This window comes from Chinchilla lanigera, unplaced genomic scaffold, assembly GCF_000276665.1.
Source record: "Chinchilla lanigera isolate Chin_1 unplaced genomic scaffold, ChiLan1.0 scaffold00153, whole genome shotgun sequence".
Taxonomy (NCBI): Eukaryota; Metazoa; Chordata; class Mammalia; order Rodentia; family Chinchillidae; genus Chinchilla; species Chinchilla lanigera.
This window is the reverse complement of record NW_004955554.1, coordinates 682,903-754,991: the sequence shown is the minus strand read 5'-3', so window position 1 is coordinate 754,991 and position 72,089 is coordinate 682,903. Positions and strand designations below refer to the sequence as shown.

The 72,089-nt window shown below is 39.7% G+C and overlaps 1 long non-coding RNA gene across 2 annotated transcripts; it reads right to left on the bottom strand.

Annotated features, from left to right (window-relative positions):
* Positions 1 to 40,034: 40,034 nt before the first annotated feature.
* Positions 40,035 to 51,546, bottom strand: LOC102007060. Of its 2 annotated transcripts, XR_001232295.1 has the most exons (5): positions 50,937 to 51,546; positions 44,856 to 44,919; positions 43,438 to 43,633; positions 41,839 to 42,004; positions 40,035 to 40,557 (listed from the first exon to the last, which is right to left on the bottom strand). It is a non-coding gene; the product is annotated as an uncharacterized LOC102007060 (long non-coding RNA). The 2 variants fall into 2 exon arrangements; XR_264946.2 differs by lacking the exon at positions 44,856 to 44,919.
* Positions 51,547 to 72,089: the final 20,543 nt, after the last annotated feature.

Sequence of the window (72,089 nt, the reverse complement as noted above, 5' to 3'; positions counted from 1 at the left end):
CCCTGATAGAGATGTGTAGATTTGAGAAATGGGAAGGTTGAACTGCATCACTTCTAAGTTGCATACGTAAATAAGAGCACAATAAGAGAATTTAGTAAATAGGTAAGTGGATAGATTCTACAGATTTAAGTGATGAAAAATCTAGAAAATAAGAGAGAGGTGTCAAGGTTGAGTTTTATGTTTGTGATTTATCCAAACAGATGACATCTGGACTATCTATTGAGCAGGTGTGGAGGATACATGAGCTGATGATATCAGAGTTCAATTTGATCTGTTGAATGTGAAGTGCTTTTAAGATCTCCTATTGTAAGTTTCAAATAGGCATTTTGTTATTGGTATGCAAAGGAGAGATTTGGACAGGATAAATAAATTTGTAATTCCATCTTGTAAATAGCAATTGAAACTATTTGTGAGAAAAAGACAAAGGTAGAGGAGAGGACAGAGTACAACATAGAAGAGACGTGTAATGGAGTTTGAGGACCTATGACATTTAAAAATGCAGGAAGGAAATTGTTTAGCAAAGGAATCAACTGCCCGGAAAACAAGAGTATAGAGTCCTGGCATCCAAAGCATCATTGGAGAGGGAGAATGCCCAGCAGTGCAGAACGCTGCCTTCTGAGTGCTCAACACAATGGAAGCAAAATATACACTGAGTTTGGCAGTGCAGAGATCAATGGAGCAGGGTATGGTTGAGGTAGAATTTTTAGGAAAATAACCATATTGGACAGTAAATTGGAGAGTGAATTCGCTATAAAAACCTATAGACAGGACATGTACACAACACATCCTAGAAATTTTGCTAGTAGAAGGAAAACTAAGAGATAGGTTTGAGTATGTTGTTGCTACACACAAACACACACATCCACACCCTATTGTGTGCAGTGCACTGAAAATAATTTTTGGAAGGAGGTGTGTTAGACATAGCTAATGAATGAATAGTGTACAACCATGAGGCATAAGAAAATAACTGCACATTGGAAAATATCCTCTGTTGCATTGAAGAATCCATTCAAAATGATAAGTTCTATAGTACTGGGTCTTATTCATTCATGTTTTAGTAAACATAGTGTTTCAAATTTTTCAAAAGAATGAAAATTTTTTTATTGTTTATCAAAGCAATTTATTTGCATGTAAATAAAGGTTTTTTAATGTTTCAGGGAAAAGAATCCCATGGGTTTTACCCACATTAAAAAGAAAAGAAAAATCCCAAAGTATTTATAGGATGGCCATAAACACAGAAATCAAATTTCAGATTTATTTTAGACAAGACCCTCTGCACTGCTCCTGATGTACATTTTGAAACTCAAAATTTAGAACTCAGACATTATAACTGAGCATGTTTCCCAACCTAGCCTCTGAGATGATCAAACACTTCCTGCTCCTAAGAAAACTAACACACGGATGGAAGTACATGGGCAGGAGGCAGGGATGGAAATGAAGAACTGCTCAAGGGTGGTGAGTAACATTTTGCGTATAGACATCTGCTTTAAGTGACTCACTGCGGATACTGTGTGACTCACAGCCTCCCTGGAAGGGTTTCTTGTGAAAACTCATGATATTGCTGCACTATATTTTTAGATATAGCCTGAGGAAGACGGTGGTGACCACAAGCACCTTTCTTCTCTTGCCATCAGGATCTTCAGACTGAGCCTTCAAGGGAAGAGTAGGGACTGCGGGTGCCCTGTGTCTTAGGAGCTGGAGCCAAACTGGCTCCCCTTTTAGGGGTGGGGAAAGGCTTGTCCTCTTGTGATGGCCCGGCCTGCACCACCATCGGGATGAAGGCTCAGGGGAACCCAAAGAGTCAGAACAGCTGAATAAGATGCGTTCTGTCTCAGAAAGAATTTTTCTATCATTATGGAAACTTTCTAAAGTTCTCCAGCCAGGGATTTAGCTCAGTGGCATAAGTACCTGCCTGGCAAGTGCAAGGTCCTGAGTCCAATTCCTGGTACCAAAAAAACAAAAAACAAAAAAAAAAAAACCCAAAAACCCAAAAATCTAAAGTTTTCCAGTTCATTTTTATATACACAGTGAACATCTTTGTAAGCTTTCAATTAAGTAACAATTAAATGATATGACGGCATTTAGAAGAGCAAGAGTATGACTCTCCAGTTATTACATTCCCATGGAGACACTTATTGAATGAGTATCTATGCATAAAAGTTCCTTCTCTTGAACAAAAACTAAAGTTGATGACAGATCACAAACTTCTCAGGTTATAGCACAATGATGAGTAAGACACATTTAAAAGGATAAGAATAGTTTTGCACTGCCCACGGCACCCCCAACTCTAATGAGAAAGCTGGGGAATAATGTAGAAGGCAACACCATATGCTAGGAGTAAGTGAAGAAAACAAGCACAGAATATTACCTAGAAACCTAATATTGGGCTGGGGATAGAGCTCAGCGGCATAGCACCCACCTGGCAAGCATGAGGTTATGAGATCAATTCCTGGTACAACTAAAAAACAGCAACAACAACAAAATCCCTAATATTACGACAACCTCAGTGAACCCTAGCACAATGAATCTCCTAATTGTAAGTAGGTGCTCACAGACTCAGTCTGTAGGGATTCCACTGTGCAAGACAGGAGCCCATCAGCACAGTGAGACAGACTACAGTTACAACCCCCTCACCTTTGTCCAAATACACCAGCTCTGAACTAAGAATGACCAACAGAGAAAGGTAAAAATCAGCTTGTACTGAATTACATTCCAAGCCAGCATGGCATTATCCTAGGAAACTAAGTGATGCTAGTGTGCTGTAGTATCTCGTTAAATGGTCTGAGACTTAAGAAAACTCCAGCACCCTGCTGATTTTATCACAGTAGCTTTGTAGTATAATTTCAAGTCAGGGATTGTGATGTCTCCTGCCTTGGTTTTGTTGTCCAGGATTTCTTTTGGTATTCTAGGTCTCTTCTGGTTCTAGATGAATTTTAGGCATGTTTTCACTAGATCTGTGAGGTATACTAATGGTATTTTGGTTGGGATTGCATTGAATCAGTACAACAATTTTGGCAGTATGGCCATTTTCACTACGTTGGTTCTTCCTATCCATGAGCAAGGAATATCTTTCTATTTTCTGAAATCCTCTTGGATCTCTTTTTTCAGAGTACTGTAATTTTCTCTGTATAGATATTTTACTTTCTTTGTTAGATTGATTCCTAAGTATTTCATTTTTTCAGATGCTATGATGAAAGTGTGGTTTCTCTAATTTCTCTCTCAGTCTGTTTGTTATATGTGTACAGGAATGCTATTGATTTTTGACTGCTGACTTTGTATCCAGCTATCCTACTGAATTTGATTATTAAATCTACAAGCGTTTTGGTGGAGATTTGGGGGTCTTCTATGTAGAGTGCCATGTCTTCATTTTATTTCTTCAATCCCTCACAAAGCTAGGAGTAGAGGTCCCACTTAACCCAGCTATTCCCCTTCTGGGTATTTTCCCAGAAGAATTAAAAGCATCATACCTCAGCAGTGTATGTGCACCCATACATAGCAGCACAATTTGTCATAGCTAAATCTTGGAAACAACCCAAATGCCCATCAGCTGAGGAAAGGATAAAAAAGATGCAGTATTTTTACACAATGGAGTATTACTGAGCTACAAAAAAAGATAAACTTAAGGCTTTTATAGGTAAGTTAATGCAAAAGGAGACCATACTCGTAAGTGAAATAAATAAGGCCCATATGTGTAGACATCATGTTTTCTCCTTAGTGTAAGAACATGAAAGAGTAAGTGGACCCAAAAATATACAGTAGATATTGGGAAAGGGAAGGAAACTGCTCAAGAGGAAACAACTTGGATAAGGAAAAGTATAAAAGGAGAGAAAGAAGGAAGGGAATATATATATATAAAGATAGCTAGGTTAACTGTACTGCTGATGTCTAATGGTTTATTGAAAGGAACAGTTAATGCTTTATTTATTTTTTGACCAATTTTGCATGCTTATATCTTGTAATCTAAACAAGTGATTTGAAGACAATATGGAACCATTGTTCCATATTGTTCCAATATTCAAACATTATTGAATTCCTATCATCTTGTTTAATGAAACTCTGTATTGTTTATAATTTTTTTAATTCTCTTTAAGGGTTTGATTAATCTTATATTCTTACATCTGGTAATATTTCCAACTTCAGTGAAGATAAAAATATGTAGTATAACAACCATTGTTAATCTTTATCATTTTGTTCTGAAACCATGTATCATTCTTATTGTTTTTGCTTTGTTTTGTTTTTGTCTGTGTTGTTGACATTTTGCTATTGTTCTTTTTTAAAATTCCCTTTAAAATAAAAAGAAGAGAATTCCAGCACTGAAATGACTTCAGCAGTCACAAGTTTACAGGCTCAAACTGAAGACCAGCCTACAACTTTTAGACAGGTTTATTGTTCAAGGATGTCCCTGATAAAACAAGATTGCAAAGCCTGGAATAAACACCTACTTTTTCAGTGCGCAGACATTGATGCATAACCATACAGATCAACAACAACTGAAGAAAAAGGACGCCACCAAATGATCATGCAAAGAACCAGTGACAGACCAAAAGAGATGGAATAGTGTGGAAATTGATTCAAAGTAGCTATTTTAAGAAACCTCAGACCCTAAGAAATACTCAGAAAAAAATTGAACACTTCAATGTTTAACAGAAAATTTAACAGAGTTTGAAATAAAAAATGGAAAATTTTGGAGTTGAAAAATAAAGTGAACAAAATGAAAAACAAAGTGGAGTGCATCACCAGGAGACCTAATCAAGCAGAAGTATCAATGCTTTAGAATACAAATATTTGAAGGTACACTCAGAAGACAAAAACATGAAAAGGAATGAAGAAAGTTTGTGGATTGATGGAACAACATCTGAAGTGCAAACTTATTTATTAGTATTAGACAAGTGAGAAAAGAATATAATAGAAGGGTAGAAATCTTAAGGAAGGGAAGGAGCATAGAAAGAACCAAGAAATGTTGTATCACATACCAACTCCCCATGATGGATATAATTGTGGTGTAATTCAGATACTAATAAAAATTATAATTGTTAAGCAATCTGAAGATAGCAAAAGTTTTCCAAATCTAGAAAATGACATGAGTGTTCAGGTGGATGAAGATCAAATTTCTTTAATAAGATTCAATAGAATTAAGACAACCCACAACATATAATCAAACTGTCAAATACGAAAGACCAAGAAAGGTCATGAGGTCATGAAAGAAAAAGAACTGCATCACATAAATGGTAATCTGAATATTCCTAGCAGCAAACATTTCAGCAGAAACTTTATAGTGCAGGACAGAATAAGATAATATAATCAATGTGATGAAGAAAATTATTGTGAACCATGAGTAATATATCCTACAAAACTACTTTTGAAATGAAAGAGAAATGAAGATTTTTCCATACAAGCTCCTAATAAAAAAGTTGAGGGAGATTATCATTACTACAATTATCTTGCAAAATATATTTAAACTGAAAGAAGAAAGATATTAATAAATTACATAAAATATTTTAAAGTTTAAACTCACTTATAATTCAAATACAGAGAGCTGGATGCAGTGGTGCACACCCATAATCCATGTGCTTTGGGAGATGAGGCAAAAAGATCACAAAGTCAAGTAACACTTGAACAACTTAGCAGGACTCTGTCTCAAATCACACACACACACAAACATGGGGAGCTAGGCATCCAGCTCAGTGCTAGAGTACCCTTGAATTTGATTCTTAGTCTATGGTAAAAAGTAAATATCCAAAAGGTGATTAGAATTAGACAAAGTCTGCAATGAAAGCTCCATGACTAAATGCTAATTTTACAAGGTCCACTGTTTTGGATTTTAATGATAGCAAAGTGTTTTAATTGTTGTGCTTTTCCAAAGCACTTTTATTTTCTCTTCGGATGTTTTATACAAACACTGAAGAGGAGGTCTGGGGATTTAGCTCAGCGGCACAGTGCCTGCCTGGCGAGTGCAAGGTCGTTAGTTTGATTCCTCGTACTGGAATAAAGAAAAAACCAAAACCAAAACAAATAGAAAATAAAAAAGACAACACTGAACAGGGATATATAATAAGTACTGTTGAAATATGATCTGCTTTGGGAGCCTTGTGTAGGTTTTAAAATTTAGCATACATATGCATGCACACATGCTCAGATACATGCACAGTTGAATCTTGGACAACATAAACTTGTTTTGCACAGATTATATGGGCGTATTTTCCTTACTTTGAAGTAACTCGGAAAACTTTGCAAATGAAGTGAAAATATCAAAATAAAGAAAATGTTATTACATGAATGCATAAAATAAGCATAAATAACAGTTCATTTTGTCATTTTATTTTTATTAGTACATATTTGCAGTACATGATTATATTCTTTGCAGTAATTTGGTACATGTACATAAAATATGCACAAACCTGTTATTAAAACTTTAAAAATGTAAAAATTTGTGCACCTTTACAATTACAGATGGCGTTTGGTACCATTAACAGTCAAGAAAATTCTAAATGCATGAAAAGATGTGCCATTAAACTCTAAGTACAGAAATTTCCTGTGGTGGAGAACTTCCTTTCCATAAATTCCATAACCACTTCCTGCTGCTACTGCAACGAGTTTTATCTGGTGAGTGTTCACTTAGAACTCCACGGCCCTAATCACTGCACACGAGCAGATCCTCTCTCCAGCAAGGTGTCACTGTGAATAGTGATCTCTCCCAGTTCTATGTTTCATCACACATAATACATATATAATGTGCAAGGTATGTGGTACTTGACAGTTCACGCTATCAGTAAGTTCTCTGAGTGACAGCAAGCTTTTGGTAATCAAATATTTGAGGACTCAAAAGTAGCACGTGGATTTTCTATTGTGTGTTGAAGGAGTCAGTTCCCTTAGCCCTGTATTGTTCAAAGGTCAACATGCACATACATATGTACACACACACACACACACACACCACATATTATGCATATCTAAAAGGTTAAGGAGGGCCTTGAGAGAAAAGAAATAAAGAAAAGAAGAAGAGAAAAACACGTACAGAAATATAAGTAGTGGAGGAAGTGGGAGAGCTTGGATAAAAACAGAATAAGCACAGAATACAACAATATATCTTATTAAAAGATTAAGAAATGTATATGACTATATTCTGAGCTATAGACAAATGTTATTAGGCAGAAAATGACAATTCACTGAAATGCTTTTGGATTAATGAGTATTTATGTAATTTTCACACCATATTAATTTGACAAATTTAACACCTTACTGAGATAATAAACTTTATGTTCTCAGATTTATTGTAGGTTTTAATTAAATTAAATTAAATATTAAATTCAAAATCTCAATTTCTTTAAAAAGGTCAAATCAGGTAGAATTAATGTTGACTAAAGCAAAGAAGAACTTTAGTTCCTTTGTTCTTTTATCTTCTGTTTTCTTTATATCCATTATTTTCCCTTCTTTCCATTTCAATGGTTGTTCTACATTTAAAAAGTCAAGCTAGTTATCATACTACAACCTGTTTACCACAGGCTTACCCAAGGACCCACAGTTAAAGGTTATTTATTCATAGATAATTACTTATGAAATTCCTAGATGAGCCATAAAATATGTGCCATTGGTGCGCTGGATAAAGGAACTGAACTGCGGTCGGAGGAGCTATTGAACACTCCTGGAGTCCATTTCTGTACTCGCTTCTCACTGCATGGCTTCATAAAATTTAATTCAAGTTTGAATAGAAAAAGTTCCCACGTCAGAGTGTATTGATTGTGAATGACTGCAGTTCTCTCAGCAAAAGCAAGTCCCTTGCCTGTAGAGTCTCTTTCTTATTTTTTTTAAATGTTTGATTCTGTTTTCTTAATTTTTTTCAGGAGCCTGGGAGATTGAGCTAAAGAATAGCTCTGCTGGGAGTGAACTCAAGGCTCCGCATTCCTTTCTTACTGACTGATATTTCTCCACAAAAGCCTTAACCCACAACGCCACAGTGGGGTTGAATAAAATTTTGTTGTTGTTCCATCTCTTTGGCCTGTGTTTGTGTTTACTAAGGGTGGATATTACATCATTATAAGCAAAGCAATACTGTAGTGTGTAGCTCTGGGGGTAATTTTATTCTGTTTGATTTCATGAAAAAGATGTAGTATGGGCTACATGCCTGACTCTAAGCAAATGTTTCAGCATCTGAATAAATATATGTTAAAGCAAATGGTGTAGTATATGGATTAATAACACATAAAGTAGCTCAAATTTGTACAAACTCTTATTCCACAGATAAGGAACAAAAGCTGGGGCAAAGGGACATAGACTCAGGGTTTGCCTCTGCTAAGGGGAGAGTCAGAAAAATAGACATGCTCACATGCTTCACAAAATAAAATATTCACAGAAACTCCATCTCTGTATTAAATATTTTAATTTTTCTTACTTTGTAATCATAACATATATTTATGACAAAAAGTCATAAACAACATATAAGCTAAAAACCCTTTAAAACTCTGATCATTGAGAATTATGATTTTTAAATTTTTTTTCTTACAATCATGTTTATGTGGGGGTTTGCTTTATCACAAAGACTTCTGTTGTGATTTATAGTTTAAATGTCCCCAAAAGGCGTAGGTGGTGAAACAGTGGAGCCCAGGAGGCCGCTCTATTCCACCCATTTAATTGTAAACGCATCTTACACCATTACCCCTGCAATGTCTTAAGAGGTAGGCAATAAAATAAAAACCCAGGCGATCTCTCATCCAGCAGGTGAGAACAGAAGCAGATTAGATCTCCTTACCTGACCTGCGGCCACCTGCACCCCCTCCAAACTCACTGAGAGTTACTAAATATGTACTATGGGTCGTGCATGTCATTAAGGTCAGAGAGAATTCTGGGAAAAACATGCGTGCTGAGAGACCCTCGGATGACTCAGCATCCTGACACTCACTCCTGTCAATCACACCTAGAGATGCAGGGAAGCACCCAGGCTGAGATGCACATCACTTAACTCTGAAAGCCTGATTTGTTGGGGTGGTTCTGCTCCTGGGTGTTACAACCATGTGCTGTACTCTTGCTTTCTGCCACCCTGGTGCCAGTTTTCTGTCTGAGTCCTATCTTTCGTTGGCAAAGACTTGCCTGAGTACAACTCCCCATCATCGTCAATAAATGCAGTGCCCTGGGACTTGGCAGTTTGCTGCTCATCATACAGAAACCTGGACCGCATCTGCCACTACATGGTAACACCGAGCCTTGGTTCCCAGCTGGCAGTGCTACTGGAAGGTGATGCATAGTTCAGGATCTGGGGACTAGTTGGAGGATGTAGGTAACGGTCAGCATGACTTAGGAGGTCTTATTTTACCATATTTGTCCTCAGAACATGATTCATCCCCCGCCCCATCCCTCTCTCAGTTCCTGCACTACACGCTCCCCATCTTGATGTCCTGCCTCACACAGGGCAGAAACAACAGAATCATGTGACATGGATTGAGGCCTCTGAGATCAGAAACCCAGATTGCTCCTCCTTTCAGTTGCTTTTCTCAGATATTTTGTCACAGCAATGGAAAGCTGAATAGCACAGTTTTGAACCCATGTGTATACTTTGGGAGGATTAATTTTATTAAAATTGTCATGATATCATACTATTCTTTATAGATCTAGAAAAATAAATTCTCACATGGAAGCACAAAAGACCTCAAATAGTTAAAGCAATCTTGAGCAATAAGAGCAACGCCGAAGGCATCACATACTTGTTTCACAGTGTTCTACAGAGCCACTGTGACACAAACAGCTTGGCCCTGGTATAAAAGCATGCAATCAACCAAACTAATGAAACAGAATAGAAGGCCCACAAAGAAGTCCATGAATCTACTTCCAGAATATGCTAGACAGAGGAATAGAAAACATACCTTGGAGAAGAGGCAGCCTCTTCAAAATAATGTGCTATGAAAAGGTTGAAATTAAAATCCTTATATCTCACCCTTTCCAAAAATGAAGTCAAAATGATTTAAAGACTTCAGTGGAAGACCTGAAACTTTGAAATTATCAGAGAAAAACAGGAGAAATCCTTCAAGACTTTGACACAAGGAACAATTTCCTGAAAAGATGTCCAATAGCTCAGAAAAGAAAAGCAAGACTTGATGAATGGGATTGCATCAAACTGAAAAGCTTCTGAAGAGCAAAGAAAACAGTCAAAAGAGTGAAGATACAACCCATAGAAAGGGAAAAAGTCCTTGGCAGCTACTCCCTGAGGGAGAATTAAAATCTAGAATGTATAAAAAGCTCAAAAAGCTCAACTTGAAAGAACAATTGATCCAATCAAAATGGGGAAATGATCTAAGGACACACCTCAAAAAATATAAATAACCAATAAATATATGCAAAATATTCCATATCATTACCCATTTGGGAAAAGCAAATCAAGACCACACTGCGATTCTCTCTCACTCTAGTGAGGAAGACTGTTAACAAAAGCAGACAATAACAAATGCTGGTGAGAATGTAGAGGTAAAAGAACTCTTCTGCATTGCTCCTGGAAATGTAATTCACTAAAGCACAGTGGAACACGGTATAGAAACTCCTTAAAACACTGACAGTAAAACTTCCATATGATCCAGTTAAATACTTGTGGGCATATATCTGATGGAAATGAAGATAATGCACAGAAATATCTTCATGCCCCCGTTTATTTCAGCACCACTCATAATGGACAAGATACGGAGTTAGAGAGGGTATTTGCCTACAGAGGGATGGGTACAGAAAATACAGAATAAATGCAATGCAGTAGTATTTCCCAGCCATAAATAAGAGTAAAATCATGTCATTTGCATGAAAATGATCTAATAGGAGGATATCTTTTAAACCAAAATAGCCAATCAGAAAGAGACAAGTATCCCATGTTTCTTCTCATGTGTGGAAAAAAACTTTGAAAGTAGATTATGATAATACAGTGACAATATATAGTAATGTAATACAAAACATATTATAAAAGTATAAGGTTAATAATTATAAGAAAAAGAGAACATAAAAATACATGATAATATCAGATAATATAAGAAAATAAGATCTTATTCTAGACACTGATTTGCAGATATTTTACACTGTGAATAAGTTGATATTGATATTTGTAGTTCATTTACCTTCATTGCATAATACTATACTTTAGCATTATCAAACTGAGTAAGTCCTATATTGTTAAACATTTAAATGGTTTCAACTTTGTAACTATTATATAAACACATCTGCCCAAAATATTATAACTAATTTTTTCAAAAAATCTTATTCTGTTCAACTAATTTTCTTCAAGTGGGATTTCAAGGGAAATGATTATATACTTTTTATGGGACTTTTGGTATATGTTCCAAGTTTCCTAATTATAATTACAGTATTTATTTTGCAGAGGAAGTACAAGGTTAGGGAGTCATGGCTGCGTCCATGAGCATTTCTTCCCCAGTGCCACAACCTTTGGGAGGGCTGAAGTATCCATAAACATGCTAAGATAAACTCTCTTAGACATACTTACCTTCCCACTTTTCTCAGCTAAATCCTCGCATGTCAAATACATTTTAGCAAGCTAAGCTGCTATGGGAACATCTCAGACTTGCAGCCACTTCTTTGGTGCCAAACTATAAAAGCCAAAATAATCTGGAGCATTTCAGGTCTTCCCAGAAGAACGCTGAGAAGGCAGAAGTTTACAGAACATACAATGTCTAAGGCAAATATGTCTGACTCTGGGTTAAAGGCAGTGTTAAAGGGATGTGGACAGCAATGTGCAGAGCGACTTCCCTCCAAAGTGCTCCAGCCTTCCTCCATTCCTCCAGGATGAAACGGCAGGTCCACTTCTCACAGGGTTTCAGTACACACCGGCCACCCTCTTCCACGTCACTCCAGTGTTGGAATAACAGTGTCCCACCAGTGGTTACAAGGCTCTTCCAGTAGCCTCTAAAACTGTTTACTCTTAGCAGTATTTAAGAGAAAGCTTTCCCCCAAAACTTTCACTAACATTTAGCAACAGTATATTCACTCTGATCATTATCACATGGTCAAAATCTGTCAATTAAGAGCTCTTTCACATGTCTTCTTCTTTAATAATTTACCCTGCTTTGTCACATAATGAAAGCAGTTTTTGGACATAGGACAACCATGAGCATAGGCTTTAGACTCTGATAATTGTTCCTTTTCTGCTCAGAGGGGAATTTGCAGACTCAAGCACTCTGCAGTAGAACGACTTACTGAGCAAAAGCTCCTCGGAGCAAGTGAGAGACCCCTGAAACTGTTGCAAGGATCTGACTGCCAACTGCAGACCGTGCAGCTCTGCTTCACCAAATCCTCAGCACTCCCTCGTGTGTGCGCTGTGTGAAATGCCAGTATTTTCCAGTAGGATTGCTTTCAGTTTCTCAAGCAATTCCTGAGCCAGGATTATGCTTGATCATTTGCTTTTAGATATGGTTCCTTAATTAGGAAAACACAATTGAGATAGAATTAGATTTACAGAAGATAATTTTTCTCTATATGAATATAAATTAAATTAACTTCAAATTTAAATTTTCTGGTACAAGTTACATAAGATTTTTCATCCCCTTTTGCACATTCCCTACTCTCCTACTTCCTTGTTTAAATTAACTAAAATGGTGCAAAACACACCTTTAAAGTTAGGTGCTCAGTATCCATTCTAGCTATGTGTGACTGACAACTGAATTCACAGTAATGGTTCTCAATTTATGGTACAAAAAAATTCACCTCAATAATCTCAACAAAATGCAAAAACCCTAGTTTTTTTTCATAACTACTGGTTCACTAAGTCTAGATGTCTTGGTTACTTTTCTCTCGTTGCTAGGACAAAATACTTTATGCCCAAAATTAAGGAAGGAAAGGTTTATTTTGCTTACAGTTTGTGGAAGTTTCAGTCCATACTTGGCAGGTTACAAGGCAGAGTGGCACATGGCAGAGGGCTACAGCTCATGGCAGCAGAGCACATCAAAGCAACAAGAACACACCAGGGTGGAATTGGTAGAAGCAGCCTCTTCCTCTCCCTTACACATGCAAACTATCCACCCCGGGGCGGGTGTAGCTCTCATACCCATAATCAATCAAACTCTAAAAGTCTGCCCCATGACCACATGAGGCTTTGGGGGGACACCCAGACACAAACCATAACACTAGGATTAGCCTAGTAATCTAAATTTAAAAAGCTCTAAGGTATAGCTGATGAAGTTTGGTCTTCATTAACAGAAAAGGTGACATGAAACTATTAATATTACCTTCATATTTTATGGTAGTATTGAAAATAAACATGAACAGTAAATGAGGATGTGTTGATCTCTGCATCCTTCACACTTATTTAACAAATAATGACACAAGCAAATCATGTAGGTTATTATCTTAGTTTTCTTGAAATTATCTCCCTCTCAAAATAAAACATCACAGCTCTACTAATCAGCTTTCCAGTTTGGTTTTCTGTTCACAGAATCTAATGCATTGACTGAACAAACAGACTGCTTAGCCTGTAACCCTCTTTGCCTGTGGGTGCTGTGGCTCTCTGGGTAAGTACGTGGGAGTGTGCACACACCTACCCTGTTCGGTCTGCTGTGACAAAGTTCCTGAATGAGTAGCTTACACAAAACAGAAATTTACCATCCCCCTCCCTTCCCCTGAATCCTGCATCCTTCTCCAGGGACGAAACTGTGTTTCTATTGTTTTCCTTCCATTCTGTATTTTCTTATCCCTACTCCTTTCCTTCCCTTCCCTTCTTCCTCTCTCCTCCCTTCTTCCTCTCCCCATTTAAATATTTTTCCCTACATCCCAATGTCTGTCCTCCATTCTGGTCCTTATGTACCCTTTGGTTTTCTCACACAAGAGAAACAATGTGACATTTAAACATGTGTGTCTGATTTATTCCATTAAAATTATGTTCTCAAGGTGCACTCATTTACCTAAAAAGTCTCACATTTTTCTTTATGGCAGAGTAGTACTCCATTGTATATAAAAACCACATTTTCAGAATTAGAACATTATATACAGGTACAAATTCAGTTTGATGAATGTGATCATCATGTAGGTCAAATTGTACAAAGAAAATTAATTCAAAAAGCAGAGATTTATTTCTCACAGTTGCAAAGGTTGGGAATCCATGCCAGGGTGTCCGCAGACTCAGCGTCAGGTGGTGTCCCAGTTCTGTTTTGTATGTGGCAACTTTTCACTGGGTTTTCACACATGACAGGAGCACAGCCACTTTCTGAGCTCCTTGTACCCCATCAACACCCCAACTCCTCCATCTTAACACCATCGCTTTGGCTTTTAGGTATCTACATACACATCTGAGGAAAACATACACATTCAGACATAGCACACCTCGTGGAACAAAAACCAAACAAGAATGTTCGGTAAACTTATTCTCATAAACATGCTACAAAACAGTTATTTATTTTTTTTGTTGTTGTTTGTTTGTTTGTTTTCCAGTACCAAGAATCGAACTCACGACCTTGCACTTGCCAGACAGGCGCTGTGCCACTGAGCTAAATCCCCAGCTCCCAAAACAATTATTTATAAGTAACCTTTCATCTACTATCTCAGTTCAAAAGAATAAAGCAAATAAAAGGACAGATGAAGGTCTTCTTTCTAGCTTTACTCTGTGCATTCAGAAGTAGAGTGGGGAAAAGTACAGCACTGAGGATGAAACTTCCGGAGAGTCGCCAGAACATGCAGTACAGTATCGCTCTCCTGTCTGCGGACCTCTGCGTCACACGTCCGCTTCTAGGTGAGGACCCTTCGCTCCGAGTTGGAGCCGTGCAGGAAGCTGCTTCCCTCCAGCTTCTCTCTGAGCTGCGCGGTGGCCCCTGTCTCTCTGACCTTACTTCTCCTTTCTACTTCTTCATATTTTCCTTCTAACTGAAAATGGAGAACATTCATAAGACAGAATTAATAGATGCCACAATAACAGTCAACTAAACAGCAGTGCCAGGCGTTCTGATTAAGAACATCATTCGTTCAAGGACAAGGCTTCCCTGGGCACTGCAAATCTTCTGCCCCTGTCCACCCTCGCCAGCCGGCTCCGGACTTCCCCGGCTGCCTCTGCCGCCTGTCCCGCTTCTGCTCTGCAGGCACCTGCTCTGTGTTCTCCACAGTTCATCTCACTCCAGAGACAAGCAGTGCAAGGACACCACTGCAGTCTCGTCACATCTGCTACAAAATGATATAAAAATCCCGAAACACACTTGAAAATGTCTTTAAAATAAAGCTGCAAGAAAATGTGGAGCAATTCCATGAATTCACATGTCAATGAGTAAACAGAAATACATTACATGAAATCTACACTTAATCACTCCTTCACACTAGCTAGAGAAGACGAAGTGTTGACAAGGAAAATGAATTCATTTGGCAGACACTGGAAGAGACATTCCTTACATAAGTGTTCTTCAACCCACAGGCAATTTCTCTTTCCAGGTTGAAGGGAATAGTCATTATTTTGCAATAATTCAAATTACTTTGACAATACTTGCATTATCTCTAATATTTACTGTGACTATTACCTCCAATTCAATGTTCTGACAGAGCAGGAGGAAGAAACGATATGATCAAATGTGTACTGAGCCACTCACTTAATCCGGGCTGGAAGGATAATTTGTCCAGTTATATCTGCTCTTTTTAAGTTTAGCAATGTCCTGTGAGATTCCATTTAAGATAAATTATTCTGTTAGTTCCTTTTGAAAAATTTTCTCTAACCAAAAATTTCATGCAGCCTTTATTCATACTTGTGGTAATTACTTCTCTTTAACTAGAAAATTAAATAATGCTTAAATATAAATTATAAAAATTATTGCAGGGTATGGTTTGACCTACAGTTATATTTAAACTTAACTGACATTAACCAGAAATGTGCTATGATATGAAACACCAGCTCTTCTTATCTGTCATCAAAGAAAGTTAGTGAGTTGTCTCTTCCCACTTCTTTAAAATGCTAAAGTTATTTTAACACTGACTTCTATGTCTTCTTTGATTTTCTATTAAATTCTAAATATCAAAGTCTCAGAAGCAGCAGTTTCCTATCACTGGCAAAGACTGGTAGAAGCCATGAATTTTCATTACATACTGCTTCTGTTTTCTCAGTCTCTGTGTTACCACTGCACTCCTAACTTCCTGCGTCAATAATACAATATTATTCTTGTTTTTGAAATATTTACAATGTCAAAAGAGCAAAAGTTAACAGTCTCAGCAGTTGGCAGTTGAGAATTAATGTGATAGGAATAATTTAAATGAGAAAAAAATCTGGACCTAATATAATATTAAAAGTTACTTTGAAAGGTGTTTAGGAATTTCAAGAAACACAATTTCTGGATTCCATAATAGACAAGTCATAACCGTAACACTGAAATAAAAACAAGTGCTTGGTGATAATGCTCTGCAACCACATGATAGCTAATAGTCGGGAGCAGCAGCCAGCTGGACTTGGGTTCTGACAACAGAGCGGTAGGCAACAGTTCTCCAACCAAATGGAGCTGTGCGCCGGGCCAGGAGCAGCAGGGGAGAGCCAGGGACAGGCTCTTCAAGTGGGGTCTGCTCAGGATAAAGTTTAACACAGGAACGTGTTCCCAGGTCTACGGCTACTAGAGCAGCACAGTTTCTAACCGATGGTGGTAAAAAGCATAAGCACACAGAGCTGAGAGAGGGTCCTCTAAAACCCCCAGTATCTGACCTGACCCGACAGTGTGTAACCCTGCCATGCACACATGAAATCTCAAAGGAAGCAGTTTTCATAACTGCAGAACTGCCAGACAGACAGCATAAGCACAGACATAAAGATGGAAAATCAAGAAGATTAAAATTAACAGCGTGTGAGGAAAATTAATATTACAGAAAAATAACTGTTCGGCTGAACAGTTAGGAGACTGTCACTAAGGATATGTAAATGAAATCACATTCAACAGAGATGTTTAAAAACATAAAATGTAGACTCCTAAAACATAAAAGAAGCAAATAGCAGACTAGAAATAGACATAGAATATTCTAGAATGTCTAAAATGATAACAAAGAAAAATAAATTATTTATAGACTAGTACTGGAGAATTCATTCAGCATGAAAAGAAATATACAAAGAAACTTTAAGCTATTGAAATTTGATAAAGAGTCTCCAGATAGGATACACAGAACCTTCAGGAGAAAGACTTCAAAATAAAAATTATGTAAACTGAAAAAGTCTTAAAAAATATAACAAAATTATAGTGAATCTACAAAACATCAAGAACAAATAAAATTTCAAAACTCAGTGTAACAATGACTTCAGAAACACTAGCTACAAGAGGTAGTTTTAAGCAGTGATAACTCCATACATATTTTTAAGATACTTATTTATTTGCCAGATACACAATTGCAGAAAATTTTAAAAGGAATCTTTAGACTTTAGTGTAATGAAATGAAAATATTCTTCCTAAAATTGTTCAGATTAGAAGACTTCATAAATTACTAACACAATCTTAGGTCAAAATAAGTTAAATTTGTGTATACATGAATTTTATGTTGCATTTTATTTTGACTGGCCCACAAGCTGCTCAGAGAATCAGTTAAACACTTTCCCGGCATTGCTGTGAGTGTTTTAGGTGAAAGGACCCACTGACTGACGTGTAGGATGGAGGACGCAGACTGCCCTTCCCAGGGTAGTAGGCCTTGTCCAGCAAACTGAATTCTCCAGTGTAACATTAAAAAAGCAAAACCGGCATAATTTTCCCTCTCTGCCTGACTAAGTGGAGATATTGCTCTTGCCCTGCCTTTGCTTTAAATTGGACTAAAATCTACAGCTGGTTCTCTGAGTTTGCAGGCCTTTGGCTTGGGTTCCAGCTGCAGCCTGAGGAGACCTGGGGTCTCAGCAGCCTCGACTGTGCGGCCATTCCCGGGGTCCGCTGTGCATCCCTCTCGCTCATGCGCTCTTGCCTGTGGGTTCCATTTCTCTGGAGAACCCGGACTAATGCAGATTTTAGCCCTGAGAGTGGTTCTAGAGAAGAGGAATTGTACCAACGCGCTTTCTACATGGTTTGGGAGACTTCCAGGAATGGCTGTCTAATCTGATTGGCTTGTAATACGACTCTTTCTGAGAGGAAGAGAGCGCTGATTGCCCATGGTCTGTGAGACAGCAGAGATTCACGAAAACGCCTCCAGGACCAACTCTTAACTGACCACGAATAAGCAACCAGAAGTTACAGAACTGCATGTTTGAAAACTAACAAATATAACGAAGATAGCTGGTGGTTTCCAATGTTGCTAGAGAAAGTGGTGAAGAAAAAAATGTTCCTGGGGACTCAAACTTCCGGTTCCTCTGCTGCATAGGTGAACTGGGAGCTCCTGTGCATCTCCTGAGGAGGATCCTGACTTCCTGCAGCCACACAGTTGACCCGGCTGGGACTAAATGCAGAAGCTCCTCTGCCAACCAGCTGAATCACAGCGCAGTTTGAACTCAGCCTCACGAGAAATGTCCTGTTGAAGGGGAAGCACTGACTGGGAAAGAGGGATCAGAATGCAGATGTGGGAGGAAACTGGGGAAGCTGAGGACACTGAGCCCCTCAACTGTGACGTGGGTCTCCTTGGCTTGTCTGTCTGTGTGGGTAGAAGCAGCCTGCTGCCTCCAGCGGTATGGGCCCCTCCACTGTGCTCCGAAGGGAGTCCCTCATTGTGCAGGAGGAGGTCCGGGTTTCCTCTGAGGCACTTACCTGGGAAGACAGGGTGCTGCTCCTCAGGAGCCCTTTCTTCCAGACCTGCGACCAGGGCAGCCCCTGCAGTATTATCCAGGAGGCCTTCAGTGCGCTCCAGAACTACTGGTTTTCTCACGTCGGCAGACGTGGTCGCAGGGAGCACGGGGTACTGGAGCACTGAGCATGTGGAACGGTGGTGGAAGGAACGCAAAGTTGGGTCACCGAATGCATCACTGCGGGGCTCCCTAAGGAAAGACTCTGCATTCGGTGTTGCAGCCCAGAGAAGGCAGAACTTCTCAGCAGTAGGGCTAGTGGTCATTTGAAATATGAGCCAAAAGCCAACGCAAAGTAGGTGAATTAGAAATGCCGTGGAAAGGCCCTGGAGGTGTACAGAGTTTGGAAATTGCGGGGGAATTTGCCCTTTAAGACGTGCTAGCCCATATGGCGAGGGTCCAGCAAACACAGGAGTGAATTTGGGAGTAAAGAGCTCCTATTTCCTATATTTCCTATCCCTCTTTCTTTCCTTGTCCACCGCATTGTGGTGCAGTCAGAAGGTCCCGGTGATGCCCACAGCTTGGCCATGGGATTCCCAGCCTCCAGACCTGTCAGCCGATAATGGTGTCTTCATTTTAAGTTATACAGTCTTACAGAAGCACAAAACAGATGAAAGAACCTAATCAAAGAATTCATTGAACCCTTCAAATGAAATTTGAGACAATGTATAAACCCAGAATGCCTTAAATGAAGGGGAGACCAGAGAAAAGATACCAGAACACTCCAAAAATATATTCTGTTCATTTTCTTCCAGTACTCCCCAGTGGGACCTATGGCTTCTTCCCAGGATGACTGCACTGTTCAAAAGGGAATATGTTTACACTTCAGGGACTCCTGCAAACTGGCTCTGCACCAGTGCTAACTGTGAGACTCAAAATGCTTCTGCAGCCCACCTCTCAGAGAAGGGGCCTAGGAAGATCAGATGACCAACAGACCCTTGCTATACATCCTACAGTGGGTCTTGTAGGTACCCACACCCGTCTTTGGTCCTAGCCTCAGTTTCCAAGGGCATAATTAGGACAGATATACACAACAGCTGACAGAATACCTACACTGGTTCTCCGACTTGTTGCGTGAAGGCTGCCATGGTGCCAAGAAGCCATGAGTGTGTGAGATTCGAGACTGAAAACCTGCTCTGCAGCATCCTGGGGAGACTGCAGAGCCTTGCGCAGCCATCAGGACATGAAGAGATGCAGAGGTGAGGATCTTCACCACATCTCCGTGCACTTCGCCTATTGTACTTGTGCAGAAGGAGACAGATCTCGGAAAATGACAGAGGATTATCATGAGGTGTAAGTAGGTGACAACACAAATGGTACTGTGCTGCATCTATGGTTTCACTGCTTCAGCAAGTTAACACATGCCGTAATACCTGATGTGTGGGGGTGGATCTGATCAGTGATTCTTTTTCTTGATACCTGTGAGTGAAAACCATCAGAAGCGGTTTGTTTTCAGCTGACAAGGTATCAGTGCACCCTTGCTGTCCTACCTGCAGTGTATATCACAATTTAATTCACAGAGAGCTCGGTTGCCTTCATCTTTCACTGGTCATTACACTGACACTATTCTCATTGTGTATAATGACCTGTTCTGTTGGATACTAGTCAGTCTCTTTCTCCACCATTCCTGGAAATCCCCCAGTGCTCTCATAAACAAAGTGGCCCTGATGACAGTGATGGAGTTATGGATGGGATCAACAACATGAGCATTCACTCAACAAAAAATCCAGTCACCGTGGTCGTTGCTGAGCGCCCAATCTGTCAGCAAAAGAAACCCAACACTGAGTTTTCTGTACATGGCATCATTTCCTGGGGTGTCATATTATCATCCTTCTATCTGGTGGGAAGCAGTTGATCCTAGGCCATTCCCATCCTGGATGAGTCAGTGTTCCTTTCTTGTGAAATCAAAACTGTTGATACAGATGTGCCTACCCTGCAAGCAATGCTTCTGGCAAGCAGTCACCCTTGGAGGTGCAGATATTTTATCTACCATCGTGGTTTCTGATCAAGGCACTTGTGTCATGCTAAGTGAGGTGGAACAGTAGGCTCATAGCTCCGGAATTCCCTGGCCTTACCCTTTTCACCACCATCCTGAAACAGGTGGTTTTGTGGAACATAGGAATAGACTTTGGAGTATTTAGTAAAAATGATTTCCAGTGACAAGACCTTGCAAAACAGAAAGAAAGTTCTTCAGAATGTTGCGTGTGCTCTGAAACAGCACCCAGCACGTGGTGCTGTCCTCTCATAGTCAAGATCCACAAGTCTAAAACTCATGAGGTTAGAATGGGAGTGTCGCCAGTGCCAATCACGGCTCCCTAATGTCCTATAAACACAACTTTGCTTTCTTGATCCTGTGATACTATGTGATGCTTGTGTAGAAGTCTCTTACAGCTTGTATCTAGATGTTCCCCTCAAACTAAACAGACTCATATGTGGGGCTTTTGGAAGTGATTGGATTATGGGTTCACAACACTGCATTATGGGTTTGATAAATGGATCAGCCCCCTAATCGGCTTAGCATCATTCTGGATGTAGCTAAATGGATCTGCTGAAGAGAGAAGCCCCACCCTTGCTGTGGACGGCATCAACCAATAGGTTGTAGCCTGCATGAAGTATAAAGGTCCCAGGAGGCTCACTCCTTGCTGTTCTCTGCTTGTCCTGCCATGGACTGTTTCTCCTCTGAGAAATCTCACAGCCACACCATCCTTCCTTGGAGCCAGCCAACCAAGGATGGAAACCCCTACAAACTGAGGTAATCAAGCCTTTTCCTCTTTTAACTTCTGCATGTTGGACATTTTGTCCCATCAATGACAGAAGTAACTAAGACCAATTCTTAGTTCCATTGGTAGAGATGTTTCTCTAAAGAGACATAACATAGATTCCACAGCACAGGAAGTTAAGATGCAGCAATCAAATACCACCTTATACTCTCCACGCCTCTGAATTAACAGGCCAAGAAGGGAGCACTTTTCAGAGACATTCACTGGTTCTGTATTATCCTCCCAAGGAGAAATTAAGCTTACTTTATAGTGGAAATAAGGAATATGCAAGATCCTTTAGGATGCCTCATAGTTTTACCACACCTTGTGAATACAACCAAGGAAACCCACCACCCGGTCTGACTACAGACAGCAAATGGCCCAAACCATTCAAGAATAAAACTTAAGCCATGGTCAACTGAAATGTTTGATGGAAACAAAGGCAACAGAGAATGACTACTGGAAGAAGATGAGTATAATACGGACTACCATAGTATGAATAGTTGCACAGTGAGAGCTCTTCTTATAAAATTACCATGATATTTGTACGTAAATATTTTTCCCTCTTTGCCTTTATCATTAAGGTACAATATATTGGGTTTTCCTCGCAGTATTTCAGTGTTGTTAATTTACACTATGAGTTATCAGGAGAGTAAACATCATTCAAATAATTTAATTCTTCTTTTAGGTGGGATTTAGTCTGTATTGTAGACATACTGAGGAAAACTGTATCATGTTAAGTAGAATACAACATGGCCTTGATATTTTTCTTCAGAGATTAAACAGTGCTTTAGAAGACATTTATTGCTGGCTGAAGAAGGGATAGACTTATTATGGTTAATTTTATGTATCAGTTCGACCGGGCCCAAGATTGTCTGGATATATGGTGAAAGTAATTTTTCTGGGAAAACAATACAAAATATAAATATTCAAAAGAAAAGTAGTATAAAGAATATAAAAATACTAATATTTTAAGGTAAAAAATAACTTAGCCTTTGCTTAACAATTTAAATTGTACTATTAAGCTATAAAGATATAATGTTACTGATGTAAAATATAACAACTTAATCAAGATAACAGTGAGAAAACTCAGAGACTGACCAAAACCTAAGTAATAACATTTTAAAATGAAAATCTTCATAAGACAATTCAAAATTGCAATTTTAGGTAAGTGGGATTGAAAAGGCCATCCTTAAAGATATAAAATAATACCTGGTAACTCTGCACATATACTTGAAATAAGTTCCATACTAGATACAAAGAATGAGGTTTCCTGAATATGACTTAATTGTGAAAGTGGATGGAAATTCTATTCTGAGCAGATTTCACTACATCCTTTTGCCATTCAACTGTAAGACATCTCTGAACTGTATGTTTGTCTTTGATAATCTTTGCTTATGCTTAATCAAATAAAATCTGTTATTTTATCAGAAAGTTTTCCTTATTCTCTATTGTGTATACTGAAATATTTTGTGACTTGATCAAAAGTCACTTGGACACTTCAAGAATGCCTAATATAGAAATATATGAAAACTGGATGAATTATTAAAATTATTACCATTCAATGGCCAGAAAAAATTAACCAAAGACCATCTTATACGTTTATTAATAAATCACTTTGCCTATTTGACCAGTTATTCCACATATACATACATAAAATATGCCTTTAATAAGTAGAAAACACAGCAAAGAATGTAACTTAGGTCAGGAGCATTAAAAGCAAATATCTACTTGTGAAAGTTTATAACATTTTTAATAAATATATCCTAGAGCTAAGCAGTTAAAGTTTCAATACATGTTGAGATTATGACTTAAAAATAAATATACATCAGTTACATTTTAAATATGTGTTTTATCAAAAAATTTAACATCAACTCTTTTCAAAATGTATTCAATAATTTATATCAGATATAAAATTCTCAGTCAAGATTTATGTGAGTAACTTATACAGATCTAAAATATTAATAATATTAAGTAATAATCCTTATTGTAACACAATAATGTTAAAATATTATATTACTCATAACAAAGTCCTAATATGCTTGTGTTATTTTTTTCCTATACAGCATTACAACACTGAAGAAACGTACTACAAATAAAACCTATGCAGCACTATTTAAATTGTTTTTATTTTCAATAAATTCTTGTATTTAAATTAGTTTGAATAACTAATTCCTTGAATACAAAAATACCACCTTCATAAAAACCTCAATTTTACTAATGCCTTAATAATGTTTTAAAAAGTGTTTAAGAAGAAAAAAAGAACACCAGTTGCTCACATTAATATGCAATGTTTCCAAAACATGCAGGGACCCAAAGAGCAGAGGAGGCAGTGGCTGCAGCCACGATCCCAGCATTACAGTGATAATGAAGCAGGCCATTCACAAGGCAGAGGGAGAGTTGTAGGCTGGGAAGCCAGAGAAGAGCTGCAGCCCTCGCCTACAGGGTGCGCTTATGCCTGGGTTTTCCCTCTTGATTATTGGGGGTTTCTATCTTTCCTCTACCATGTGATGGCTTCAGCTATGATTTCTACTGCGTCATATTTTTACTGAAAGTCTACTTTATGTCTTTGCTTCTTTTATTTGATTACTTGAATCTTGAATTCAAGCCTCCAAGAAAGAGCAACTAATTGGGTCTGAAAGGTGCCTTCTCCAAGAAAGAGCATCTAATTAGATCCGAGTCAGAAAGAAGCACCTTTGGGTGCAGAGCCTCCAGGCCAGAAGTCCTGCAAGTACTGGTTGCTAGTGAATTTCTGACCCTTGGTCCATCAGGCATGGTTTACACCATGAAGTCATGCGGATGTGGGTGGAATAGGACCTCTCTGACTTCTTGAGAAGAGTCAACATAAACAATTGTTAGCTTGAAGTGCTTTTCCAGTACAAATGTGAATTTTTAAATGTCTGTTCAATCTATTCTATATTTAATAAATGTATCCTTCAGTATCCCACTCATATTGTATCCAGGGAAAGAAATTAGATAGGGTAAGGACAGTGGCTCTTAATAAAAGCAGTGGAAGAAGGCTTTGAAAATGTATCCAAATTCAGGAGAGAAGATATATTAATTATATTATATACTAAATAGATAAGAGATATCAGGCAAGCAGACATTGGAGCTTTAGGTTGAAAACATACTCCTCGTATCCTTTGATGAAGAAGTACGTAATTACTTTTGTCAGTTGTTCTGGGACAATGGAAGAAAAACAGCTACATGAAATAAACAGAATTGAGAACTGTTTCAAAGTCTTCCATTCCTGCTTCTGCTCTGGAGTCTTGAAGTTTTCTTCCTCACTTTGACCAGAAAGAAATGCCTGGAAAAGGGCGGGGAATTGCCTGTAACAAGACACGCACTGAGGCGAAGCACACAGAGATCAAGAGGAAAAAGGGGCTGGCTAAACAGAGCATGTCCCTACACTGGGGCAAAGCCAGAGAGCCCGAAGCACTGCGTGAGCAAAAGTTAACTTCACAACAGAAGGACAGCGAGAAGGAAGTGAGCAGAGACAAGGGTGGAAGGCGGTGACAGCCGGAATGCACAGGGTGTGGGTCACACCCGCAGACCACTGCACATGGTTTGCGTCTTTCCTTACTCTGCAGCTTGGGTACATATTTGAAACATTCTCATAGGGATATGTGTACATCTTAGACATTTCATACAAGGATGTTTGTGTCTTGGGCAGACACCAAGAAAAATATCCTCCCCTGTTCTCCAGCAGCATTTCATAATAGAGACAATTTCTTCAGGGAAAAATATGTTATCAAAGATGCTCCAGTGAGCGTGGCCAGAGAAAGAAAAAATAAGTCAGCTCAGGGTGAATATAGTTGCATCGCCAGCTGAGAGTAATGGTATTTGCACAAAGTGTTTTCTTGCAACTTTTACTTGTAAAGGTAAATATTTCTATATTTTCATCATATTTTTTAAAATTATGGTTAGAATCCACACTGTCTTAGCTCTCCTGATATATAACAACCACCCACTCAAAGAAAATTGTCCCATGCAAATTGTAAAAGTTATTAATCCTACGCCAACCAAGGCTTGGGATCCAAAGTCTGAAGTAACTAGAAACATGTAATATAGCTTTCTACTTCATCATCCATTCCGTACGTCATCTAAGCCTTTTGCTGTGTTCTGAACACAGACGGTTTGCTCCTCTTACAACCGGGGTAAAATGCAAGTGTATTTATTGACTGTCTCCATTGCTACCACGTATTCCACACTAAAGCGTCAGCGCGGCCACAGCTGTCCCCTGCTGCCCGTCTGTCCTCTGTGAAGCACGAAAGGGCGGAGCACATGGTCAGTCCGTTCCCACAGCAGCTGTCTGTGGGCTGTACACACATTTTTTCTTTAAATCACAGTGAAGCACACCCTGATGAGGAATATACTTTACAAAAAAATTAAAGTTTAACACTGAGTTAGAAAAATGCACCACTGTTTTGCTTGTAGTGGATAAAAATGCATTAAGCTCAAATGTTTCTTCTGTGTACAGTGGCACTCTAGACTGACCCTCACGCTTTCACTTTCTGAAGTTCTCGAAGTAGGGAAAAAGGTAAGAATACGGGCAGCAGCCCATGGAATCGCGGAGCAGTAGCACATTGAATGCGGGGGGATTTCTCTCCCAGCACCCTGGTCACCAGAGAGCAGATGCAACAATCACCAGAGAGCAGATACAGTGATCATGAACCAACCTGGGCCCAAAGAAAGCACCTGAGCCCTGAAAGCTACCTTGGTTTTAAACTGAGGTGCTTGTCCTGATAATGGGCCATTTTCTCTGTGGGAAAAAATAGCAAAACGTGTCTTTTTAGGCCATAAATGCTGAGAATAATAGTTAAAACATTTCAGTTTTCCACACTTAACAATGTTTATTACCACCAGAACAACATAATATGCTATATATAAAAGAAGAAAATGCTCCTCTATTACAGCAGTTAGTCTGGATAACAGTTCTCTGGTATATTTTATATTTAGCTTTTCCCTTCTAGTAAAACCCTTTCTTTGCATGAGGGATGGAGAATGTGCGGTTACATCTCATTCTTCTCAACTACCCAATCCTTGTGTGTAAAAGTGTCAATTTAAGAGAAGTTTGTCAATTTAATATGTATTTTTTAAAATGAAGCAAAGCTATAAGCCTTTTTCTTAGAATTATAAACACTGTATGAAGCAGGTTATTACTATAGTTCTCTTAGTTTAGAGAGATTCAAAAATACCATATTTAGTTTGTGGGACAATATATCTTACCGTCATTAAATATGAAGTACTCAGCCTCTTCACAGCCCTGTTTGTGCAGAATTATTTATCTCCACAGAGCCTGGAAATAGAGAAAAAGCTCTCCAGGGTGAGAGGCAATATCACACATCACATTCCTCGGAGTGCAAGGGACAAGAGCCGTGGCCACGGGTGGGAAGTCTGCGTCTACACAGAGCCCTGGAAGTAAATATTAGAGCCCTTCAGCAGCCAGACGTTCTTCTTTTGCTGCATATGTCAGTGCTGAGGGTAGGAGTAAGACCCTGCTTGCACTATCAATGCACACCCCCACAACATAGCATCAAAGGTCCCTAAACAACATGCCGGCCTTTGATGTCTGGCTTTCCTATCCTTAAAAGAAAATACTTGTTTGTCTTCAGAATCATTTATTTACTCTCTTTAGTAATTTTCTTAGTTACTTTCTCCTCCCTTGGACACAGTATCTGACACCCACACACTAGAGGGGGAGACCTTTATTTTAGCTCAGAATTTGTAGAGGCTTAGGTCCGTGTCCGTAATTGGCTGGCTCCAAGGCGAAGCAGTGAGGCAAGGGAGGGCTGCTCCGGACACAGCAGACAAGAAGGGGAGAGAGAGCCGAGGGAGAAGGCGGGCAGACCCTCTCAACGCACGCCTCCAGCGACCACCCCTGCTGACCACACTTCACTTCCCAGGATCATATGCAGACAGAGTGTAGGACTGACCCACTGAGACCATGCCCCTGTGACCCAGGCATCTCCCCAAAGCTTTGTTAAGCTAGACCTTAACCACAACAGTAATTATACCTATTTTTCAACTAACATGACTATCTATTATGTCCAATATAAATGTTTGCAAATCTCATTAAGACATTAAGGACACTCTGCTGCTTCTAAGAAGCTCGTCTTTCTAGATAGGAAACATTTACACAACTCTGAAATTCCTGCTTTTAGGTAGGAAATCATAATGTAACTCTGGACTTTCCCAGCACACTGTGTAGCGCTGTTTACACATCACCACGATTAAATCCTACCCAAGACCTGTTCAAGCGAGAAGTCGCCTCTGCTCACACACTTGACTTGGCATGTGCATGGTCTGCATAAAAAGCAAAGCTGAAAAAATGCAAAATCACTGCTCTTTCCAACCCACAGAGTTAAAAGTTTCTTGAGTGCTGTGTTAGAGGAAAGGAAAAATAATGATGCCCATTACATATGACTGAAGGAAGTATTTCTATTTCCCAGGAACACATGGCATCAAAATTAAACATTTTGTTTGACAGAAAAGAGATAGAAATCTTGGTAGCTATCACTGCTTGCAACATCCAAATGATTCGATTTAAGTTTGTTTTTGTTTCAGTAAATCCATCAGTAAAGAAGTCTTGATATCTATGCATAGAATTCCGAGGGGAAAGTTTAGGTGTTTTTCACTTAAAGTACAGATTTTCTCTTCCAAAGCACAATGATAGGCTCCTGTCATTCTGCTATGGGTTTCTATTTTGAGATGGAAATGGATTCTGGCTTTAAAGTTAACACTCAAATATAAAATTCTGCCTGATATTTTCTTGTATTTGTGCTAGAATAAGGACATGGAAAAATACCTAACTTCAGGCATATAACTTGCACACACAGAAATATTTACACCAGATTATCAACTGGATTTTGCTAAAATTGAGGGATGCTAGAGAATAATGAACAACACAAACAAAAACAAAAAAGAACGGAGTTTGAGAAACTCTTGATTGAAAGGTTGGTGGGGGGAAAAGAGATTAGGAGTGGGGCATGGTGGCACACATCTAATCCTAGTCTCTGGAAGGCAGAAGCAGGAAGATCACAAGCTTGAGCCTTGCCAGGGCAACTATCTCAGAAAAAAAGGTATTTTAAAAAGACAGAAGAAGTACATTTATATGAGGAATGTACTTATCAGATGCCCAATAATCATCACAGGTCGTCTACAGCCGTGTAGTCCTTTGTAAAATGCAAGATTTTTTTCTCCTTTTTCTCATTATTCAAAAGGGATTTGGAGGTTTCAAAAGAAGCAATGTTATTGATTTAGATTTGAAAATAAACTTTATTTTCTGTTTTGAATGTAAGAAATACCAAGTGGATAAGTAAGGAGACCAGTTAGAAGGGTATTACAAAAATTCTCAAAGATGACAGCGAGTTGAACAAAGGTGGCTGTGATAGAGGTTGAACGTGAGACACAATCTTAATATTTTTAAATAGAAAAGATGCATTCACGTGTCAGTTGTGAGAAAGGCGATAGAGTCAAAGGGCTCAACTTCCAACAAAATTGCACAAGAAGCTCAGAGACCTCTGTTCAGTGAAACTGGTGAGAATCATTTTTTAAAACATGAATAAGAAGGGCTGGGGATTTAGCTCAGCAGCACAGCGCCTGCCTAGCAAGCGTGAGGTCGTGAGTTCGATTCCCGGTACTGGAAAAAGAAAAATGAATAAAAAAATACAATCAAAGCCAAAATGGCCCTAAGGACAAAAAATAAATGAAGAGACCCGTCCAGATGACAGTCTGCTAACATCCACTGAGAACAGTGACTCTGGCATTTGAACCACTACTGTTTCCTCCCCAACTAATGGTGGGGGCAGCTGGGCTCTGGCCTCAGGGAGGAGAGCTCCTCCCTGCGGGGCTGGAGCACAGGGCCCGCCCACTTGCTCCGTTCAAAGGGTCATCTTTTGGGAAGAAGGGAATACCTCCATTTCTCATCCTGTTTCCAGCTGTCTGTTGCAGAGGCTAAGTTTTACAGAGTCATTACTGAGATAAAAGGGCTCCTTTTTTCTACTAAACCCACGTTCATAGAATAAATGTCTCTCCTTCCACTGTTAGCTTAAATATAAAGCTAATTCTCTTAAGTGAAGATGCACATGTCAAACCCCAGAGCAATCACTCAAAATATATATAATTTAAAAATCAACAAAAAATTGAAATCCTACATTACTCACTTACTGCAAGAAAAAAGGCAGTGAAGTAGCAAAAGAGGGCCAGAGTAAGAGAAAGACATAAAACATAGAAAAAATGACAAATGTAAATTGAACTGTATTACTAACAAGGTTAAATATCAGTGAACTGAGCAATCTTATCAAAGGAGAAAATATAGGTACATATGAAGTGTGCAGTGTGTAAAGTTTATAAGAAATACATTTGAGATTCAAAGACACAGATACTTGAAATTAAATGAGTGGAAAATAAACACAAGGGAGCTGAAATGATTAAGGTAATATCAGAAAAGAGAAGTTAAGCAAAATAATTGTTACTTCAGGGAAACATGATAGGGAAGATATGACTATTATGAACATATACACATAATATCAGCACATCAAAATATAGCAAAAGCTGACAGGAAAAGAGAGAGATAGTCCAGCAGCAATCATCAGAGCCTTAATTACCCACACTCAGTCAATTAAAAATAACTAAGAAAATGAACAAATAAATGCAAGATACAAGTAATACTGTGCAGCAACAGATATGCCAAATATCTACAGAATATTTACCCAATAATAATGGAATATAAAATTTCCTAATATGCACATGCAATATTATCTTATATTCATCATATTCTAAAGTATAAAAAGCAATAAATTTTTAGAATACCAATTACTTTTTCTGATGACAATGAAATAAAATTGTAAATCAATAACAAAATATTGGAAAACTTTCAAAATATGTGCAAATTAAACAACACACTAATAGATAAACTATGCGTCAAAGAAGAAATCAAAAGGAAAATTAGAAAATAATTTGAAATGTGAAAAAATACAGGGTACCAGGACATATCGGTAGCTATTAGATCAGTGCTTACAGGAATATTTGTAATTATAAATGAGTATAAATAAAAGAAGGCAGGCTAGACTCATAGCCTAAGCTTCCAGCTTACAACACTAGAAAAAAAAAGAAAAATAGATTTAAAGCTAGGCTATATGCCAGAAATCAACCATGTTAATTAAAATGTTAAAGATTCTGATTGATGAAATAGAGAATAAAAAACTGAACCAAATTCTTGTGTTCTTTTAAATCATCAAATTCGTAAACTTTTAGTTAGATTAACAAAGGAAAACTCAGAAAGAAAATGAAGACGTGAATTATCAGAATCAGGACAAAAACCTTACTCACCCTGTTGAAGTAAGGAGCATTAGATAGCAGCACGGGACAATTGTGTCCCAACAAGTTAGGTCGCTGCGGGGTGGGGGTGAGGGGCAATTTCCCAGAAAAACGCAACTCACTGAAACTCGCTCCGCAGGAGGTGGGCGAGCTGAACTGACTCACAGAGGTGTGAAGACCAGGAGCTCCAGGGCTCGGCTGTGGGTCAGCAGAGCGCAAAGGGCGGGAGAGGTAAAGTCTGATCTGGGAGGAGAAAGAAGAGAATCCAGGCTGACAAGAGCCCAGAGACCGGGGTTGCATCGGTGAGCCCGACGCTCCTGGGCCGCTACCGGGCTGTACCACTGCTACTTTGTCGAATTTCTGTCGTCCTGCTTGCTTGGTTTTTTGTTTTTTTTTTGTGTGTTTTCTTTCCTTTTTCAGTTTTTACTTTTTTTCCTCTTTCGATTCTTCTGAATGGTATTGGTTGATTATTATACTTTACGTTTCAAGGTTTTCCCCTTTGAGGAGCCCCCGTTTTACAGTTTCTTTTTTGTTATCTTCAGACTGTCTACCATTCTTAACTTTTGTGGTCCTCTATTCTTAATTAAAGATTTCACTCTCCTAAAAAAAGAAAAAAGGAAAAATCTACCAACCAAAAAAGGATAGGTCTATCTGACTTTACTAGAAAGTTCTACCAAATACTTGAAGATTTTACATTACTTTTTCATAAACTGTTCTGAAATATAGGAGGTAGCCATCCTAATTCATCATATGAGATATTATTGCTTTTATAGCAAAACTAGAAAGAAGTCAGAAGGAAACAGCGGAACAATATCTCTTATTCATGGAGACACAGAAATCTTCAACAAAATGCTAGCAAACTGAATCCAGCAACATATAAAGATAAGTAGAGCTGGGCATGGTGGTGTACACCTGTAATTCCAGCACTCGGGAGGCTGAGGCAGGAGGATCGTTGCAAGTTTGAGACCAGCCTGGGCTACAAAGTGAGCTCAAAGCCAGTCTGAACTTCATGGTAAGACCCTGTCTCAAAAAGACCAAAAAAAAAAGAAAAGAAAAGAAAAGAAAAGAAAAGAAAAGAAAAGAAAAGAAAAGAAAAGTAGAAAATATAAGCAAGCAGGATCTCTGCTAGGAATGCAAGTTTGGTATAATATCCCTTAATCTATCAACCAAAACACATAATCACCTTGTCATAAACACACACACACACACACACACACACACACACACACACACGCATGCATTTGTTAAAATACAACATTTCCATGATTAAAACACTGAAGAGGTTATGAATAGGAAGAAACTTTCTCAAGCAGACAAAGTCTCCACTGCAACCCACAGCTAACTTTTCTCTTGGAGGTGACTCGCTTTCCCCAAGGCGGGGCAAAGAAGACATCTTCTTTCTCTTACATACTTCACACATATACAGCTTTATACTGGGACTTCTGGCCAGGAAAAAGCAAAAGAGCATCCATTTCCAAAGGAAGAAGTAAACTCTCTCAGTTTATGATGACTTTTCTTGATATGATTAATGTTTGGTTTTTAAAATTCATTTATTTATATTTACAAGCAGTATCTATATATATTTGGGGGAAATGTAATGTCTATAGATAGGTAGATAGATAAATAGACAGATAGACAGACAGATAGATAGATAGATAGATGATAGATAGATAGACAGATAGATAGAATAGAGCTAATTAACATATCCACCTTACCAATTGAGAAATTTTGAGATGAGAATATCAAGAAATGTAATCTGTTAGTAATTCTGAAATATACAGGAGACTTTTTTATTCACTCTGGTCCCCTTCTACTGCAGTAGAACTCAAAGCTTATTTCTTCTCCAGTCCAACTGAAATTTAGTACCCTTGGATGACTGTCTTCTCTTTTGCATCCCTCCTTGTTGCCCTGAACCTGCCAATCACCTTTCTTCTCTGTTCTGTGAGACCCACTTCTTGCACGCCCCTGATCATTGACATCATAGGGTGTTCATTTTTTATCTTTTTTTCTTTGTGGTTTATTTCACTTAGCACAACATCTATCAGGTCCACCACATTGTCACAAGGAACAGAAATTCCTCCTTAAATAAATAACCCTAAGGAACATATATATAATGATCAATAATAAAGGTTGATTATAAGTAATAATGAGGTCATCATATTTATAAGGTATAAGAAGAATATACAAAACTCATCACATTTCTTGACATTGTATAGACAACCTCACAATAAAGACAGCAATTTATAGTAGCATCCAATAGAATAAAATGCTTGGAAATAAATTAACAAAAGAATCATAAAATTTATTCTGAACATTTGAAAACATTATTGAAAGAAATTAGAGAGTGTCTAAATAAATAGGAAAATACCCCTACTCATAGCATTGGGAGCTTTAATGTTTTTAAGATGACACTATTTCCTACATTGATCTACCTATTCCACGCAACCCTTATCAGAATCTCCAATGACTTCTTTGTAGAAATTGACAAGTTGATATGGAAATGCATTAGACCCAGGAGGCCAAGAACTTCCAAAAGAACAAACTGGAAAGATCTACAATTCCCAATTTAAAGACCTATCATAAAGCAAAGTGATTAGGTGAGTGTGGCATCAGAATGTAGATAGGCATAAGCCAACAGAATAGAAGTAAGAGTGAAGAAATAAATCCTTGGGCCTATGGTCAATGGATTTTAAATGAGGGTGCAAACATCGCTCAACTGAATGAATTTGCACTTTTGCCTCACACTGCACACAAAAATTAACTCAAAACGGATTGAAGACCCAAATGAATAGCTAAAGCTACACAATTATTAGAAAAAACTTAGGAATAAGTATACAAGACCTCCTATTTTTTCAGTGGATTTTTAGGTATGACACCAAAACTAAAGAAAAAGAGAAACATTATGTATTGAATTTTACCAAAATTAAAATCTCCTGTGCTTCAAAGAACATTGTAAAGAACATGTTAGACAGCCACTAAATTGGAAAAAGTTTTGAAAATTTTGTATCTGAGCTGTGATTTGTGTATAAAACATATAAAGTGAATTCTTGAAATTCAATATAAAAAAACAAGTAAACAAAGTAAAATTGGGCAAAGATCTGTGCAGATATTTCTCCAGTGAGGGTGCTAAAAGGTCATTTAGTTCCTTAAGACATGCTTGGCATCATTAGTCTGACTGTCCAGGAAATGCAAATAAGACAAAAAATGGTTTGTCACTTCACACCATCTAAGATAACTAGAATCAGACTTAAAAATATTAGAAAGAAAGTTGGTGAATCTGCCAGTTTTGCTGATGGGAATCTACAAGTGTTCACTTTGGAGACTTCTGACAACCACTCAAACAGTAAAACAGAGAATGACCCTAGTGCCCAGTCCATCCCATCTCTAGGTGTAAACCACTGAGAATGAAAACATGAGTGCATGCAAAGGCTTTTATGTGGGCTTTTACGACAACAGCATCTATAATAGTTCTAAGAGGGGGGAAAATCCAAGTGCTCTTTGGCTGAGCAGTGGATCCGCAGATATGCGGTGTCCATGCAGGGGAACGTTGCTCAGACAGCAAGAGAAACAAAGTGCGGAAGTATTACAGCACAAAGCCGGGCATGGGGCGCATGCCTGTAATCCCAGTACTCGGGAGACTGGGGCAGGAGGCTCACTGTGAGTTTGAGGCCAGCCTGGGCTACAAAGTGAGCTCAAGGCCGGCCTGAACTTCATAGTGAGACCTTGTCTCAAAAAGCAAACAAAATGAAGTATTATAGCACAGACGAACCCTACAAATACAGGTTAAAGGAAAGAAGCTAATCACAAAGCATATGTTATTTGATTCCATTAAAAAATATCCAGACCAGATAAATACATGGACACATGCTAACTAGTAATTGCTCAGAGGTGCAGTATTGGAGAGGGAGATAATAATCACTAAACCGTTTTCCTAGTGGTAATGGAAAAACTCTAAAGTCGATGCTGGAGGTTCTACGTATCTGTGAATACACTAAAAGCATCAACGTGTACTGTACTTTGAATGGATAAATTCCCTGGTGTGTGAATTATGTCTCCATAAATTCTTTTAAAAAGAGATTTCCCAAGTGTCGAGCACGGTGAAGAACGACGTTAAACTCGAGGTGAGAAGGAAATGTGGCCGGGCAGAGGGAGAATTCAAGACTGGGCCCTGGTTTTACGCATGTGACGTCTGTCACCTCTCAGGCAGCTCGGGGCGTCTCTCCAAGCGGGGAGCCGAGGGTTCCAGCCGCAGGGCAGGGCAGCGGTCCAAGTTAGCGACGCACAATTGGCAACAATTAGTGGAAGTCTATAAAGGTCATGAAGCTGAATGACATTAATGAGAGTTACCGCAGACAAAAGCTGGAGGAAGTCCAAGGACTGAGCCTCGGAGTTTTCAACTTTGCACAGAAATGAGGAGAAGTGGAGAACAGATAGTACAGCAGAGTAAAATGAGGACATAATGATGCCTGTAAATCAAAATTTTCTTGCAAAAAGCCTTTGAACAAGCAGGAAATAATTAGCTGCTGCAAACACCATTGGTAAACAGAAAATTAAGGATTGGATATCACATATCCGAAGCTGTTCTGACCTCACTGAAAAGCAGCAGCAATGGAATCACAGAGTCAAAGCCCAGGAGGACTGTGTCTAAGTGAAAACAGGACAATTAGATCATAATTTTATTACAATTCCTAAAATTTAAAGCAAATGAAGCACGTGTGGGTGACCGGAGCACGCGTGGAACAACTGTTTCTAATAAACTCATCAGAGTCCCCATGAGGATGAAACCAAGCCAGAAAAGAACTTCTCCCTGACTAGTTATGGTCAGAATCACAGAAGTCCTATGCAAGGACAAAATCAGACACTGTTGCAGAAAAACAGGAAACATTTACAAAGGTAAACTTTTTAGAATTACAGTAGACTTCTCAACACAATCCTTAAAGGCTAAGAGAGCCTGTGAGCGCCCAGTGGCCCCAGGACTGCTGGGGTTCCAGAACAGGAGAATTTTGCTTTCAAAATCAGAATGGGAGCCAGGTGTGGTGGCACACATGGTTAAGTCCAACACTCTGGGATGCTGAGGCAGAAAGATCTCAAGTTTGAGCCAGCCTGGGCAACTTAATGACTTAGCAATACTGTCTCAAAAAGAAAAGAATTAAAAAAGGTTTGGGGATGCAGCCCAGTGCAAAGGCCCTGGGTTCAATTTACTGTGATACAGAGAAGGAAGAAAGGAAGGGAGAAAGGAAGGGAGGAAGGAAGGAAGGAAGGAAGGAAGGAAGGAAGGAAGGAAGGAAGGAAAGAAGGAAGAAGGAAGGAAGAAAAGCAGAAAGCAAAAAGGAGAGAGAGAGAAAGATTGTCCATTATGAGGACATAATGATGCCTGTAAATCAAAATTTTCTTGGAAAAAGCTTTTGAACAAGCAGAAAATAATTAGCTACTGCAAACACCAGCAAAGGAGAGGATAAAATAAAGGAAGGAAGAAAGGAGAGGAGAAAAAGAAAAGAAAGATTGTTCAGCTGTATCTATACTACTCCTTAATATACACTCCAAAGAACTAAAGTCAGCATATTACAAGAACACCTGCACGCCCGTGGTTTATCACAGTGTAACTCACAATAGCCAAGCTGTGGAGTCCGCTGAGGTGCCATCAGTGGACAAAGAAATGTGGCATAGAGCACATACCATGCAGAGTTACAGAACTCATAGAAGAAGGGAATTACATCATCTGCAGGAAAATGAATGGAACACAGCTCAGAAAGACAGTATCACATGTGTTCCCTAACATGAAAAACAAAAAAATGGAAGCGAGACCCTGAGAGGAGGAGGGAACGATGATGAAGGAGTGAAGGAAGACTGTGGAGGACAGATACGATCAAAATGAAAATGCCACTGCAAAGCCTGGTATTTCGCAAAATTACTATGTACTAATATAAATATATAGAAGAAGAACAAACACAAAAGAGGCAAAAGAAACAAATGTAAATTGTGCTGTTTCATAATTGTATATTTAGACATAATATTAATATTCCACATCTATTTTATGTGTGCTCATTTACATAGTAAAGAACATGTTAATATCTGTGACCAAATTTTGGTTCAATGAACATTTGAAAAAAAAAAAAAAAAAACTTCTGTATTCTCCTAGGAGAATTCAAGAATGTTTTGCTGTTTTAAAGACTTCTGTCCACTAGCGAGGGTCGATCGCCAGTCCAGGAACGAGTCTTCGTGGAGCCCTCATGGCGGAATCTGCGTCACAGAAGTGCTGGGGCCCCTGGATAAACAGCCGATCTGGAATCTTCAGTAACAGAGCGCAAGTCCTGGATCCCCTTCACACCAGCGAGCGGGGAAACAGTCCCTCGGTGAGGACTTCGGTGGAGGTGAGGAATCTCCCCGTGCCGGGGAGGAGAACAGGAGCAGCAGTGGAAACCGCAGAGGCAGGGACTTCACACAGTCAAGGCTTCTCGGACCCGTCCGTTCAGCACGAACCTCACACAGATAAAGCAGTCAGTGTTCCCCAGCTATAGAGAGGGAAAACCGGCACTTACATGTGATTTGTGATGTAAGCCTTCCAGTTTATTAGGGTAAGATTCGAGTGGCTGAAAGAGAAGCTCCAACATACACATGTTCCAGCAAATTAATAAAATTAATAGAAATATGAACTCAACATGTGTAAGCCCTTGAAAGAAACATGGATACACGTGGTGGTCATCAATGATTATAACACAGTTGGCTATGACTGCTGATCTAAATATGACTTTGCAGAAAATACAAGACAGACAGAAGCACGGCAACACAATGGAAATTAAAGCAGACAACTCAGAGACATTGCTATGACTACATTTTTAAAGGAAGAGAGAGACTACATTCAAACACTTAAAATTAATTTGAATATCTGGAGTACTTTTAGATTCTAATTCAAACAAGACAAACTGAGGAATTTCTCAGTTGAGGATATTTGACAATACTTGAGTTTGTTTGTTTTCCTGCACCCATGCTTGCTTGCTTGCTTGCTTGCTTGCTTGGATGGGAGTCTGACTGTGTTGCCCAGGTTGTTTTTCAGCTCATGATCCTACCGCCTCAGCCTCTAGACTAGCTGGGCTAGCAGAGGCACACCATCGTGCCCAGTGATACTGGTCTTGCTCAGGAATGCGTGTCTTTTTTGGGGTATAGCAATATTTTTGTGGTTATATTTTTTAGCAACTATTACTTCTAAGAAATGCATATCTGCACGTACACAGGGAAAGTTATAACACTGCTGAAGACAGGTGCATTAAGGTGGAAGTAGAAGGAACAAGACTGGCCAGGAGTGGATAACGGTGTAAATCACTGGCAGAGAAGGTGTGGGAGTGGGGTTTGGCCTTCTTCTGAGTTGGCATCTGGCTGTGACAGTTTCCCACACATGGGCAGCCCTGCGCCCTATGGCAAGTCTTTCTTCTTCCAGCTTCAGAGCTGCTCCCAGGCAGCAGGGTCTTTCTCTGCCCACTGTGCATATCCCAGAACAGTGTGGAGTTAGCGACTCCAAGACCAACCTGAACCAAAGCAGTGACTGGTGGGAGCGGGTGAGTAAGTGTCCCGCGTAGGAACACGTTTCTCTGAGAACCCTAGTGGGGGAGACACTCCAGACGGACCCTGGAATTAGATTAGTCACCAGTTAGCAGCAGGCACTGCACTGCTGCTGTGAGATATGATAATAGTGAATATCATGGTTGAGCACCAGATACCTAAGACTGCCATGAGATCAAGTGAAGGTGAAATCAGGAGCTAAGTACTTTAACACTTAAAAGATGGAAGAGAAAAAAATCATCATAAAGACTGTGGTGATGCTCTAGTAGTATTGAGAGAAAATGAAATGCTCAGATTAGATAATTATCAACTCAGGGTCTGCCATCCAACCCAAGTGCCCCACGTAAAGAAATATCTGATGTGAGGAAATGCAGGCCCAGACTTTTATCATAGCTATAACAAAGTTTCAAGGGATAAGGAAGACAAAACTTGGCAGGTCTTCCAAAGTAGTGCTAGGGCCCATGTAGGGGTAGGAAACTCAGAATGAAAGGTGGGCATTTGAAGTAACAACCCTGAAGCGTTCCAGGAATCAGCGCTGGTGGAGAAACCCCCTGTGCTGGGGGCTGTGCACGGGCTCCACCTGGGATGGTGCCTCATGCGCCAGCGTTCACCTCTGGTAGGACCTGACCCCTCCTGTTGCTATTTCCCCTATTCTGGAGAGCGAAGCAAAATTCAACACCATGCAGAGAAATATGGTCATTATTGCAGAAGGAAACATCTTATTTACCAAAATAGCCATGGGTCCTGACAGTGTAAGTTGGCAGAAATTTGCACAACATATTTGGGAGATAGTGTGGGTGTTGGACTCTGGTATTCAGAAGCATAAGGGCTGCATGGATAGAATGGTACTCCTGAGAGGCAGAGCACTGTGTCCTGAGGGAGACATCCGTGGCATACCTTCCCTCTTGCTGTCAGGATTGCTTAAAACTGAGCGGTGACAACTTGCAGTGGATGAGGCAGAGAGGCCAAAGTGTCTTCATGGATCACACAGAGGTGAGCACATTAGAAACTGTGACTGGGGAGACAAAGACCACCCACCGCTATGTTCCCCACCAGTCCCCAGAGGATAACCTTTGTTTCAAAACAAAAAGGAAATCAAACGTGAGATGCCTTTAGAGGAGAAGCTACCTCGGGATCTTCCCCTGATGGGAAGGACTGAAGGTCAGAGAGGCTGTGTTGGCCCAAGGCAGTAAACAGACAAACAATCATGACCTGATTTACACAAGATCAAGAGCGGAGGGTGGATGTCATCACCTCGACCCCACACTTGCCTTCCTCGCCCAATTTCTGCACCTGAGCCGGCCTCAGGGTGCTGTGGGACGTTTGAGATCTCTGGAGCAGCAGGAGCCTCAGCTCACCCATGTCCTGCATTTGTAGAAGCTTAATGGCTGCTTTCTTCAAGCTGTGCTTTGTGTTTTCTTTGAAATCTCTAAAATCACATATTTAGAAAAACTAAGTTAGGGCTGGGGATTTAGCTCAGCAACACAGCGCCTGCCTGGCAAGTGCACATCGTGAGTTCAATTCCCAGTATTGGAAAAAAAAAAGAAAGAAAGAAAAAATAAGTTAATGGGATATATTTTCAGTAGTTGGGTAAATATACCTTTTGATAGGTAAACACAATTCTATGAAACATTTTTAAAGCAAGAACGCAAGTTATAAGTGGACTAGATATACACACATATATATGTAACATGACTAATAACATGTTTATTTTTTCTTTGTGACCTTCTTTAATTGTAATAATTAGTTTACAGATATTGTGTATTTGTAATATTTGTTAGGAAGTAGCTAAACACAAATCTAGCCTTCTATATCGTCACATAGAGCTCTAAGGTTCAGAGCTCTTTCAGAAATGACTCCTAGGTTTGAAAATAAAAGCTGGGAATTTATCCTGCCAAAAGTGAGGATGCCACAGAGAAGGTGGAAGCAAGGGCCCCCGGGCTGTGCCACAAGCAGCTTTCTAAATCCTTGTTGTCCACAGTCTGCGGCATCAGAGGTGGGAAGAGCTTGCTGTATCGGAGAGCAACTGTCCAGTCCAACTGGCTGTATTAATGGCTCGTAAAGAACTTTTCTTACACTTTGGGAAAAATATATGAATCCAAACAGCCTTCTTGGAGGAAGCTAACAGGTGTGGACCTAACACGGTCAGGCTGGCTGTCCCAGAGAGCAGCGACTGACACGCATCAAACCACGAGGCCATCCTATCTTGGCACCAGAAGCCTGAGAGAGAATCTTCCATCCACCCTAAGGAACCATGAAACACCAGTAATTAGGATTTTATAATAGTAAAAGTGATTTATTTCTACACATCCAGATACATTGCCTTAACCGATAAACCAATACAACAAAATGAAATGACCAATTAATCAAATCAATGAGCTGATTGAGATAACAAGGACACATTACATGTTGAGTGAGTCAAATAATAGTGTATCAAGCTGAGACAGAGATTAATCATTAGCCATACTGTACAGTATTCTTATCTACTGACTCCAGAAAACCATAATTCGAGTTTTGCTGGTAAGAAAGCAATGTGCTACCAGGGAAGTGTTAAAGACATGAAGATGTGAAAAGTTAAGTGATTGAAGAAGCTAACCATAAAGAAATCAATAGGAGACTCTTACCAGAAACCTTTCTTGTTTTGGCAAAATGAGAAAGCAATAAAGATGCCTTGTGAGAGAGCCCTAGCCTCGGAAACATACACAAACTCTAACCACAGGCATGTGGGCCACTTTGTGTGTGTGTGATGCGTGTGGATCAGTGATGCCATGCCAATTACACACAACGACATATCAAGAGTTACCTAGGAAGCTATTCTTTCATTCATACCCGTAATACCCTCTCTCCTTTTCAGAACCAGAGAACTATGGGATTTTCTTTATATGGATGGACCTATTATGGCTTCTTTTCTATGACTTTCCCAGTGGGCAAGATGCTGAAATAGAAGGTATGGTAAATGGGAGTTTACTGTGATGCAGAACCTATTCCAGATGACCACATAGGCAGTCACAGAAGCTCTTGCAGATCTATGTTAAAATATAAGACATTAACTAGAGATCTTCAGCTGTTTTGAGAAAGCCTATCAGTATAGACTGAACACCCACTGAGCACAGATTATGCTAACACAAAAGTTTTGCTATCATTTAGTGTGATAGATGTTCAAAGGTCTGCTTTTTTTTTTTATAAGATGGAATATAATATCTTGATCTCCATGTCTGCTAGGCAAGCAGAGATAATCTAGCGGTATACTCTAACTTCTGGTCTGAAAACTTCCTGCTATAATTTAAATGAGATACTTGGCCTATTTACATTATGTGAGCAGTTTCAAATATGTCCTGGTGCAAAGCAAATGTTGTGTATTTGTTGTTGTTGTTGTTAGTGTTATTATGATTATTATTATTATTGGAAATTCTAATACAGGGGTGAGTAGAGAAATCATTCAGACTGAGAAAATGAATATAAATATTCCAGAAATAGTCAACTCCTTAGGAGAGTGGTGGTCTCCAAACCGCAGCGTCCGCTCACCGCTGCTCCCCCTGTGTGCAGCGGGAGGTGAGCGTGGGATCCGGCAGTTCTGACGCAGCCGCGATGTCCTTGGTGTGTCATCACAGGGGAGTGCCTCCGGCTTGTGGTCGGCTATTCTGAGCAAGGATCAAAGTGCTCAGATGTTTTCTGACCTGTGTACTGAGGCCTGTGAACAAAAACAGAACAAAACCTAGCCAGACACTGAGGTCAGTAACCCATAACACAGTGTCCAAAGAATACACGAGGTAAGACGTAGAGCTTAAGAACCGCAGCAGAGGCCACTGTGTCCTCTCCCTCATGTCCTCCCCCTCGGGCTGCAGGGTGGACTTCTTGTCCTACTTTTCTTGGCCCAAACTCGCTCTGCAGAGCCTGTTTCTTTTCCTACCTTAATAAAACTTTCCTGCTATTAAATTTTTAAAAAATTAACGGAGACTAAACTTCTTGCTCGCATCAATAAAAATGGACCTTACAACCGTCAGAATCAGGGGTAAAAACGTGCCAACAACGCTGTAAGTGGACAAAGAGCACCACGGCTCTTCTGGGCACTCTGGTGAGGTGGAAAATCACAGGGCGCAGAGCGCCCCGAAGAGCAGCGGTGAGCGCCCCAGGCTGTGCCGCGCTCAGGACAGTCACCGATGGCTCCCCAAAGAGAGTTGTGGCCCCTTAGTGACGGGAGCGGTTCTAGCACAATATACAAGAAGTGTAGTACCCAACAACGGCCCAATGATTTCATTTTTCTCAATCAATAAAACATTTTAAAATCTCAGAAGATTTTTCTCTAATATTTTCATTTATTCATTTTCTATATAAATTGAATGGTCTACTTCGTCACCCTCTTTAACTCCTTTTCCAAAAATATAACAATTACAAATAACAATGAAGTGTGCTGAAACTACCTCATGAAAAATGCTGTAAAAATTCAAACCGATCTTAGCAATATTAAAGTACGGTTATACAGTATTGAAACCTACCACTTTGCATGTTTTTCAGGTTCTTGTTACAACCCACACATTCTGCCATGAGGGGAACTGCACAAAATTAAAATCCAACACGGTTGAAAAACTACTGAGAACTTCACAAAGCTGTCGTTATTCAGGCAGTTTAGAGAAAACTGTGCTTAAAAAAAACAGCCAATGCACATAAAAAAGAATTAGGTTGGTGCAGAGCACCTCATCTGCATGCAGAGAGAGGAAGGACATTAAACAAGTCAGATTAATGCAGAGAAATGGGTTGTTTTCCCAGAATCATTCTGTAATCAGGTAATGTATCACATTATCCAATCATGCCTGACAGGGAGGCTGTGGATGCTACCTTTACTAGGAAGAGCAGTGTAAATTGTATAACCTGAAATTACAGCTTTTAAAATTGAATTATATTATTTTACATCAGCCATGTCAGGGCTTTTACAAATTGTTAATCACTTGGTAAACATCCTCAAACCTAAAACACAATCATTGTTTATAAGCAAAGTGAATATGTTAGGAAAAGGCAACAGTTATTATGTATAAATTGCCTGCTGTCCCACAGGACAAGAAAATGAGACATCCTTGCATCTCTTAAGGCTGTCCTAAGAAGAGTATTGATAAGTAAATAAAATACCTGAACATTTGGCTAACTGTCATTTCCATGAATCAGGTCGCTCCTAAATTTTGACAGCGCTATCTTTTGGAAATGTATGAAAACTGGGAAATGGATGTGAAAGCAACCTTAAAGTGCTTAAAATTAGGAAAACATTAACCTCCCAACAGTGAGTTCTGGGAGTTCACACGTAGAAATGAAAAGGAACGTTTTCTTCCTGTGGAGAAAGCAAAGCACAGCTCTCATTAGATATGTGCGAGCATAGCAAACACAGCACTTCTGCGGCATTCACTGGGGCAGGGGTGGGTGGGGGTCAGAGGGAGTGTGTGGGTCCTCGCTGGTTAGAGACCAGAGAAGGCCACGGGAGACCACCCAGTGGTGGTTCTTCCAAGCACACATATGCTGATATCTGTAAAAACTCCAAACACCTGACATCCCAGAAAGTGAATAGAGTACAGTCCTAATATCTTTATAAACATTCAACAGCCATGGTTGTCATGCCCTGAAATGTATTACTTTTCTTTTCAACAATATATATGTATTTTAAATAGCTTTGTTCTTCTAAAAGGAGTTATTTTAGAGCTTATGAATTTTCATGGAATGTGAACTTAAATTTATTCCACTTCCTCATTAGCTTTGAGATGGCTGTCAGTGTTGCTGAACAAATCTTTAAGAACTTAGTACTTTTTGAGAAGTATATAACCTAAGTTTTCAAAGGAAACACTTTGACATCTTCTCCAGCTTTGGAGAAATTTCACAGAGAGAAGTCTTCTTTACATGATTTCTGACACTCAAGTATAAACGTGCATTTGGCAAAAATCTTTCTGAGGGCTTAGCTAGGTGAGCCAGTTAGGCGGGGCTGATTCCCAAATCTTCTTCTCAGCCCCTATCACACACTGTGTGAGGGACTAAATCACTGAAGGTCTAAGAAGCTTGAGGTTTAGCTTTTCAACTCAGATATAAAAATTTTAAACAACTGTTTGAGTCATTCCCTTACTTTTACACTGCTTGTACAGAGAAGTATAATATTCTAAATTTAAAGATTATGTCAAAAAATCTGAAGTGAAATGTGTTATCATGGACATTTTTGCTCGCATTAGGTTTTAATTAATAAAGTAATTGATTCACTCAACAAGAATTCTACTGTCTGTCGTCTGCCAAGCGCTGAACCCAGTATCAGTGCTGCAGAAATGAGAGCTGCCAGTTGCTTTCCAATAATTCTTGAAAGTGACTCATCGCCAGTACTGTCAGACTGTCTATACCCAAGCAGGAAGTGGTTGAAGTGAACTGTTTAATTGCCGTCGTCGCTGTTGTTCGTTCTTTTCCCCTCGTCTGCATGCCTTAGTGCAGTCAGTAGCCAACTACTCGTTCTCACTGCAGATCGGCTACCAACCCGCATCTTCTACACCTCTCCTTTTCACTTCCGTTTCCTTACTTACCTCGTTCCCGCACGGCTTCCGTGAATCCTTTGTAAACTGGAACAGATATTCAGTGAATTCTAACCTATAATAACAGGTATTAGACACAAAGCAGGTGTACAAGAATCACTGATTTGAGATCATTTCTGAGCAGCACTGTAACCAAAGCAATTTAGCATGTCACCCATGAAGCCAATGAGCCGGTCTGGGCCGGAGAAGCCCTGAGGGACACAATGCTTTCACACAGCGGACAGATGCCCCTTCTTGCTGGAGAACCCATAAGCTTGTCAGAGTATGAGTCTGTGAAAGAAAGACTGTATTATTCATCCTCCACTATCCAGTGAATACTATCAGGTCTGACCTACGACCAGTGCATTCTTATTTTCCTACCTTGAAGGTCATTTGAAAATTAAAATATTTCATCCTTATGAAATATTGCTGCAATATAATAAAATGCCCTTCTTTGATGCCAAAACACTTATTCTCATATTTCTTTTTAATGAAATTTTCCAATTTGACAAGACCCATGCTTTATCTTCTCTTGGAATTTCCTCTAATATTTTAAAGGCTTTTTTCAATGAAAATAGAAGAAAGCCTCAAAGAATAGTGTATTTCTGGTTATAAAATTGGAAATACGAAAAACAGAATCCAATTTAAAAAGTCTTCAAGATAAACATTTTCTTGTAAACAGAGTGCTTCAAGGATAACTATAACCCTGCAGCCAATGAAACTATTTTATTTTCCTTGGTTTAGGAAGGGCCGGAAGGCTATTTATGTACTAATAGGTTTATTAATAAAACTGAAAGAGCAATGACCTCACCTGTACACTGATCAGAGACGCTAGGCATAGTACAAATCCACCATGGTACAGAAGCAGCATTTATGACTTTGGGACTATCTTTAACATTTTAATAATGAGTCCATTTGATGAGCTTCTGTTGTTTCTTTGCAAATTAAATAAACTAAATAAAAATATTTGGAGAATTGTATTTGTATGAACATTATCAAAAGCAAGTAAATCTCATAAATTAATGAAACTCTTGCACATCCACGCTGCTCTCTCTTGTACTCTCTTGCCATGCAATTAATTTGGTGACTTTGCCAACTTACTGTTCACCAGTGTCTGTCCTTAGTTCATTTGCAGAGACCACCATAAATAATCCTCTCAAAGTAACATGCATTTTAATGAAAGGGCTACAGGAAAGATGAACTGGCTATTTCCAAGGCTTTTAACTCTGTGCCCTCAATAGAGGGAAGAAAATTAGGGAGGAAGAGTTTAAAGATCTGTAATTCCACCTGTACTAAATTGAAATTACAGAGTCTGTAGTTATGTTTATATGCAAGAGACTGATCATTATGAAAACATTTTTCTTTAAACAATCTATTAATGATACTCAGCTTGTTTTCCATGGAAACTCTATTGTATTTTGAAAACACTATTTTGTTAGATAATTATTCCTGTGTGATAGGAAAAGTAAAAGTTAATTGTTTGCCTTTTAAAATTAAATATGTTGTTGCCATCGGGTCTGAATTTCAGATTCTGCCTACTTTGAGGTCAAACATGTCCAAATAAGGCTCCCCCTACATTGCCTGCTAATTACCTTGTATTTTCATTGGCAAACCTGATTATACTGAGGAAATACAGTGTCTGACTAATCCCTGGAAGGGATCAGGTCATTGTTAATTCAGTGGTTCTATTCAGAAAAAGTCTGATACAATATAATGGCTAAAAAGTTGGATAGACTACAGGGTGGTTAAAGTAAAAGTAGTGAAAGACAAATAAATTTGTAATTTAATTTTGATAAGATTTAGACAAGTCACAATGGTTGCAAAAGAAATTTAATGAGTTCGGGAAAGCTGGAAGATGCAGCTTAGCTGAGTTCTAACAGGAAGTGGTGCAAACAATTAGCTGAGGAAAAGCGGGTGAAAAGTGGAAAAAAACAGACCCCATCAGAAAAAGTTGAGGTCAGTGAAGACAAAAGTGCCATAAGATGCTTCTGAATAATTTTATTGCTAAAATATGAAATGCAAATGTATTATAATACTTGAAACGCATCAAGCAAAAGAACATTTAAAAGAAGTACTTAAAATAAATGTTTCACTGAGCTTACCATTTGAAATCTTTATTAAAAAATGACAAACAGCCCTTGTTAAAATAGACAGTATGCAAAGAAAGTACCTTCTCATGAGTGGGCCTAATAGCCAGGGTTTCTTGTAGTTTAACAAATGCCAAATGCATGCAATGTGGATCACTAAAGATAAGGTGAAAACGTTATCATAGGTGGTAAAATATATGATTTTACTTCATAAAGAGAATACATGTTGGTCGGTAGACGAGGTGATTCTTTATAACAAAGTAAAAAAAAAAAAAAAAAGTGAAGAATTCAGGTCTGTCACCAAAAAGAAAATCCCAACATTCCAAAGGAGACTGGATTATATCATAAAGATGCTTAAATTTAATTTTCAAATTTTAAAGGAAAAATTTTCATTGATTTTTGAGAATATTTGAATATATTATGTATGAAACATTACATTTATCTAAAAATATAAGGACATAAGTAGATGGTACTTTTAAATTCAGAAAATAAAAGCCCCCTTTCACCCTTTCAAAAACCAGTGTCTATTTTTAGGTCCCAGGAGATCTTGGCCCTGTTCAGGGAGGTGCAGAGGCTGTTTGTGAATCTCACAAAAATATCGACCCCCTATCTAAAAATCTCCTCACTCATTTCTAGGAATATTTTGCACATAACTTTCAGAATGTTCATAGATATTTTGAATTCAAGTTAATAATCACAGAGGTAAATTTTAGGCTTTCATAGCAGAAGGCTGAGTCAAGACCACACTGTATTAACTGCAGATGAATTAAACCAAAACCTCCTACCAATCTTCCTCACTGCCACAGCAGTGTCTAAAGATTTCGATGAAGACTGGGCTTGTATGAAAAGGACAACTTGATAACTGACTGGTGATTTAGGATCATCCAGGTTCCCATTGTATACCATGCGCTCCAGATATCTATTACCTCCCTGGAATTATTCAATTTATTTTCTTATAATCTTCCTAATAAATCAAATAAAAATCAGAAGTCTATTTTTCTGGATTCTTACGTGTATCCTTCAATGATAATCCACGTGATTGCAGCTAGTATATTTTTAAAAACCTATACTGTATCTGGGGGAATAAATTAAAATGTCTGTGTCACAAGATACTAAGTGCCAAACCTGGGCATTACCCAGCTCTACTAACCCCGTGTTGTCAAATTGAAGAGGAAATTTGAATATATCCCACAATAGGATTTTGACTAAATGACCATGTTTTTAGCATAATTTTATTTTGTGATGTCTTACATGTAATGTTTATGACTATATAGAACACAAAATTAAAACATTGTTCGATTTAAAAATAATTAGTAAAAAAATAATTAGTAAATGCTATTTAAGAGCGAAAAGCTTTAGTACCATGAAATTACTGTATTGTTAAAATTTTACATTTTCTGTTTCGAGCTGTCCAGTGCATAAGTATGTTCAACTGAACTGTAGCAGAAGACGCCCTTCCCCAGCCAGTGTACCTCCAGCCTACTGAACCAGCTTCACTTTGACCAGTCATGCCCGCCTGTGCCCACAGAGGTGCTCCCTCCAGAGCCTTCTGCTTACGTGCCTGTCAGGGTCAGATGGCGTCATCTAACACCCACCCAAGATGACTGTCAGCAATTCCGAGTTCCACATTTTGACTGAGAAAAGTTGGACTGTCATCCCTGAAGAATGAGTCACCATGGCCTTTCCCAAAGTTGCCCCAGCAAGCCCTGTTGGACCTGGATGGATAGGACAGACTGAGCTCTATCAAATTGGGCCCTTGAGAGCCATGGTCATTGTAAGAGTCAGGGGCAAACCAGTGCCTTTCCTGGTCGAAAATGGAAGAGAACTTTCTGCCCTCAAAACTTCTCTCTGTCAAAAAGCTACCATCAGTGGGGCAACCGGGACTCTTGCCTCTTACTCCATCTGCCGGGTACAAATGTGTAGGACATCTCCTATGTAAGCCAATCTCTGTACTGATTCTGGGAAGAGACCTCTTCTTCAAGTTAGAAGCAAGTGTCTCAATTGCACCAGTCAGCCTCCCTCTTCTTTAACTCCACACTTTCAACTCTCATTGTTTCCTGATAGAAAGAGGATGCTTGCGTCAGCCTGAGACAGCTAAACGCAATCCTGAAATTCTGAAAACTCTGCTCCCCGAGATATGGGCTAAAGACTCTCCTCCAGGCCTGGCCATAAACCATGCTGCCTCACCTCTACCCCTGTTGCTGTCAGATGTCACAGGAAGCACTAACAGGCATCACCCACACACCAGCCTGATAGACTGTAAATCGCCTTGGGCAAGATCTCCATGCTGTCAACAACACGGCCATCACTTTGCATTCTGTGGCTCCCAGCCCATACACCCTTTATGGACTGTTACTGAATTACCACAAGGGTTTGGGAACTCTCCCACTATTTTGGAGGAGGACTAAGCAATAGATTTGGCTCCAGGACAGCCTGTTTCTGTGTCCCTTTCATCTCTGTCACAGTCCCTTGAGAAAGAAAAATGATGTTTCAAAAACACAAAATGTCTATTGCCTGTCAAACTGCTAAAATATACCAGTCCTATCTGTAAAACCAGTTCAATACCTCTGAGCTGCCGATGCCACCATGATTGCCCTCTGTATATGTTGCCTCAGTCTTCTGCCGCCCACAGCCTGCTGATACACCTGCCTGGATCTAAAGAATGCCTTCTTATTTGACTGATTCCTGTTAGCCAGGCCGTTTTTGCCTCTAAATGAAAAGACCCCGCTTCTGGACTCAAAAGTCAATTGACCTAGACAAAACCTCCCAGAGGTTCAAAAACTTGTTTACACTCTTTGGAGAAGCCCTCTCAGTTGATCAAAGCACTTATGATTAGTGACACCCAAGCTGCCTACTGGAAAGACACAAAAGCTCTACTGTAATATCTGGTAGAAACTGGTTACAAGGAAGAAGCTCCACCAATTTTTGGAGCTGCTGGCTTCCACAGAATCTGGATCATTGAGTTCATAAAAATGATGATGCTTACTCAGCCTTTTAGCCCCTGTGAGCACCCAGTGTCCTACCTGTGTAAATACTTGGATCCAGTCACTAAGGCCCGCCTCCCCCTTTGCCTGTGTGCTCTAACAGCCACTGTCCTTTATTAAGAAAGCTGACAGGCTCACCTTGACTGAGACCTAACTGTCCAGGTGCCAAAGGCCGTACTGGATCTCACCCATTGCCACCTGACTGCAAAACTACCCACCTGACTCTTGTGGAGATAAAATCACTTGGTCCTACCATGTACCTGCACACAGAGCTGGGCCTAGCAGATCCTGATTGCCTGGAACTGCCTGATAAACTGTTCTTGAGACTATCAGACTTAAAAAATGAACCTCCTGACAGATGCTGTCTATACCCTGTTTATAGATGGAAGTAGCTGTTTTAAAAATAGAGTCTGACAGGCTAGATGGTGTGGTCACCTAGGACAAAGCAATTTTGGCCAAACTTGTGCTCAAAATAATCCAGTCCAGAGGCCTTAGCCCCCTCCAGGGATCCCACTGACTGAAACATCAACCCCAGCCAAAAGGACTTTGCCTGATACTACCAGAAGATCCATCTGAATCAGAGCCAAACCTGCCCACACTATATGTCCTGCAAACTCAAGCCACAGGGCTGATACCTGTACCCTTGCAGCCAGCTCAGGCTTCAATAGCTGTGTCACTGTCCCTGATCTCTACCTGGCATGACTTAGTGCTCATCTGCACCTACCCAGGCTGGCCAAGACAACAGAAGTTTGTAGAATCCCGCTGTCCTTAGATGTGGCTCACCCTTGATTGCTGGCAATGATAATGGGTCTGCACTTGTAGCAGAGATAACCCAAAGCTAGTAGAATTATTAAAGATTAAACAAAAACTACATGCAGCATACAGGCCACAAGCTCTAAAAAGTTTGAAAAAAATAAAGCATAACCCTAGAGGAACAGCTACATAAAATATAGTTAAAAGACCAACTATCCCTGTAGACATTCCTACACACACATATAACACACATGGTGCATACGAATTACCTCTACAAGTTTCAGAAATCCAGTTTTAGGTCCACCATTACAGAGTTCTGGAGAATTTACCAGGTCTAGACAAATCCTCCAGGGCTTACTCTGAAGAGACAGTGCATTCAAAACCTTGGTCTGGTCACTCCAATGCTGACCAGTCCACACACAGCAGAAGCCTGAGGACGCCGTTCACAGGACTGCTTCACACTTCAATGCAGTACTTCCCTTGATTTTTGTGCTTTTCTCAGGCTGCTTACCCCAGCCCTTGCTTTGCTATAGTTCTCTGGGTGATTGTCCCAAGAGAATGGAGAATAACCAATAAGGCCTTTACAAATGATAGAGATTTGATGAGTGTCCAAGGCACATTGGACTACCTCAGATTACCTCCTTCACTCCCTTGTCAGAGTCAACTTAGGCAGAAACCGTACAATAAGGAAAACAAACCACACACTCCTGGTGGGAATTGTAAGGCTTGCGGACCTTGTCTAGGGCCATCCTAGGATCACTGAGAGCCAGAATGTTACTGCTACCAGCTGGGTCTTGTCTCAGAAGATCACATGTAGCAGGCCCAGCAAAGATTTGCCAGAAAAATTAAAAGAGAGGGGAAGTGTAGCAAAACACGCACCTCCCCGCCCCAGCCAGTATACTTCAGCTTCTTAGTTGCCCAGATGATAGTTCCTATTCCAGTTCCATTTGCTCCTGTCTCTTAGAAACAGCTGGTCATTGATGCACAGCTGGTCACTGTGATGCACACTGTATAAACAGTCCCCAACTGACAAGCCATTCTTCCTCTGTACTTCCTGCTTGCTTATCCCGTATAAGCCCTAGACCACCAGAGATCAGGGCCTGATATTCTGGGAATGATCTTGATTAGTACCCATCATTGTAAAAGTAAATCTCCCTCCAAATCCTGGGTGTCATTTCGGTGTTTCTGTTTGCCATAGCAGAACTTCTAGTGTGTTAATGATCTTGTTGTTATTTCAGTTCTGTTGAGTTTGACTTCGTGTATAATGACATGATACTTCACTTATTTAGTGGTCTCATGGTTAAAAACTATTAAGTCTTAAATCTGAAGACCTACTAGTCCTACCAAAAGTCAAGAGGTATTGTTCCTTTGAGCTTTTTTATTGCATTTTTTCTAAGCTTAAATACACATAAACCCTTTACAGTCATTAAAAGATATTTTGATACATGACATATAAAAAGGTTCAGAGCCAGGGTAATAACATATTACCACCACTTTTGTGTTACACAGGAGGAGGCTAGTAAATGGTTTGGATGTACTGGCATTTTAAAATATTAAACACACCTAAGTTTAGACAAATAGTTCTCTCCTCAAACCCTTGACAACCTTCTCCAGGGAGTGTAGAGGTAGAGCAATGTACTTAGGGGAAGTTTCTCAACCAACTGGTGGGAAGACCGGGGAAAGGAGCACTTCGCCAAGTCATTGAGGAATTCTCGCACATGCATCAGTGCACGTGTGACTTTTTCTTACCAAAAATATACTTTAACAAGGTGCTTTTAAGACTGCTGAAAATTGGGCTTTATGACAAAGTTGGAAAGATGAAAAGTTCACTTTTGCAGAAAAAAAACTCTAAATTGTTTTATTCACACATTTTGCATCAGAAAATATAAAGATATGTGCAGTGAAATAGTCTTCCCTATGGGTGAGCTGACACTACTATAGAGAAATGGTGTTTATTAAGATTGCTGAGCTTTGGAAATTATTAATGGTCATGGAGCATCTCATAGAAGTGGCACTTCTTGTCCCTGTTGTTCTAAAAATTTTAGTTTCCTCGAGCAATTAAGTATTTATTGACATTGTTAAATCACTGTGCATTGTAGTACATTGTATATTTCTGGAACATCAGTGTTACATGTGCTTCTTCTGAGATATTCAGTATGACAGAAATATGAGTGTACACATCAACAAGGTAAATCAATATAACTTCTACTAGGAAAGAGAACTGAAAGTCCGTTGATCTTCAATGGACTCCATTTTCAATGGACTCCATTTTCAGTGGACTCCATTGATTTTCAATTTTGACTCAAAGTCCAGGATTTGGTGATTCAGAAGTGCATACATATCTGCATTTCCTAGAACCATTTATGAAGATAAGGCTTCTGTCAGAGATAGCAGACAAAAATGTTGCTATAAAAATTGTGATTTTGCTGTAGAGCATTTGTTTGCATATCTAAGGCTTAAAAAGCCTATAGATGCATTTTTTATAAATGAATAATTACTCACTAGCACTTCTTTACAGAAGATGTATTACCTACTAATATGGTATTGGGGGAATTATATTTCAGTAGAAACTACACACAATAAACAAGTGAGTAGAAAATTAATCAATGAAAATTTGAGATGTGTTATGTGGTCTATTACATGGTGCCTTTTCAGAGGAAACCTAGAATCAGCTCAGTGACTTTAGATTAAAACCTTAAAGAAAGGTGTATCTAAAAAAGTAGTTTTAGGCTGATTCCTACAGAAGCAAAGCTCTTCATCATGCACGCAGACAGAGGAAAACATATCTGTACCCAAGCAGCCATCCAAGAGAGCAGAGTGACCCAGTCCTCACTGCTATGCCGGGCACTACAAGGTTAAGGCAGACTTGCTTTTCATGGTATTTTACTTATGTGTTTTATTATCTTACATAGCAAGTCAAAAAATGAAACACTGGATTTAGGTGATTCTGCCTTCACAGTTTTGTACAAGATATTGTCTGCTATCCCGGCCAAGAATCCTGTCTTCTTAGCATCACAGACTATCAATTAAAACCAAGTCAGCAGCTATAGAGGCTTAAAAAAGCCACATTAATATCCCTGACATTTCTGCTGAGGTTAGTTGTGCTTCTTTTCGCTCTGGTGCACTGGTGAATGCATTCTGGAGTCTCAAATCATTAGTAACTCCAGGTAAGTAAAATCAGATATGAGGTTCTAACTTTATGCTCTTTAAAAATCTATTAATTTGTGCATACACACACACACACACACACACATTTGCACCTATACTTGTGTCACTTTCATGTAAGAGAAAAGTATATTTTCTATTATAATAATAAAGTAATGTGATTTGGGATTAGCAATTGTGTTGTCTTTTCTACCATTTGATTAAGCTTTTCCTTTTAGAATACACAGTTCTGTGAAGTCAGTGTGGTGTGACTCTTGTGTAATCGGTCAGAACGAGAACTGATACTAGCTCCTTGCCAGAATTTTCTTATCACGGAAACAAATTTTCAAACTTCCTTCAACCTCATTAACATATTTCTGAACATGAAATGCAATTACGCGTGCCCACAGGTAACAAGCGCTCTCGCTTTCATCGTGAATACCCTGATTTTGGTCATTCTTCTTTTCCTATCGCACTGATACTTATACAAGTGGGAGGAACAGCAAAACTAACAACGCTGAACTCTGCAGTCAGACAAACAGGTTTGAATTCTCTCTTTTCCCTTTACTACGTGTAAACTTAGATGAGCTATGAGACGGCTCTAATTCTCACAGCAAATTTGTGAAGAGGAGAAAGCAATACCTAATTCATGAGACTGTTACCAGAGAGAGGTAACCCAACATATGTCATGTGTTTACTACAGTGCTGGCATCAGGTAAAAACTAAACATAGAAAGTTATTAAGCATCATGATTGCAGATTGAAATTAAAATGATGTTTGTATAAAAGAGTAAAGTTTTCTCAGATTTTCCAGTACTTTTCTATATCTTATAACCATCCAAAACATACCCATCATTTAGAATTCTCAGATTATAAACCTGATTGACTACCTAGACTACCTTGGGGTAATTCAACTCAGTGTAGAAGCATTGGAAGAAATGACAAAGGGGTGATTAATCAAAGGCTTCACCCTAACCTGAGAATGAATTAAAAATTAACAATCAGAAACATTTTAACATCTTTAAAATGCATTGAAAATGTATTCTTTTCAAAAGTTGTAAGTCACTCTTTTCAACTATTTTTCAAGTGTTAGAAGCTGCCTTTCATTGAAAATTTTAATATAACAAATTACGGAATTTAGCTAAGAACACACATGGGAGCCGGGTAGGAAATGTTTCTTAAAGAAATGCAGTACTGAGCTATCTTCAAAGAAGTACTTTAATGTACATTTCATGTAGTATAAAATAACTTTAAAGGATGCACTTTATTACAAATGGTATTGCCAACTTTATAAATTAGTTAACTTTATTTCACCAAGAGGCCCTTGTTTCTGTCATCCCACTGGGGGCTTCTTTTGCTTTTTGTTTTTTAAATCTCCTGGTCACTCTCACAAGAACTGTCTCACCTTTCAGAGCCCTCTCTTGGGGAAGCACTCTGAGATACCCCATCCATGTTACGGGAACATCAGCACCATGTCCTCCCGGAAGGTCCCACACCTAGTGACCCCCAAAGCCAATGACTGAGGACCAAGGGCAAGGGCAGAGGGAAGAGGAAGTAAGAATTAAGATGTGCCATGTACCAAATACCCACTATGCATGTGAACGTTACATGCCGTAAACATGGGCTAAAGACAATGACCACAAGGAGGATGGCAATGGGGGAGGGAGTCAGAGACAGAGGAAAGCGGGAGGGAGCGGACAGGGTCATACCAAGACCCAAGTGTGTTATGTATTTATTTATAGACTCACAGGAGCAGAGGCGGGGGAGTCACAGCTCTGCATGTTGGGCAGGCAAACCAGCCAGTTGCTGCTCAGTAGCAGAAGCTGGAAGACACAGAACAAGAGGCTCTGCGGAAGCAGTGCCTGAAAATCCCTGAAGGCTCCCTGGTTGAGCAGGAGTTGGAAATGTGATGTCCACAGGCAATGGAAGCAGTAAAAGACACAGGCAATAAGCAGAATGGAGCTTGCAAGCAGGGCTAACCTTGTCTCTCCACATCCCTGCTGGGCTGCAAGCCTATTGGACGGTGCACCCACAGTTAGGGGAGTCCCCCCTCTCAGTGTGTGGGCTCACTGCCAATCACAGCTGGAAACACCCAAAGGCACACCCACAGCTGGTTTTACTGATCTTTTAGGTAGCCTTCTATCTAGTCAAGTTGAGGGTCAAAGTTGACCATCACAACCTACCTGAAAATCCACTGGTAATGTCATGATCACAGAGATAAAACCAGAAAGCATTTCCTCTGATATTTGGTATGAACCACTGACTCTCATTTCAACCCCTGTATCCAACACAGTTCTGGAATAGTCGCACAAGGCAATGAAATGAAAGGAATCTGTAATCCTTCATGCAGACCATGCGGTCAACTATATGAAAAACACTAGAGTTTCACCAAAATGTTTTAGAACTAATTTTAAAAATCCAGAAAATTTGCAAAATATAAAATGAGCATGCAAAACTCCACAGTTGATTTTATACACAAACAATAAACTATTCAAAAAATGAAGGAATCAATTCCACTTACAATAGAATGAAATGAATTGAATACAATTTAACCAAAGAGGTAAAAGATTTTTAGACTAAAATTTATAAAGCACTGATGAAGGGAATTAAAGATACAGATAAATTGAGAGATTTCCTGTTTTCCTGGTTTAGAAAAACTTCAATTATTAAAAGTATCCATAGTAACCAAAGCTATCTAAAGAGTTAATGTAATTCCAATCAAAACTTGGATGACATTTATAACAAAAATAGAACTAAACAAACACCATTTGGAACCACAAAAGATGCTGAATTCCCAAGTAATCTTGAGCAAGAACAGCAAAGATGGAGGCATCCAGCATCCTGATTTCGAGGCAGATGATATATCTACACAGAGGCAAACTGTGTACTAATGGTTGGAAATGGACACATTGGTCAATGAAACCAAATGGCTCAGAAATAAATCCACCCACTTTCACTCAATTGACATTTGACAAAGGTACCAAAGAATACACAGCAGGAAGTGGACAGTTTGTTCAATAAAAAGTACAGGAAAACTAGATATCTAAATCCATAAAAATGAAATAGAACTTTTGAAATAGAACTTCACAATATAGGCACAATTTAGTATCCAGCAGGGGAATGCAAATCAAAACCACAATAAGATATCACCTCACCTCAATGTGGCTATTGTAAAAAAATAAGTGCTGAGGAAGATGAGGAAAGAAACAGAACTCTAACCCATTTCCAGGAGGATTGTAAACTAGTACAGCCAGTGCACAGACAGTGTGTAGCTTCCTCTAAATACCAGAGGTAAATGATCTAGTTGTCCTACTTCTGGCTGTATATGCAAAGAGAAAGAAATTAATATATTACAGAGATTCTTGCATTTGTGTGCTTACTACTGCATTATTCTCAATGGGCTGAAACACAGAATCAGCCTAGATGACTGTCAGTGGATGAACGGGTAAATAGAATGGAATATTACTCAGCCATTAAAAGAATGCCATCCTACCCTTTGCAGCAAAATTGTCAGAGTGCAAGACAGCATGTCAAGTGAATCAAATTAGACTCAGCAGTACCAATACCACATGCTCTCCTTCAGCAGGGGTGCTCAGGATGTTGGCCTGAATGTAGAACAGTGAGGACAGAAACTGAGAGGCAAGTCAGAAAGGAACACAGGAAGAGGCGGGATGAAGGGACAGACAGATGAGACAGACCCCTGGAGGCCCAGCACAGCAGCGGTAGTCCCAGGAGCCTTTACACATTTCTTGCATAACTGGAAGAGCACAAAGGCTCTAAACACCAAGCAGTGACAAGAGGAGGTGCGAGCATTAACGACCTGGGTTTAATCATCTCATGTATGAAAATAACACACGTACACCGTAAATACCTAAAATTAAAATGGCAACAATTTTTTAAAAATCAAAATAGATAAAAGACTTATACAAAAACCTAAAACCGTAAAATCTACCAGGAGAAAACACAGAGGAGAACCCTCCCAGCACAGTTATGGGCAACGACTGTTGACACAGGCTCTGGAAACACAGGTAACAAAGCAAAGTCGGCCTGCAGGGTTAGATCCTCCCAGATGCGTGTGCCCAGCAAAGAAAATAACCAATACAGTGAAAAGACAACCTACAGATTGGGAAACATATTTGCAAATGATGTGTCTGATAAGGATTAACACCCGAGATATATAAGGAACGCTCAACCCAAGAGCAAAATCTCAAGAGCCTAATTTGTAAAAAGGCAAAGAGCCTGAACAGGCATTTTCAAAAGAAGCCACGCAGACGGCCAAAAGAACTCACAAAAATTGTCAGTGGGTGTATGAGGAGGTGCCCGGCACCACCAGTCAACGTGATGAAGGGGTTTCCCAGGGAAAGCACAGATCAAGTCCGTAATGAGGCATTGCTCAGAGGCTGTGCAGAGGAAGGGTCCTGTGCTGGGAAGGTGAACTGCTACAGTCAGAAGGAAAACGGTGTGCAGCGCCCTCAAAACCGAAACGACAACTGCCCTATGGTCCGGAGAGCTCCCGTCTGGGAGTGCATTTGAAGGTAACAAGATCAGACGCTCAGAGCAACGTCTGCAATCCTGTGTTCCCTGCAGTACCATTCATCATTAGCAAGGGATGGAAATAGGCGAAATGTCCATCCACAGTGGGTGAGATAAAGAAAGCACTAGGACGTGCACGTGGTGGATACTATTCCGCCATGAAAGAAATGGCGTCCTGTCATTGTGGACACATTGAGGAGCCCCGTGCACACGGTGTTCAGGGAAATATCCCAAACACAGAGGTCATACAGTGCGGTCTCACTTCTGTATGGAACCTTAAAACATCAATCTCATGAATTAGAGAAAGCAGTGAGGCTTATCAGAGGCTGCGGAGGGAGAGGGAGGACGGAAGTGGCCAGCCAATGGGAGTGGCCAGCAATGGGTGTGGCCAGCCAATGGGAGTAGCCAGCCAATGGGAATGGCCAGCCAATGGGAATGGCCAGCCAATGGAGTGGCCAGCCAGCGACTCCAACCCTCCAGATGCTCATAGCTCTGCACACAGAGTGCCCAGAGCTTGTCATGATGTGTTATAAACCTCAAGTGACTACACACTTATGTATTCCTAGAAAGGACTTTTTAATGTTCTCGCCACAAAGAAATGACACATTTAAGCTCATGGATATGTCACTTACCCTGATTAGTTACTCTGTCCTATCACCCACCCTATCATTATGCAACGTTTACACGTATCAAAACACCACATTGTGCCCCACAAAAATGTACAATTTTCATGTGTTAATCAAAAATAAAACAAAACAACAATTTGGACCAGCCAAGTAAAGTAAAAAGGAAAAAGTGGTTTTCAACATCTTCGAAATACCTGGGTTATGTTTGAAGAATTACATAGAAAATCAGAGTAGTAACAGGAGAAGTATTTGTGTACAAGAGACTTGGTTTCTATTAGGAGAGCTACTAAAACATATCTAAAAAGTAATGGTGGGTGTCTGGATAGAGAAGTGGCCAAAGATTGAGGAGGGAGCTGTGTCTGACAGAGCTCAGATTCCCGAGGAGATGACTTTATAAAATGATCCTGAGAAGGCAGAGGGATCGGCATTCAGAGAGATGACACACCTAGAAATTTCATCCAGAGAAAAGGAAAAGAAGGGTGGGAGGAAAGGAATTTATTATTTGGGAGCGGGAAGATAATGGTATTCATTTTTAATGTTATTACTTTCTCTGTGAAATGTGATGAGACGCCACTGGCAGAGAGTTAGGAAAGCAGAGGGGCCGATCACTATTTGAGTGCAGACTAACTGTAAGACACAACCTCCAAAAAGAGGAGACAACTATCGGAAAAATGATATTAGATGTGACCTTAGTGTCAGCATTGTCCAACTTGATAAATCAAGATTAATTCATCTACTCTGTCTATAAAGGTCTGTGAGGTTGCTGATTTGTTTCATGCATTCAAAGAGAGAAAGAGCAAGCCAAAGCATTGCCCTTCTGGAAGTTAAATCCTGGTGGGAGAGAAATTGTATAGTAAGTGTTCAGAAATTAAAATATTAAAAACAAAGTAGGTATACTTCTCAATTCATTGACATTTATTTTGCAGAAATATATAAGAGTACACCTCAGGTAAGGATTTTTTATAACTGTGGCTGAAACATCATTTTCTGGTCAAATTAGAACAAGAGAAAATTGGTAAAATAATTCATACAAAAATCTTTTTTTGCCTCACATAGTTACATTATTAAAATTCCACAAAATTATGCACATTTAACTTTAAGACAAAAAACAAATTGAAAATATTAAAATAACGAATAGTCACAATGATATAAAATTTCTGTAACCTTCCACTGGCCACACTAATTGGATAAAATGGTCAAGCCACATGTCCTGTAAAACTAATTTTATTCCACAAAGTCATGCAGGGCAGGCACCTGAATCATATTAGCAATTTCAAACCATGTAAAACATATTTCCTTCACTGGCCGGGGCATTTTCTCCATGAGAAACATCTTTTGTCTGCTCCTTGGGGAACCATATAATATAAATGAATCTCACTGAAAATGTGTACCAAGAATTGTTTCTTGATTACAGTGTCATGCATCATGGTGCTATGGTTTAAAGCTTTTTTCTTCCCTTCAAAACACAGGTTTTTGAGGACTTCTACATCAGCAACTCAGAAGGCAATGTCCTGAGACTTGGCACTTGAATTGGGAACTGAGATGAATACCTCTTTATAAGAATTAGTTCAAGGCAGACAAGCTATTTCATATTTTATATAGTTTCTAGGACTTTTCTAGTCACCCAGAAAAAAAACGTGTTCCCAGTGCTTTGAAAGATTAATAATTCTTCAGCATATTGTGCATCAACAATATAAAATTAAATAAAAGCTGATGCCGACAGAACTGACTTTTCAAATCCTGCGATATAAAGAAGAAAAAAGCCTGGCTATTGGTCTTGAGTGCCCTTCAACCAGCCACGGGACATCTCTCTTCTGCATACTCCACACAAAGCAAACACATGCACTTAGTCCACACCTTCCAGGTGCCAGATGGTTGTAGCTCATTCACTGGGGCATACTGGACACACAGAGCTGATGGAAAGGGGTGCATGGGGTCCAGCAACCCAAGGGGGAAGGAAACGTTTGAGGGGCTCCAGTTTTGACACTGTTATTGACATGGAAAACATAGAAACATGGAAAATTTTGGACTATTTCCTTATATTTACAAATCCTATCTTATTTCTTTTTCTCAGTTAATCTATTCATGTTTTATGGTGATGCAGTTTGAACCTAGGACCTTGTGCATGCTAGACAAATGTTCTCTTTGCCACTGAGCTACACACCCAGGCAGCATTCTGCTAAAATAAATAAATAAATAAATTTCAACATCACTTCTTATTTCTGAGACTCTCATCATCCTGCAGATCTTCTGTGGTGTCCACCATCGTCAGACACTCCCTTGGTCCTGTGGTGTGTCATCTCCCAGTGGAGTAGTCTGGCTCTGATGTCTTAGACATCACTTTTTAAACTGGTTGCATGACATACCAACACCACTGGGGCATCTACCTAAATACAGATGACTTAGATAAACTAAGTGCTGATGTGTAGTCGTCATCAGCAACTATACGCCTAGTAAGGATGAGTGATCTCAAAGAATCATTAAACAGATCAAATATTTTTTTATCTCAGTACCTAGCTTTTATATTTTTTCACTAAGTTAGGCTACTAAATGTAGATCAAGATCAGTTTTATACATTATTTAGTTTAGTTTTAGTTTTATTTATAGTTCATTTTTTCTTCAATAAAAACATTATGCATTAGCATTCTCAAAAAATAAGTGAGCATAAATTGTGAAAAACTGAAAATCTTGATCTACTTCACGTAACTCAAACATTCTTTGATACAGAATGTTTTGCTTATTATTTTGGTTGTGAAAATAGAGGAAATATATTACATATCTAAAGCAGATTCTCTCACTCTTGTTGCCCCTTCTCAGGGAGTGCCAGCACTCCAAGCCTGAGTATTAAAAGCATATACAATGCACTTATTCCGGGTCGGTAGCTTCTAGAGCTGAGATCTGAGCACAGATATTGCAGCTCCTAAGTGCATGTATTCAATCGGTCAGCTCCTATGCAAACACTTTTCAAGAAATTTCTTAAAGAAGACTGCGGTTCTGCCCGGCATGGTTGTGCGCACCTGTAAGCCCAGCGCTTGGGAGGCTGAGGCAAGGGGAGCTCCGCGGGTTTGAAGCCAGCCTGGGCCACAGCATGAGTTAAAGTCCAGCCTGGACTACACGATGAGACCCTGTCTCCAGGAAAGGTACTGACTGCTGTTTAGCTCTCCACAGAACGTTGACAAGGCACTGCACAGCATGCAGGTGCTTCAGCGCCTTGAGCAGGAAATGGGCTGCCGGAGTCACACCCAGCACCAGGCTACGCCGCTGCGCTGTAAGGGCCTAGGAGAGCAGAACGCAGCGGCTTGTCGGTGCACATTACACAGAACTGCTCCCGGGATGACCAGGAAGACTTCCCTGGGCAGCTGTCCTGGTTTATCAGTGGGCTGTCTCGGTTTTACTGTTGGAAGGCCTGTGTTCAGAAAAAAAACAGCCCTTGGCAAATCAGGGTGATCATAGCACGGGCTGGCTAAATCTCAAAAGGATTAAAAACAAAACCTGGAGATACTTGTACACAAATGTCCGTACCAGCACTATTCATAGTAGCTGAAAAGTGGGGGGGGGGAAACACAACTGTGCGCCAAAGGACAGATGAGCGGACTAATGGCACATGGCGCGTAGGTAAACCGGAATAGCACCCAGCCGAAAAGAGGAAGGACGTGCTGGTGTGTGCTGCAGGGTGGGTGACCTGAAAGCACAAGTGAGTGAAGCTGGACACTGAGGTCCTCACATCGCAGCATCCCAGAATCTGAAATACACAGAGCAGGTGACTCCTACAGACTGAGATGGAGCTTGTGGTTGCTAAGGGGTCCTGAGTGTGTGATAAGAGGAAGATTCGGTGGTGGGGGGATTTCTTTTGAGAATGACATAAAAAGTTTGGAGCTAGGCCGAAGTGCTGGTGCACCACCTCAGAAAATCACTGTTATCAAATAGTGCACTTTAAAACAACCTTACATTCTACAAATTTCACTTCAATTGTTAAAAAATAATGCTAAAAATTCAAAAGAGCAAATATAACAATATAAAATATAACAAAAATTCAAAAGAGCAAATATAACAATAATGCTAAAAATTCAAAAGAGCAAATAAATACTCTGCTTATACTTCACAAAAATTTAAAGAAGTAGTCTTACATGGTATATAATCACCATTAATTAAAAATATCTACCAAAGTTAAAGGATGAAATGGTGTTAACACTGCATAATATCCTACATCAAACTTTTAAAATGTATATAATTCTGTGAAAAGCGAAAGGTGACTCTTGAAGCCATCATACCCACCAGTAGACTTTTAGGGCGCCTGGGTGGAGCCTTCCCTGGTGCCGAGTTACCGTAGTGATGTGTGCTGTGCACAGGGTTCAGGGTCTCGAGCTCATGGTCACCTCTGCTTAGAAGTGTCACCCAAGGAAAGTACAGGAAAATCTAAACCTAAAATGACCGACTCACTGAAAGCCATGACGTAATAGTATTTTTGCAAATTCCCTTTAGAAAAATAATTCCACCCTTTTAGGATTTAGGGAAAAAATGAATGTACATGGACTATAATTTGCATCAACTGAAGCATTAAATTTCATGATTTACTTGTTCATGGAAGCGTGTGATATCAGATGGGATGTGCTTACCCAGGAGCAGTGGTCTCACTACCATTTAAATATTCTTTCCACTAAGCCAAAGGGAAATCTAAGGATTAACCTCAGTACTTCATCTTTGTTACCATAAATCTTGCCCTCTGGGTTATGACCTTCTTTTTTAAAGCTGAAATGCAGTTTCCAAATGCAGCATTGATTTTTCTCACAACATATCAGCTCTTCTCTACATGAACTAATAGACAAATGAAAATCTAGCCCTAAAATTAGATTTGGTTCTCTTAGTTTAGCCGCTAGAATGCCATTATGTATGCTTACTGCCAAAACATATTACTTCAGAATTAGAGCGCATAACGATTAGAAATAGCTACACCAACGTATATTCATCTATATTTCGGGATACTGTTGTTTTTGTTATTATTAAATATTCATTCTAATAGAATGTGTGGTTGCTTTTCTGGCAGTTTTTCCTACTGATGTTCAGCTTATTACTTTCCATCTATCATTCCTGAATTAAACATAATTATTGATCAGAGCAGCCACAGTAATAGAGACCATTCGAGTCTGTTCGACTTGAACGGGCACCTGCTAGTTTTCAGGAGGTTTGCTGGTGTGTCCTCCCTGATTCTCAAGGGGAGACCAGGTTCCGGGCCCGGGGAGCTACTGTCGGACGTCAGCAAAGGGGACCTGGCGGATGCTATCAGGAGCTGGGGACAAGCTCTCGGAAAGGAGGGTGTGTGTCCCCAGCCTTCTGCTGCGGAGATTCGAGGAAGGGCAGGAGCCTGACCCTGCCCAGTGCTCTTTTCCGATCTGAGAGGAGAGCACGGCTGCTTCCTGGGGGGCAGGAGATGAAGCAGCAAATCCGGGGCTCTTGGTGAGCCCGAGCTTCACCCTGTGGACCTGGAGCTCCAGACCTGCCCGCTGTACAAGCTCCGTTCCTCCTAAGCAGCCAGTGTGGGGCGTTCCCCTGCCTCGAGGAAAAGCTGGCGCAGCGTCTTCAGACGTGCTGGGCGCACGCTCAGAGGTGCACCTTACATCCTCCAAAGAAGTAGAGAGTAATGAAAAACAAATGTTTTATTTTTCCATGTCTTACTTAATTAAACTTTAATATCCTGTGACTTTGTTACCTGAAGAACTATTTAATGAGTCTAGTGTTCATAAAATATAGTAAAGTTATTACTGATCTCGGATTCTCTGTTATAAGAAATTGACAATATCAGGAAAAAGTAATCGATGGCATGACAAGTTATGCGCTGTCCGTAACGGAGATATTCTGACAAAGCAGAAGAACGACTTCCCCTCGAGGTGGAGGGAGGCGCCTTCCGGAGGAACTGCAAACATGTCCTCAAAACTGGGAAATCGGGAATGTGCACGCTGTTTGTGTAGCCGCAGTGAATGCAGAAATGCGTACCGAAGAGCTTACAGAAATAAATGTAATTTTTAAAAACAGGGCCAGAAAGGTGAATCGGGCCTGATCGCCAAGTATGTTTAGGCAACAAAGGTGAGAAAATTTGAAACCTCTGAAAGGTTTTCGGTCCCTCACCCTCCAGCAGAAATCGGACAAACGACCTGGCAGGGCGCAGGTGATCTGCCCGCTCTCCATAGCAGGAAGGCGGGGGCCAGCCGGTTAGGAGGGTACCGTAGTATTCTGATTTGAGATGATGAGGGCCTAGCAGTGTAGAGGTAGTGCCTCTGGGAAAAGAAAAACTCACATACCCTGCAAAAACCAAAATACTTGTACCTGTAATGGAGATGCCCTGGTTTCTAGCAAACACACGTTACAACCCAAGCCTGGCGGAGGCGGGCCTCCTGTAGAGGCCACGATGAACGCTGAGTAGGGCGGTCCCGCGCCTTGCTTTCCCAGTCAGTCTCCTCACAGCTTTGTCCAGGTATCGTCACTCATAAACCTTAATAAAAATACTTTACTTTTCAAACCTGTCTCGTTCAGATGATAAGTTACATGGCAATTCTAACTATACTTAATAGAACGATATCAATAACAGTAAGAGTATGAAATAAAAAGATGAGAAATCAGAATAAAGAACAAGTTTAGAAAGGACAACTGGAGATTTATTTACGTAGGGAAGGGCTTTATCCCTGAGAACTGATGGATTCACTGAGGGTAAGAAGGAAGTGGAGAGTGCAGTGTCTGCACAGCGTGAAAGGAACAAGGGCTTGAAGGTGACCGAAGTCCTCAGTGGAGAGACGCAAGCCCCAACGATTTCCTGTGGAACAAAAAACAAAAAGAAACAATGGGAAAGCCAAGAAGACGGAATTGGACCACTGGTAAAATAATGCAGATATCCAGGAGGTTAAAGAGGAAAATAAGCTCCTTGGTCTCTATGACTGACAAAGCGACAAGAGTCAGAAGGCCATGGCACGGGCTCACGGGTCATGGGCATGAGGTGACCGTGGAGGACATATCAGACTGCTGAGCGCTGGCGGACAGGAGCTCCAGCTGAAGGGTGGCTTGGGAGGCAGCACAGGTGGGAACCATACAAAGCTCCTTCTGCGAAGCACAGAAGCTGGCAATGCTCAGGAAAAGAGAAAAATGTGTGATGAGGATGAGAAAAGTCACATTTATCAAGCTCACAACTTTTCAATTACACTGAACAGACTCTTTGAGAACAAGAGCCTGTGTGTTATTTAAATCAAAACAAAACACTAGACACAGTTTGTGACCTGAGGTGATAATTATCCACACCCTAAACGCACTAAAGACACCTACGTGTGTAAATGCTGAGCAGCCGTAGCTGCCAGGGTGTCTCCCCATCTTCCTCCACCCATGAGCGAATCACCTGTGGCCTCACCCAGGGCCAGGCTGTTCCAAACTCTATCCTGAGTACCTTGGCACGGAGCAATACCCACTCCTCTGTGCAGGCATCATGCTCAGCGGTTCACCAAGTGCAGCTCTTGCAAATTGTGAAAATGGCTTTTGGGTTCCCAAAAGGAGTACAATCTTACATGAATTTTTACATATATCTATCTGTATCTTTTCTTTTTGTACCAGGAATCAAACTCATGACCTCAGGCTTGCCAGGTAAGTGCTTATGCAGCTGAGCTATATCCCTAGCCCTATCTATCTGTATCTGTATCTATATCTATATCTCTAACACTTAAAACCAGGTAATTTCTCTAATTCCTTGTGTGGCTGTTAAATTAAAATTTTAAAACATACAGACATAAATGACTGAATTAATTATTGGGAATGCAAATCGTGAAAATGGCTTTCGTGTTTCCCAAATGAGTACCATCCTATATGAATATTTGAATATATCTATGTATATCTGTATCTACATATATATGTGTTTCCATGTCTATACTGTGTCTGTATCTATATCCCTAAACACTTAAAACCAGGTGACTCCTCTAATTCCTTGGATAGCAATTAAATTAAATTTTAAAAAATACACACATTTATGACTGAATTCATTACTGGGAACTATAAATGAAGATGTCTCCAAATGTACAAATACTGTTAACTGAAATGAAATAAAATAACATTTGAATTATTTCAAAGGCAAAAAGTAATTTTAAAGGCATTCATAAAAATTATAGTTGTTTTGCTCATATACTGAAGGTTCCTTAAGTGTTTGATCTTGCTATACTAGACTACAGAAGTATTAAAATATTTCAAAAGAAGAACATTTCTTCACATCAGGTATTTGAAACATCACTTTTTAAAGCAGATTATAATACACTTAACTGCATAATTGCTTTGTTGAAAAATAAAGATATGCACCACTATGACATGGAAAACTATAAAATGCAGGTACTAGAATTTGTACTCTCAGGATGGTAGGGGAGAATTATATTTGCCTATTCAAATTTCACATATATGTGCCATATTTTCTAAAATATATATATTATTTAGGCAAATTCATACATTTTATAGTGCTTGGTCTCTGTCATGTAGAAAAACTCTGAAATTCATCAATTAAATGAAATCTAAGAACACTTGGACACAATAAGTTGTACTAAAGAGAAAGTATTGAGGCTGTACAGAACAGTGGATTATGTCACAAAATACAACAAGCTGATACTGGTCTTATTTAACTAATCTATCTTATTTTTCCCAAATATACCAAAGTAAGATTTGATTTGATACACTTTGATACTGTCTTTGATCATTCATAGAGTAATGTTGTACATAGGGCCCATGATACCTACTGAGAATGTATCCCAAGAAAGACTTCTTGTCAAAAGTTTATTCAGAACTTGAAATTACTAGACACATTCACTGTCACAATTTAGCTTTTAAAGAACCAGAAATACAGCTGACCAGAGGTGCCTGGTGCATTTTCTCCACAGAAAAGGACCAAGCAAGACTAGACTTTGCGTTGCTGTGACGCCCAAAGCACTTGGCTTTTTAATTCCCATTGTTTTAACAGCCACGTTCACCTCTGCTCCATCTTTGCATCTGCAACATTACTGGAGTTCCCTTCTGCCCAAACTCGAAAACTTTTAAATCATTTTGCAACAATTTGCTCTGGATTCTCAAGGTGGATCGGGCTGAAAGCCTCCAACTGTAGCCATGACGCTGCCTCAACTTTAGGCTGCCTTGAAATTTCTTCCGTCCTGTTAATTAGTCCACTGCTCGTAATTCTAGTTTTAGACAAAGTCTATGGACATGAGCAAAATGCAGACAAATATTCTGCCAAAGCGTAAGACACATGCTTCGGAGTCCAGTTACCAACACAGCCTTGCTCTCAAATGAAACCTCCCGCCACCAGCTGCCTTTCTATGAGACCTCTGGTCATCTGAGCCCTGACCAGAATCCACTCTGAAGTTTGGCTCCCAGCATTCCAAGAGCCGCTTCTTCAGCTGGGATCTCCAAACCAAAGCTTCCCAAACTCTTCCCCCAGACTAGGTCCACAGGCTTATGCACCACACGGTTAGGTGTTGTTATAGCAATGACCTTATATCTCTGGTACCAAAACCTTTGTTACTTCCTTGTTGATTGGACAAAATACCTAACACTCAAAGTTAGAGGAGGAGGGCTGGGGATATATCTCAGTGGCACAAACACCTGCCTGGCAAGTACAAGGTCCCCACAGCAGAGAACCAGGGCAATATTCAAACATGTTTCTGATTTATTTCACTGAAGAGTATGGCCTCAAGGTATATCCATTCGCCTAGAAATATCTCAAGTTTATTCTCCTTTATGACTGAGCAATACTTCATTGTATAAAAAAAACTTTATTCATCATTGGTTGATAGCATTTGAGCTGTTTATAAGAGTTAGCTATTAAAAACTGTGCTGCTATAATCATGGGTGTGCACATAGTTCTGTGGTTTGATGCTTTTTAATTCTTTCAGGAAGATACCAAGAACTGGAATAGCTAGGTCAAATAGAACCTCTAGTTTTAGTTTTTTCAGTAATCTCCACACTGATTTCCACAGTGGTTGTACTAGTCTACACTCCCACCAACAGTGGGAAGAGTTTCTTTTCCACACAGCCCTGCCAGCATTAGTTATTGGTTGATTTATTGATAATGGCCATGCTTTCTGGAGTGAGGTGGTATCTCAGCATTGTTTTAATTTGCATCTCTTGAATGACCAGTGATGTTGAACATGTTTTTCATATATTTATTTGCCATTTATACCTCTCTCTCTGTTTCTCTGTCTCTCTGTCTCTCTCTCTCTTTCTATCTATATCTCCTTCCTATTGAATTATTCCCCTTACCAGTATTTAGTGACTTTCTTTGTTTCTTCTCTTCAGTTTTGATTGAAGTCCACTTTGTCTAAAAATAGCAGTGATAAATAACCAGTGTAGTTGTGAGCACAGAGCAGCCTTCTGCAAAGCAAGGGGACAGCAATGACTTGCAGCATTTGCCAGTTTTTGCCTTATAAATACAAGCAATAGGATTCACTTCAAACTATCACCACAGTGTCAAAGGCCATCAAAATGCCTGAACTTTGAGCAATCTCCTATTTTTTAAAATTGGTTTTCTCAGAATTTTGTCTTGGTTTTGTTTTTAGACAGAGTCTTACGCTGTGGTCCAGACTGGCATGGAACTTGCCAGCCTCCTGTCTCAGCCTTCCCGGTGCTGGGATTATGAAGGCGCACCACCACCTCACCCCGTTCCATCACATTTCCAGTTGGGAGACACCCGGCCTTGCACACCATTCATCAAGCTTAACCGCGGTGAGGCTGCGAACAGCTCCCTAGTCGGGAGTTGGCTCTCCAGGGCTGTGCTCTGCCTGAATGGGGCACAGCAAAGGCAGGCAACAGGCACAGAGGAGAGGTGCCCAAGAGGCCGACAGCAAGGTCCTTTTACATGACATAAAACGCTGACTGTTTTCAGCATTCTCAGCCGTAGCAAAAAAATAAACTGCCCCTGCTGGAAAGGCTGACAGCCTACCACACCAAACAAGTCTCCCTACACCAGATCCGGAGCGGCATAATTACATTCTATGCGCTGAATAGATGACCAAGATTTTAATTTCATAGGTATATAAAAAGATAAAAACCAGGACAATTGTGTTCAAAGTAAAACAAAAATGTATCTCCTTATAAAGTTTAATGGTACAGTATGAAAGTTAGTATTTAAAAGAGTTAAAGGAAGTCCTGCTGCTGTAGTTGCTCTTATCTTAATCTTTTTCATAATTTGGAACAAATTCACATATTAGCAAAAGCAGAATCTAAAAAGAATATACACATCCACCACAGGTAGCCTATAAACTTGGTAAGGACCTCAACCATATTTCCCACGGCTGAGTCCCACTCACCAACAGAGTTACGAATACTGTGTCCCATAGGGTGTACTGTGTACTGTGGAAAGTTTCTCTGTTAAATAAATACCCCCACGTAATTCTACTTGATGTTCAGCCGAAATTGTTAGAAGGTTTTCTACTGACCTCATTAACCATGGTAGTTACCAAAAATGGCTGAGAGAGGGAAGAGAAGGAAAATCACTATCTCAAAGGATAAAATACCTGTCCGTGAAAATGAACGTTAGGAACAGCTTTGCATCTTTTCCAGAGTGCTCATGTACTGATTATCACTTTCTTTGGAAACCCAAAATAATTTAGTGTTTTCACTTCCTTGACTGAATACATCTAAACAAATCCACTCTCTGGTCTCCTTTGCAACCCATCAACTCCACGGGGAAGGCGTATTTCTGACTTAAAGGAGAGCGGTTTGACGGGACGAGCTGATATCCACATCCCCTACTGGCTCACTCACCTGGCGCGTGTGTGACGTCACCCATCATCCAGCTCCTTTTGGGCATATGACATCATTTTCTGCTTGGAAATAGGGATGAACTCATTTCACTTAGGATACTGTTGTGTGTATACTGTCTCCCTTTCCCTAAAATTGCACCCTGCCTACTGTACTGCTTGGAAGTTTGACTATAACTTTGGTCATGGGCCCAGGAGGCACTGGGAACTCAGCTGTTTCTTTCTAGGAAGCAAAGCTTGTCCTGTCTCCACTATAAGAAAATATTGAAAATAAACTTGCCTATGTGATTGCTGACATCGTTCTTTAAGACTTTCCATTATTTTAATGGTGAAATTCTAAACATTTACGCTCTTCTTTTATTTTGGAGTAAGACTTCTTTGGACTGTAGGCATACATACTGGAAATTTCTTCTTGATATTAATTCATTACTTTTGACTTGATTTAAACTCATTCATTTACCGTCTGGCCATGTCTTTGTTGCTAGAGAAATCAATCTTTGTGATACAAGAATTTGATTTTGTTACAAATTTTTCATAAAGTTGATTATAGAAGTGTGGATTGATCATGCATACAGATCTGTAGTTCCGACTATTTGCCCTTGAGATACTTTTTAGTTTAGTTTGTGTTTGAAAATGTAACTTATTTTTCTCATTCCAACCCTTTCTCATAAGTGCCAATTGCATAAATGATTATTTTTGCTTATTCGTGTCTTTAGAGGATTACCATCATCTTTATGCTCTCAAATGAATTTTGTATGCATCTTTTAAACCTACTTTCAGATGAGAATACATTTCTAAATGCATTAAAATTTGATTGCATGTAATTTAATAATATACAAAGTCCTAAACAAATTTTTCTTCATTAATTAATAGATTAATGAATCTTGCCAGTATATTTCCTTCGGATACTAATTTCATCTAACAAGATTACTTTCATTGACCTAAAACAAAAGAACATTCGTGTATCAAGTTAACTTCTTGCTGAAATGTTTTCTGCTTTTCTAATTGTGAGCTGTTTTTCTTTGATTTAGTGCTCCTGCCTTCCTGATGTCTCAGCCCTTCCTGTCACAGATTTCATCTACGATGCATGTATTTTATCCAGAATTTTGGATGTTAAGGACAGAAAGAGAGATCTAATACCCACTAGTTCATCTTGAGATTTGAAACCTCCCACTTTTCTCTTAAAAGATATTTTTTTGGATCTAAAATTCCAGGCTTATAGGCTTTTGTTGCCAAGCCACCTTTGCACAATTGAAAAATAAATAACAATGAGCACAGAAGGATGTAGCCTTAGATCTAAACAGCAGTGTAAATCTCAAGTGCACAAAATGATTTAGTCAGAAAATGATCTATTA